This window comes from Zeus faber (assembly GCF_960531495.2).
Source record: "Zeus faber genome assembly, chromosome: 2".
NCBI lineage: Eukaryota > Metazoa > Chordata > Actinopteri > Zeiformes > Zeidae > Zeus > Zeus faber.
Genome location: NC_137189.1, coordinates 52,349,445 through 52,416,944, shown reverse-complemented (window position 1 = coordinate 52,416,944; position 67,500 = coordinate 52,349,445). Strand labels below are relative to the sequence as shown.

The 67,500-nt window shown below is 46.4% G+C and overlaps 2 protein-coding genes across 2 annotated transcripts in view; both read left to right on the top strand.

The window, feature by feature from the left end:
* Positions 1 to 18,478, top strand: part of LOC307244613 (EMILIN-1-A-like) — a 22,899-nt gene extending 4,421 nt beyond the window's left edge. Inside the window, exons 2-12 of the mRNA XM_080019862.1 lie at positions 719 to 835; positions 1,786 to 1,991; positions 2,079 to 2,178; positions 2,657 to 2,756; positions 8,230 to 8,415; positions 9,775 to 11,019; positions 11,277 to 11,691; positions 13,266 to 13,391; positions 13,520 to 13,537; positions 13,635 to 13,769; positions 17,350 to 18,478. Of these exons, the coding sequence (XP_079875988.1) occupies positions 719 to 835; positions 1,786 to 1,991; positions 2,079 to 2,178; positions 2,657 to 2,756; positions 8,230 to 8,415; positions 9,775 to 11,019; positions 11,277 to 11,691; positions 13,266 to 13,391; positions 13,520 to 13,537; positions 13,635 to 13,769; positions 17,350 to 17,669 (2,968 nt within the window). The 3' untranslated portion in view covers positions 17,670 to 18,478. The remainder of the gene's footprint in view (positions 1 to 718; positions 836 to 1,785; positions 1,992 to 2,078; positions 2,179 to 2,656; positions 2,757 to 8,229; positions 8,416 to 9,774; positions 11,020 to 11,276; positions 11,692 to 13,265; positions 13,392 to 13,519; positions 13,538 to 13,634; positions 13,770 to 17,349) is intronic.
* Positions 18,479 to 24,442: 5,964 nt separating this feature from the next.
* Positions 24,443 to 51,575, top strand: ankef1a (ankyrin repeat and EF-hand domain containing 1a; the record flags this gene model as incomplete). Its single annotated transcript, XM_080023982.1, has 12 exons — positions 24,443 to 24,551; positions 28,186 to 28,340; positions 31,779 to 31,953; positions 32,427 to 32,588; positions 33,140 to 33,333; positions 35,319 to 35,468; positions 35,698 to 35,821; positions 35,931 to 36,738; positions 46,336 to 46,562; positions 46,655 to 46,803; positions 48,378 to 48,524; positions 51,447 to 51,575. The coding sequence occupies 12 exons, from the start codon at positions 24,443 to 24,445 to the stop codon at positions 51,573 to 51,575; spliced, it is 2,529 nt and encodes an 842-aa protein (XP_079880108.1).
* Between the last annotated feature and the right edge of the window lie 15,925 nt (positions 51,576 to 67,500).

Below are 67,500 nucleotides of genomic sequence, written 5' to 3'. Positions count from 1 at the left end.
TCTCTCTCCCTCTCCCTGTCTGTCTCTGTCTCTGTCTCTCTCTCTGTCTCTGTCTCTGTCTCTCTCTCTCCCTGACTGATTGTCTTTGGTTTTTTGCTTGTTTTTTTGGTTCGTTCGTGATGAAGTTGCTGCTGCTGTGACGTGACTTACTGCAAATAAAGGAATCTTAAAAGTCAAAGTCCCCCCCCCCTCTCTCATTATGTCTCCCCCTCTCTCCTTCTGACTCTCTCTCTCCCATAGTGTTATAACAGTGTTATCACAGTGTTATTACAGTGTTATTACAGTACATCACAGTGTTATTTCAGTGTTATTACAGTTTATTACAGTGTTATTACACTGTTATTACAGTGTTATTACAGGTTTAGTACAGTTCATCACAGTGTTATTACAGTGTTATTACAGTTATGTAGTTACAGTGTTATGGTGTTATTACGCTGTTATTATCGTGTTGTATCAGTGTTAAAGTGTCATGATGGTGTTGTTATGGTTTAGTTACGTGTTGTTACAGTGTTATAATCGATTTATTACAGTGTTATTACGATGTTATTATGGTGTTTCTGTGTGTGTGTGTGTGTGTGTGTGTGTGTGTGTGCGTGCCACGATAGCATGTAGCATGTAGCCTGAGGTTAGCTTAGCACGGTAGTTCACAGTTGATTTGTGCGGTTTTGAGGACATTTTGGAAGACTCCATCTTGGTTTTGTGTGTTGTGTTGCGACAGGCAGTGGTGTGCGTACGTGGTGACACGCAGCGTCAGCTGTGTGATGGAGGACGGCGTGGAGACCTACGTCAAACCGGACTACCAGCGCTGCACCTGGGGACAGTGCCCCCGAGTGGCGTGAGTGTGCACTGTTGTTTCCTGTCACCATAGCAACATGGCTGCCCCCCCTTTAGCTGAAACAACCACAACATCCAGGCTTCAGACTTGGTCCAGATGTGGATCTATAGGAAATTTGGATCCTGGGGGACACAGGACATAGCGGCTCGTCCAACCGGACCAAACACTCAACGCAGCAGAAAGACATAAAAGGAACGATTGAAACCTTTCTATCTGTAGAAGGAAACGTTTCCATCCCTTCCTTTATGTCTTTCTGCAGCATCAAGTGTTGATCCAGTTTGATCCCAGAGAGAAGCTGAGAGCCAGGAACCCCAGCCTGCCCCCCCTCCCTCCCTCCCCCCCCCCCCCCTCTCCCCCCCCCCCTCTCTCTCTCTCCCTCTCTCCCCCCTCTCTCCCCCCCCCTCTCTCTCTCTCCCTCTCTCCCCCCTCTCTCCCCCCTCCCTCTCTCTCTCTCTCTCTCCTTTTCTCTTGGAACTGTTCTGGGTTTTCCTTTGAGAGGAAGATGGCTGCCTCCTTCTCATGCTCTGCGCTGTTGGCTTTTCTAAGGTGCAGAACAAACATACCGACAGCAGCTCCAGTGTTGAAATGAATGCCTCTGATTGGCTCTAAGGAAGGCCTCTGATTGGCTTTAAAGAAGGCCTCTGATTGGCTTTAAGGAAGGCCTCTGATTGGCTGTAAGGAAGGCCTCTAATTGGTTGTAAGGAAGGCCTCTTATTGGCTTTCAGGAAGGCCTCTGATTGGCTGTCAGGAAGGCCTCTGATTGGCTGAGGGACCAGCAGCCAAAAAACATTTAAATGGAAAAACCGGACCCAGAGTCGATTGAACGCAGTCGCTCCGTGTCTAGTCAACATGAACTGTCTCGCTTCCACTACTCGACCTGTCTACCTACTCGACCCGTCTGACTACCTGACCTGTCTACTGCCCTGCCTGCCGTCCTTTTTGACGTTAAGCTACAGGACGTTCCGACGGCCGCGCTACAAGGTCGCCTACAAGATGGTGACTGAGATGGAGTGGAAGTGTTGCCATGGTTACTCTGGTGACAACTGCAACGACGGGCCCAATGGCGTGACGGGGACACAGATCAACACCGGGCAACCTCCCTTAACCCAGAGCAGACCCCACAGCAATGGCCAGCAGGGAGGGGGCAGGAGAGATGGTACGGTCTAGGAACCTCCCACACAACGTCTGGTTTCCTGCTTGCGTTTAGTTATTGTTCCGAATGATTGTCGGACATGTTCTGCAGGTGACGGTGAGAAGTTCCAAGGCCTGGAGGAGAAGATCCACATTCTGACTAAAGAGCTTCAGACCGTGCACTCCACCGTGCACGGCCTCAGCCGCAGACTGTATGTACACCTCCAGGAATATGTTGATATGTTGATATGTTGTTAAAATCCTGGTCAAAAATCTCCACAGATCCATGGATTTCATTTTGAGAAACATTGGTTTGACAACAAACTGAGGCTGAAGCTTTGTGTCATCTATCTATCTATCTATCTGCTATCTTAGATAGCCTGCTTCAACCTGAGACGCTGAAGGAAGTAGAACATTTACCACTTCCTGTTCTGTCAGGATCTGTAGATAAACTTCAGTGAGGTGTTTGTGGCCATGCAGTTACCATAGTTACCGTCCATCTGTCTTGGAACCATCCCAACATATAAAAGTCAGGTAGAGTCCCCCTCCTGAGCCTCCATCCCACAAAGGCGAAGATTAAATTAACTTTGAGAAAGTGAAGGAAAGAGGGATGAGGAAAGAAAACACCAAAGACGGACACCATGGAACGAGGGATCAGAGGGAAAGTGAAAATTCTTCTCCTCCGTACAGAACAGGACTGAACGGAGTCTCAGCCGACGCCCCGCCCCACGTGAAGGAGACCATCAGCAGCATCCAGAGCAAACTGGACCAGCTCTACAACAGGACCCAGGTCTGTCTGTCTGCCTGTCTGCCTATCTGTCTGTCCATCCGTCTGCCTACCTGTCTGTCTGCCTGTCTGTCTGCCTACCTGTCGGTCTGCCTACTTGTCTGTCTCTACATCTGTTTGCCTACCTGTGTGTCTGCCTACCTGCTGTCTGTCCGGCTGCCTAGCAGCCAGCCTGTCTGTAACGGGTGTGGTTAGGACCCAATTGCAGTACAAAGACAGGCAGGGATATTTGGTAATGTCTTTTATTTGTAGAGCGGACGGAAGACAGGCAGGGGGCAGGCAGGATACGTCGTCGAGGACAGGCAGGTTCGATAACGGGGAGTGCAGACAGAAGACAGGCGGGGGGCAGGCAGGATACGTGGTCGGGGCGAGGCAGAGTCGGTAGCGGGGAATCAATCCGGAGAACGCTGGAGAGTCTGGTGCAAGCATCGAAGACAATCTGGCAATGGGTGACTGGTGAGAGAGGCTTATATAGTGGTTAGATTGCTGATCGGGAACAGCTGTGTGCGCAGCTGAATGGAGTTGAGCTTATGAGACAGGGAGGGGAAGGTAGATGAAGGCGGAGATCATGACAGAACCCCCCCCTCAAGGGACGGCTCCTGACGTCCCAAACACAAAACAGAAAAAAATAAAACCAAAAGTCCATGCAGGGTGGGAGAAGGGGGTCCGGAGGAGGGCTAGTACTAGTCGGAGACCCCGTCCATCTCCTCGTCCTCCGCTAAATGGGCCACGTGATCCTCATCGGAGTACTCGTCGGAGACCCCGTCCATCCCCTCGTCCTCCGCTAAATGGGCCACGTCCTCCTTATCGGAGGAGGGACCCCCAGGGTCGACATCGTCCACCTCTGAACCATCGCTGGAGTGCACAGACAAGAGAGGTGGTGGGATCTGCAGTCGGAAGGGTTGACCCGGTCTGGAGGGCTGGTCAGGATGGCGCTGATGGAACCTCCTGATGAGGGTGTGGTCCAGAATGTGCCTTGCAGGGACCCAGGACCTCTCCTCCGGACCGTAACCCTCCCAATCCACCAGGTACTGCAGGCCTCTCCCACGCCGGCGGGAACGTAGGAGACGGCGGACAGAAAAGGCACGACCCCCGTCAATGAAGCGCGGAGGAGGCGGGGGAGGCGCCAAGGGAACCAGAGCACTCTCTCGGACTGGCTTGACTTTGGACACATGGAAGGTGGGATGGACGGGCATGGACCTGGGGAGCTTGAGCCGCACTGCCACCGGGTTGACGACCTTCTCGATCTTGAACGGGCCGATGAACCAAGGAGCCAGCTTCTTAGATTCCACCTTCAGGAGGAGGTCCCGGGTGAAGAGCCAGACCTTCTGGCCCGGCTGGTACTCCGGGGCCTGGGAGCGGCGACGGTTGGCGGCAGAGGCGTTGCGGCCAGTGGCTCGGAGGAGGGCGACCCCTGGCCTGGCTCCAGGCCCTGCGGCAGCGCCGAATGAAGGCCTGGACGGACGGGCAGGAAGCCTCCCTCTCAAGGGCCGGGAACAGAGGCGGTTGGAAGCCGTAGGCGCACTGGAAGGGGGAGAGGCCTGTGGCCGAACTGGTCAGGGTGTTCTGCACATATTCCACCCACAAAAGCTGCTCAGACCAGGACGACGGGTGTTGTGACGTCATGCAGCGAAGGGCCGTCTCCATCTCCTGGTTCTTCCGCTCCGTTTTTGCCGTTGGACTGGGGGGTGGTACCCTGAGGACAGGCTGATGGTGGCCCCCAGGAGCGAACAGAACTCCCTCCAGAAGACAGAGGCGAACTGGGGACCCCGGTCGGATACAACATCTACCGGGATGCCATGGAGGCGGACGACGTGGTACAACCATAGCTCGGCGGTGCCCTTGGCCGACGGGAGCTTCGGTAGAGGCACGAAGTGAGCCATCTTGCTAAACCGATCCACCACGGTCAGGATGGTAGTGTTGCCACGGTAGAATGGTGTCGGGGTCAGCAGCGTCCTCCTCCTCCTGGAACTGCCGGGACAGGGCGTCGGATTGACATTGCGTGACCTCGGCCGATAGGAGAGGGAGAAATTGACGGGCGGACTGGATACACTTCAGGTTCTTGTGGTCAGTCCACACCAGGAACGGCAGCTGGGTTCCCTCTAGCCAGTGTCGCCACTCCTCCAGGGCCAATTTGACGGCGAGAAGCTCCCTATTCCCGATGTCGTAGTTCCTCTCGGCCGGGGTCAAACGCCTGGAGAAGAAGGCGCAGGGATGAAGTTTCTGGTCGGAGGCGGTTCTTTGGGACAGAACAGCTCCGACTCCCACGTCGGAGGCGTCCACTTCAACCACGAACTGCTGTTCGGGGTCAGGCAATACCAGAATGGGGGCTGAAGTGAACCGTGCCTTCAGGGCCAGGAAAGCGTCGTTGGCGGCGGCGGACCACAGAAACGGCACCTTGGAGGAGGTTAGGGCTGTGAGAGGGGCAGCCACCATGCTGTAGCCTCGGATGAACCTCCGATAGAAGTTGGCAAAACCGAGGAAGCGCTGGAGTTGTTTGCGGGAGTCCGGGCCAAGCCAGGTGGTGATGGCGGAGACCTTGGTGGAGTCCATCCGGGTGGTGCCCCTCCCTACGACGTACCCCAGGAAGGAGACGGACGGGGCGTGAAACTCACACTTCTCCTCCTTCACAAAGAGTGAGTTCTCCAGGAGGTGCTGCAGGACCGTCTGGACATGGTGGAAGAAGAAACAGAAAGAAGAAGAAACAGTCTTTATTTATCACGCAACACACCACACTACAACACATGCTTGCACACACACACAAATGCACATGCTTTGATGGTGGCCGGTGAAATGGATTCTCTGCTTTTGACCCATCCTGGCTTGTCCTTCCTCCGGGGGCACAGCCAGGAGCAGTGGGCAGCATACGTGGACGCGCCCGGGGACCAGGTGACGTGTTCAGCTTGGGATTAGGAGAACATCAGGATGTAGTCGAGGTACACAAAGACAAATTTTTTGAGCATGTCCCTGAGCACGTCATTGACCAGGGCCTGGAAGACGGCGGGGGCATTGGTGAGGCCAAAGGGCATCACAAGATATTCGTAGTGACCGGAGGGAGTGTTGAACGCCGTCTTCCATTCGTCCCCCTCTCGAACCCGGACCAGGTGGTAGGCGTTGCGTAGGTCGAGCTTGGTGAACACCGTGGCCCCCTCCAGGAGTTCGAGGGCTGATGAGATGAGGGGCAGGGGATAGAGGTTCTTGACCGTAATGTCGTTGAGACCACGATAGTCAATACAGGGGCGAATGGACTTGTCCTTCTTCTCCATGAAGAAGAAGCCAGCCCCCGCTGGGGATGACGGATGATGCCCCCAGCCAGAGCGTCATTAATATAGGTGTCCATGGCCTCTCTCTCCGGGGCGGACAGGGAGTACAGGCGGTCTCTGGGGGGGTGGAGCCGGGCTGGAGGTCGATGGCAATATCGTATGGCCTGTGCAGGGGAAGGGATGTTGCCTTGGCCTTGCTGAAGACCACCCTGAAGTCGAGGTTCTCGGCGGGGACCCCCAACAGGTGCGGAGCTGGAGCCGGTGGTAGCTGAGGTGCGGCGGCTTGCTTCAGGGAGACCTGATGGCACGCAGGACTCCATCCCAGAATAGCCCCTGTGGTCCAGTCAAGGTGTGGGTTGTGACGCCGGAGCCAGGGGAACCCCAGGAGGAGAGGGTGATGAGGTGAGTGCAGGATGCAGAACTGTATCGTCTCGTGGTGGTTGCCGGACAGGAGCATGCGGATGGGCACCGTCTGATTGGTGACTGTCCCCAGGAGGCGGCCATCCAGGGCAGTGGCAGGAACCGGAGAAGGCTGGAGAACTCAACCAACACCTAGCTGCCGTGCTAGGTTATCGTCGATGATGTTAACATCGAAACCAGAGTATGGCGAGGGAATGTGAGCATTGGGGCAGCAGCAGCCGAGCCTGGCACAGGGGGCGTAGGTTGGAGGAGGGTTTGGAGGTGTGGCTCACCAGGACCTCCTCCCTCACTGGCGAGCCCGGCCCTTTTCCCGGACACCCGGAGATGTAGTGCCCAGCTAGACCGCAGTAGAGGCAAAGGTTCCCCACCCGGCGTCTCTCCTTCTCCTCCGGGGTGAGGCTGGCCCGGCCAACCTGCATGGGAGGGGCCTCACTCGTGGGTTGACGGCCTGGAAGAGCTGGCGGCCCGGAGGAACCTGGAAGACGGGATGCTGGGCGGCGCTCCACTTGCCCTTGACGCCTCTCTCACTGCCGGGCCTGGATGCGTCGGTCGATACGGGAAGCAAGCTCAACGATGCCATCGAGAGAGGTGGGCAGGTCATGGGAAACTAGCTCATCCTTCACGTACTCTGCTAATCCCATCAGGTACGCGCCAATCTGGGTTCCACTCGCTCAGTCGAGCCTGGGTGCGGAAGTCGATCGCAGAATCAACCATGGAGCGGGACCCTTGACTGAGACCCAGGAGACCACCAGCAGCATTGGGACCTCGTGATGTCACCCCGAACACCTTGCGGAGCTCGGCGGCGAAGGCGTGGAAGGAGGAGCATGCTAGTGTGCGTCGTTCCCACTCGGCCGTTCCCCACGGCCGAGCATGGCCCGTCAGGTGATTTACGGCGAACTGCACCCTGGCATCCTCGGAGGTGAAGGTGTGGGGCTGCAGAGCGAAGATGATGGAACAGTTCGTGATGAACGGACTACAGCCGTCTGCTTCTCCGGCGTAGCATTCTGGAACCCCCACCCAGGGGTCCAGGGAGTACCCAGGCTGGGCCGGTGCTGGTGGAGGTGGGTCCGGGGAAGCAGGCGGCGGGATGAATTGACCGAGAGCGATTGCGAGCTGCTGGACCTTGGCGGCTAGAGTAGCGAGCCCTTGCTCCTGGCTAGCCGCTGCTAGCCAAGCGTCCGCTGAGGTGGAGGCTAGGACAGCCTCCTGGTGTTGGAGCTGTGACTCCACCCTTCCCAGGCGTGCCAGCGACTCGGGTTGTGTGCTATGTCCATTGTTGGCCAGATTGTACTGTAACGGGTGTGGTTAGGACCCAATTGCAGCACAAAGACAGGCAGGGATATTTGGTAATGTCTTTTATTTGTAGAGCGGACGGAAGACTGGCAGGGGGCAAGCAGGATACGTCGTCGAGGACAGGCAGGTTCGATAACGGGGAGTGCAGACAGAAGACAGGCGGGGGGCAGGCAGGATACACGGTCGGGGCGAGGCAGAGTCGGTAGCGGGGAATCAATCCGGAGAACGCTGGAGAGTCTGGTGCACCCATCGAAGACAATCTGGCAATGGGTGACTGGTGAGAGAGGCTTATATAGTGGTTAGATTGCTGATCGGGAACAGCTGTGTGCGCAGGTGAATGGAGTTGGGCTAATGAGACAGGTTAGGAGAGGGAGGGGAAGGTAGATGAAGGCGGAGATCATGACACTGTCTGTCCGCCGGCCTACCAGTCTGTCTGTCTTTCCGTCTGCCTACATGTCTGTCTGTCTTTAATTATTTTATTCATCCCTGTCCCCGTTCAGATCCATGACCAGACACTGCTCAGCATCAACAACCACCTGGTGAATGGCAATGGGGTTGCTAACGAGCTGGATGGAGGAGCAACGGGAGGAGGTGGGGGTGACAGGGGGACTCGTGTGGACTCCCTGAAACAGGAGATCCTGACAGAGCTGGAGAGACGAGTGTCCCTGTCCTGCTCGTCCTGCCAGGTCAGATCCAGTGTTCTTTAGCCTATTCAGGTCCACCGAGCATCTCCAGACCTTCAAGAGAAGAGTAACCTCTTATTCTTCAAACAATGTCATCATCCATCCATCCTTCCATTTTTGTGCCGCTGATCCGGGTCCAGGCCTTGTGGAGGCAGCAGCTTAACATAGCGGTTCAGACCTCCTTTTCACAAGCAGCTTCCTCCCCCCATGCAGCTGGGAGATACAGTATAATCCTCCTAGCAGCCTGTGCCTGGTATACCTCCAAAAGGAGGTGAACCTCATGAAACTCCTCATGTCAGCCATCTGTATCTGGGACTTCATTCTTGCGGTCCTGACCCAAAGCTTATGATCAGGTGATGGTACAGTGCTGCTTTACTGCAGCCTCTACACCCATCTCACTCTCCCTCTGACCCTCACTCGTAAGACCCCAAGATACCTAAACTCCTCCACTTGGGTCAGCTGCCCTCTCCACACCCAGAGGGGACAAACCATCTTTTTCCGGGAGAGGACCATGGCCTTGGATTTAGAGATGCTGACTCTCATCCCCACCGCGTCACAGTTGGCCGCAAACCATTCTAGTGAATGCTGGAGATCACAGTCTGAAACTTGGAGTGCAGCAGCACCCCCTGTAGGCCATTCCCCTGCGGTGCCTCCCAGAGAACCCCTTGGGGCACATGCTCAGGCTTTAGTCTACAAAACACATGGACTGGTCTGGGGAATACCCATAACCCCTTAAGGGTCCCTGAGAGGGTAACCCTTTGTTCCGTTGTTCTTCCTGTATCCGAGGTTCATCAGTGTCACCATATTCAGCAGAAATAACAAATAACTTGCAGTGAATTTTTCTTGACTCTGATGTTAGCTACGCCCCATCTGAAATCTGAAATTCATAAATCAGAGCGTTGTTCCAGAAATCTGTCATAGGATTATTGTTGGATACTTCGATATTCTGACTGTTTCTGCTTGTGTTCTCCATAACCTTCTTTACGTCACCTTTCACAATCCTAGTTCTGCTCCAAACTGAAGTTCACGTAAAGCCAGGTACTCTTAAAATACCAGGATAACTTTTCATCCTGGATTGATTGCTGACTAAAAGCTGCAACAGTCAAGTGTGATTCCAGTGACTTGACGAGTCTATCTGCAGCCTGGTGATTCCCAGGGTTAAATTACCGCAATTCAACCAGAATTAGTCAAAGCTACAGTATCTGTTCAACAATCAGGCTCAACAGAGAGAAACCAAACCAGTTTGTTCTTCCTGAGAATGAACTGAAAGGAAAAACTCTCCCACATCAGTTTGTTCTTCCACTTCTTGGTTTTGATAACTGATTTTGCTCTTATTTGACCTCTAACATCTGTCTCCCTCAGGCTGGGGTGGAGGACTTGCAGCGCCAGCAGCAGCAGGACAGGGAGAGGATCCAAACCCTGGAGAAGCTTCTCAGCTCCATGGACCATCACCTCAAACAGAGCCTGGAGATCAACCGCAGGGAGACAGAGCGTTCCCAGAGCTGCTGCAGCTCCGTCACTGAGTTGGAGAAGCAGCTCGCTGTCATGGACCTCCGAGTCAGCGCCACCGCTAACAGCTACGACGTCATCAAAGGACGTCTGGATGAGGAACGCTCCAGGCAGGGGAGTGCAATGGAAGACAGGATGAACAGCAAGCTGAGGGAGGTGGAGAAAAGGCTGAACAACACAGTGAGGAAGGCGGAGCAGAGGTGCACCAACACCGGAAACAACATGAAGGACAACGTCCAGAGAGAAGTCATCCACATACGGAACACGGTCCTCAGTCGCCTGGACGACAACAGCTTCAAGATCGGGAAATTAGAGCTGGACGCTTCTGTCCTTGGGGACACGGTGACGGACCACAGCAGGCAGTTGGGCCAGCTGGAGAACATCACGTCCTTCATGGACAAAAGGCTGAAGTCCACCATCGGCATGTGTTCTGAGGCCTGCAGAGCCACGGGGAAAGGCCGCAAGACCGAAGAAACTGTCAAGACCTTGGAATGGAGAGTGGTGTCCAACCAAGAGGAGATCCAGAAGTTCAACACCAGGTTGAAGGACCTGTCGGTGTCCGGAGACTCGCTAATGGACCGAGTGGTCATCTTGGCAGATGACGTCAAGAGGATCAAGGCTGCGACAGGCGAGGATGGTGAGCGCTTCAACCGGATCGTCTTGGAGGTGGAAACGCTCGGCCTTGACGCCGACCGCTGCTCCGTCTGCAGCACCGTGGAAGAAGACCTGCGCTCGTTCTCCAACTCCACCCGCAGCGCTCTCAGCAGGAACCAGGCGGACCTAACCGACCTGCGGAGAAGGATGGACACCGACGAGTCTACATGCGCTCAGGTCTGCTTGGACGTCCAGGATGAAGTGGGACAACTCAGGGACGAAGTGGAACAATGTTCCAAGAAGTGCGACAACAATCTAGATGATCTGAATAAGAAGTTGGAGGGCCCCAACGTCCACAGCACGAGGCTGGGAGGAGACCTGAAGTCCCTCGTAGGAGATCTAGCAGGGGTCAGGACCATGTTAGGCTCCTTGAACAACACACTGCACAGGCATGGAGCCGTGCTGACTGATTTGAGCAGCTCCAGGGATGACATCTTCTCTGATGTAAGATCTGGACTGTTTCAGCTTCACGTACTGAGGCTGTGATACTGTTCCATGAAAACTGTTCCTACATTTAAAATCCAGAAACAAACATATGAATATCCTGCCTTATTTATATTCCTACATAAATAATAATATTATATTTCAGACAAATAATGTTTTTGGGGAGTATAATAACATGCATGCATGCATTGAACAACACATTGAAAGTGTTTTTGTCAAGGTTTCACCCAAACAAACTGTTTCAACTCCCCTGGCAGGTGGACAAGCTGCAGAAGAAGCTGACGGACCATGTGGAGGACTCCAAGGTCCACCTCAGCTCTCTGAGAAAGGAGATCCAGGTCATCAGCAGCAAGCACGGGACAGAGATCGGCGAGTGCCAGAGGTCCAGTGATGGCCTGGAGCGGAGACTCTCCAAGATGGAAGGGGTGTGTGGACGCCTGGACTCCGTCTCAGATGTCCTGAGGGCCATAAGGGAGGGTCTGAACCACCACGTCTCCGGTCTCTGGAGCCAGGTCCACAGCCTCAATGCCACGGTGATGACCCAGGGGGACACCATCCGGGACGTCAGGGATGTCCAGCTGGAGAAGGTCCAATCCAGGATCCACAGGCTGAACTCCTCGGTCCTGGAGCTCATCAAGGAGTTCAACAGCTTCACGGAGCAGGACTTCATAGGCGAGTCAGGGATCAGGGGGGTGGTGGGACGGGAGGTCCATGACATTGCTGTGCAGAGGAGAAGGGAGGTCGGGTCAGGTCGGGAGTTTCAGTTTCAGGCTGAATCCTTCATGTGGTTTTAGGGGACGTTCGAGAAGGCTTAGTGTAGCTTGGCCTTCAACATTTGAGCAGCAGCGGGAGGCAGCGGGAACTAGAGGGAGGTAGTGGGAAGCAGCTACAAGCAGTGGGAGGCAGCAGGAAGCAGAGGGAGGCAGTGAGAAGCAGCGGGAATCAGTGGGAGGTAGTGGGAAGCAGCGGGAAGCAGAGGGAGGTAGTGGGAAGCAGAGGGAGGCAGCGGGAAGCAGAGGGACGCAGCAGGAGGCAGCGGGAAGCAGAAGGAGGTAGTGGGAAGCAGTGGAAAGCAGAGGGAGGTAGTAGGAAGTAGAGGGAGGCAGTGGGAAGCAGAGGGAAGAAGCGGGAAGCAGAGGGAGATAGTGGGAAGCAGGGGGAACCAGAGGGAGGTAGTGAGAAGCCGAGGGAGGTAGTGGGAAGCAGGGGGAACCAGAGGGAGGTAGTGGGAAGCCGAGGGAGGTAGTGGGAAGCAGGGGGAACCAGAGGGAGGTAGTGGGAAGCAGGGGGAACCAGAGGGAGGTAGTGGGAAGCCGAGGGAGGTAGTGGGAAGCAGAGGGAAGAAGCGGGAGGCAGGGGGTAGCAGAGGGAAGAAACGGGAAGCAGTGGGAGGCAGCGGGAAGTAGAGGGAGGCAGCGGGAAGCCGTGTTCAGGTTGCACGGCACTTTTTGTTTTGTTCAATTAGCAAATGGAGGAAAACAAATCCCTCTGAAATAAAAACACTGCTTGTGTTTGTTTTGTTTGGAGAGCGGAGGTCGCGATCCAACACGGATCCAATACAGTCCCCGAGCTCTCCAAACAAGCAGGGAAAATAAACAAACTAAATGTATTCATCTGATTATCAGATTATATTCCATATTAAATTATAATACTAATATTTATTATATAAAAATATAATATTTATAATATAATATAATACACTATAAAAACTGACCATTACCGCAGAGGGAGGAACGGTAGACACCCCTTGCTGGGTGTCACCCCTCCCAATACGTATTGCATCGTGGCTTTAGCTGTTTCCACTGGTGATTTCTGCGTCAAAACACAAGTAAATATAAAGTATCTTGATTTCCAAGTGAATTTTAAAAATACTAACAACGCAGGCATTTGCAGGAAGCATATTTAGGAAAAGTCACAGCGGGATTAGAATGGGGAGGGGCTCACATGCTCCTGAAAATATTTCCACTTCAAATTCTAAACGCATGCGTGCGTGTCCATAGCTGGTAATGTTGATCAAAATCCCGAAAATGAACAAATATGAATATAACTCATACAATTAATTAATTTAGGCTGGAAATCAGGTAATGTGGTTTAACGAGCCAATATTTCCCCAAAAATCATTTCAAACTTCTTCCAGAAAATGGAGGTCATGTGACTTGGATATGAACCAATTCTAGGTCATAATAATTGGGATTTGGAAATATGTTTTATTGATGATGTTTATTGACGTCCTGTTTTATGTTCAGGTCCAGCAGGTCTTCCAGGCCTGCAGGGGGAGCGAGGACACACGGGTCCCCAGGGGCCGCGGGGACCCCAAGGAGAGGAAGGCCCGCCAGGAGTAGAGGGCAGCCACGGTCCGGTGGGACCTCCAGGTACACGGAGGACAATCTATATGTATATGCCTGTATATTGTTAAAAAGGCTGAAACAGGAAGTGGTGAAGGTTTTGAAACGAGTTGTGCGAAGAAGCAGCAACTCACTGGGTTCTTCTGTCCCTCCAGGTCTCCGAGGAGAGGAGGGTACGTCTGACACCACGTCCTGACACCATCACAACGTTGTCCCCAAACAGCCTCCTTTTCCGCCCTCATCCCTCCGTCCTTCTCCCCCTCCACCCAGGTCCGGCCGGCTCCGACGCCCTGGTGCCCAGACTGTCCTTCTCGGCGGCGCTGACCCGGCCCATGGGACGTTCCGGAACCATCGTGTTCAACAAAGTGTTTGATAACGAGGAGGGGGTGTACAACCCTCAGACCGGTGAGAGTCGCTCTTATGGAGTTATGGCTTCATAGCTCTGTCACTTTATCTTTCATTCCTTTTAATGCACTAATACTTCTGCAAAGGGTCCTTTGGGTCACTTTGGGTCAGTTTTGGTCAGTTTGGTTCAGTTTGGTTCAGTTTGGTTTAGTTTGGGTCAGTTGGGTCAGTTTTGGTCAGTTTGGTTCGGTTTGGGTCAGCTTTGGTAGGTTTGGTTCAGTTTGGCTCAATTTGGTTCGGTTTGGTTTAGTTTGGGTCAGTTTGGCTCAGTTTGGTTTAGTTTGGTTTGGTTTGGGTCAGTTTTTGTCAGTTTGGTTCAGTTTGGGTCAGTTTTGGTCAGTTTTGGTCAGTTTGGTTAAGTTTGGGTCGACTACTACATATACACTATACAGTATATACCATTTACGCCCCCTTAACAACCTGGTTGTAGGATGGAACTCATCGTTCATTGAGGAGTACCTGTATATATATATATTTATATATAAAGTACATATATGTGTATATATATATTAGAACTGTGTTATGATCAATATCATCTACATTTGAAACAGAAATGAGTGAAAAACTGTTGCAAAATGACAGGAAGTAGAAAAACGTTGACGCGATTTGATTGGTTTGAAGAGCGGGCGCTTTGTGACATCATCATCTGAAATTCTTTAATCCAAGCGTCGTCTCAGAACTCATTCCCATCCAGTGACCGCGCCCAGCGTTTACTGCGTTCAAAGGAAACTCGGAAAACTGTAACACCTACGCCACCAAACTGGACCGGTGCCGCCGGAGGCTTGTTTATTTTTACCACAACTCCTCCCACAGTTTTGGAGACACACCCACAAACCGACGTAGAAGCGAGCGGTCCGATCCCGGAAGGTGGGCTGTCAACTGGACTCCACTCTACACACTTTTCTTTGGTTTTCCATCGGGCGAAAGTTGTAGTTTGTACCTTGTAGCCGGTACTTTTTTTGGTATCACCTCCATCAAGGTCCCATGCCAGCTGAGTGGGTGGTGGTAATGTGCAGACGCTGTAGGCGGCTGATTGGTCCATTTGTTAAAAAACCAAGCTACGACCGTGGACGCCGTTCTCCTTCTCCTTCTTCTCCTTCTCCTTCTCCTTCTCCTTCTTCTCATTCTTCTTCTCCTTCTTCTCCTTCTCCTTCTTCTTCTTCTTCTTCTTCTTCTTCTTCTTCTCCATCTCCTTCTTCTCCTCAAGATTCAAGATTCAAGATTCAAAAGGTTTATTCGTCACATACATATACATACTTTCATACATATATGCAGTGAAATGTAATGCAACGCACCCGGTGATAACACACAATATGTCCCAGGAACAGCATCTCACATAGGCCCCCTTCTGGCCATCCAGGTGCATGAGCGTGGTGTGCAGTACCTTCTTCTCCTTCTCCTTCTTCTTCTTCTGCTTCTCCTTCTCCTTCTCCTTCTTCTTCTCCTTCTCCTTCTCCTTCTTCTTCTCCTTCTCCTTCTCCTTCTCCTTCTCCTTCTTCTCCTTCTCCTTCTCCTTCTCCTTCTCCTTCTCCTTCTTCTTCTCCTTCTCCTTCTCCTTCTCCTTCTCCTTCTTCTCCTTCTCCTTCTCCTTCTCCTTCTCCTTCTCCTTCTTCTTCTTCTTCTTCTTCTTCTTCTTCTTCTTCTTCTCCGTCTCCTTCTTCTTCAATATGTCCTAGGAAAAATTTCTTTCTAATAGACCAACTAACTGACTCCTAAAACGTAATACAGTAAGTCAAATACTTATAAAATAAAATAAAATGAAAGTAAATACAATTAAAATAAAATACAATAAAATAAAATGAGATAAAATGGAATAGATAGAAGGAATATGCTTATGTATATGGAATAGGCAATTATGTATATCCAGATATGTGCTTTAAAGTGGCATGTGAATAAAGTGAGGTAGTGTTAGGGATAATACAGCACAGTATACAACAGTACGGCGCAGCAATACGGCATCACGAACAACCCTGAACAGTGATACAGTATGTGGTACAGTATGCTACATACAGTACAGTAGGTAGTGGAGCCTAGTGCATGGCTCAGTGAGGACCCCTGGAAAGGTCATCAATGACAGTTCTAATGGCTTGAGGGAAGAAACTCCGTCTCAGTCTCTCTGTTCTCGCTGTGTGACTGCGGAGGCGCTTGCCTGACGCAGCAGCTGAAACAGTCCGTTGTTGGGGTGATGAGGATCCTTCATGATCCTACGGGCTCTGCTACTACACCTCCTGGTGTATAACTCCTGCAAGGGGGGGAGGGTAGTTCCAGTGGTACAATCAGCTGAACGCACCACCCTCTGCAGGGCCCGCCTGTCCTGAGCAGTACAGTTCCCAAACCAGACGGTGATCTTGCCTGTCAGGATGCGCTCCACTGCTCCAGAGTAGAAGGACCTGAGGATTCTCACCCTGACCCGGAATTTCCTCAGCTGCCTGAGGTGGTAAAGACGCTGCCTCGCCTTCCTCACCAGAGTGTCTGTTTGTAAAGTCCATGTTAAGTCCTCTGTGATGTGGACTCGCGTGTATTTGAAGCTGCTCACCCTGTCGACAGAAATCCTGTTAATCACCAAGGGCACGTGCGTCTTCGATTGTGATCCTCGCCTAAAGTCCACAACTAGTTCCTTAGTTTTGCTGACGTTCAGGTGGAGTGGATTGACAGGTCAGCCACCTCCTCGCGGTAGGCCTTCTCGTCGCAGTCGGTGATCAGGCCCACGACAACGGTGTCGTCAGCAAACTTGATGATGGTGTTGGAGCTGGACCTGGCCACACAGTCATGTGTGTACAGGGAGTACAGTAGGGGGCTGAGGACGCAGCCCTGGGGGGATCCTGTATTCAGGGTGAGGATGCTTGACATGTGCTTCCCCACCCTGACCACCTGGGGGCGGGCTGTGAGGAAGTCCAGGATCCAGGCACACAGCGGAGCATTCAGTCCGAGCTCCTTCAGCTTGACAGCCAGTCTGGTGAGGACTATGGTGTTGAAGGCTGAACTGTAATCGATGAACAGCATTCTCACATAGGCCCCCTTCTGGCCATCCAGGTGCGTGAGCGTGGTGTGCAGTACCTTCTTCTTCTTCTTCTTCTTCTCCTTCTTCTTTTTCTTCTTTTTCTTCTTCTCCTTCTCCTTCTCCTTCTCCTCCTCCTCCTCCTTCTCCTGCTCCTTCTTCTCCTTCTTCTTCTTCTTCTTCTTCTTCTTCTTCTTCTTCTTCTTCTTCTTCTTCTTCTTCTTTTCTGGGATAAACAGTAAGCATGAAGACCACGTCCCTTCCCTATCCTCCGTTAATCCGGTGTGTCCCGTTGAAGACAAGGTCATGGCTGTTCCGTGCGCCGTCGCTATGACGACCAGCAACTTTGAGGTAGTGTCTGCAGTGAAAACCAAGCAACTGGTGGAGTGGAGTTGGGCCGTACCAAGTGACGGGGTATCATCCAGCGCCTTATCAAACATCCACATTTTTAAATAGAAGGCAACAAAGAAATGCAGTCATCATGGAAACACATGTAAACACATGAGTCAGTCGTGGAATCAGACTTTTACTATTTTACAGGAAGTGTCTGGTTGTCATGGTAATAACCCTCCTCCCCCCAAGGGTACTTCACCGCGCCCGTCAGAGGGAAGTACTACTTCAGCGCCACGCTGACGGGCCACAAGAACGTGAAGATGGAGGCGGTGCTGTCCAAGTCCAACCGCAGCGTGGCGCGTGGCGACTCGGCCGGCTACCAGCCCGAGGGCCTGGAGAGGCCCCCGGCTGAGGCCCCCCACACACCCGGGGCCCTGGCCGTCTTCAGCCTGGTGCTGCCCCTTGAGCCCGGCGACACCGTCTGCATTGACCTGGTCAGCGGGAAGCTGGCTCACTCCTCTGAACCCCTCACCATGTTCAGCGGGATGCTGCTCTACCACACCCTCTGACCTCTGACCCCTGGGTGCTCCCATGGACACTAGAGGAGACATGGACTGGACTTGTCAAGAAACATGGACTGGACTTATTAAGAAACATGGACTGGACTTATCAAAAAACATGGACTGTATTTATCAAAAAACATGGACTGGACTTATCAAAAAACATGGACTTGACATATTGTGAACCACGGACTGGACTTATTAAGAAACATGGACTGGACTTATCAGGAAACATGGACTGGACCTATTAAAACATGGATGGGGTTTATCAAGAAACTTGGACTGGGCTTATTAAGAAACATGGACTGGACTTCTTAAAACATGGACTGGACTTCTTAAAAAAAAAGAACTGGCCTTTTTAAGGAACATGGACTGGACACACTAAGTGCAAACATGGGTCTGAATACGGTGTGTCTGGTACGGTTCAGTGCTTTGTTTCTGCAGAAGGACCTTGAATGTTTGACACTTCAGGTCTTCAGACTCAGTGATTGCAGGGTTTGATGAGAAGCAGCTTCTTCTGGAACATTCCTGCAGCGACGGGAGGAGGAGGAGGAAGAGGATGAAGATAAGGAGAGAGAGGAGTGTAAACACACACTCATTAAAATGCATCTAATCCAAAGTATTTTTCTTAGGTATGTTTTTTATTATTGTACTTGTACAACGATCAACCTGTAGAGTGATGTACAAGTATGTGTAGTACTATGATACCAGGTTGAAATACATGTTTAACAAGTATAAACACAAGTATTAATAATCATATTCATATTAATAATAATGATAATATCTGACACCAAGTAAATAAACGTGTTTTTCTGCGATTTGAGTCTGATATGGAGAAAAATATGGATAAAAGATCAAAGAATCTTAAGATCCAAACTGACCGTACTGGTACTGTAGAATAAAGGTACTGATCTGTTAAGTTAATAAGTACATAATAAATACATAATAAGTACATTATAAGTACATAAGAAGTCCATAATACATACATACAAAGTACATAAGAAATACACAATACGTATATAATACCTACATAAAAAGTACATAATACGTATATAATAAGTACATAATAAGTACATAATAAGTGCTGGATCTGCTCAGGATTTCAGTAGCAGACAGACAGCGTTTGTTCATATTTTTCTCAGTATTTTTCAAGCATTGTGCAACATGAGGAATGTAAATACAGTTTTCTAAGGTTTGCTGCCAAATTCAAAATGTTTTTTATGTTTTCTCACGTGTTCCAGAAAAATACACTTTCCCACAGTTCAGCAAGTTGAGCCTCAGTCTTTATCCTGTTTTTCACCACAACTATGACAGTTATGCCCATTAATGCAACCAGAGGTATTTAAAACACACACGCACAAATACACACAGACACGCACGCACAAAACGCACGCGAAACACACGCGCGCACTCAACACATGCACACGCACAAATACACGAACACCCAAACACGCACACACAGACACGCGCGCGTGCATACACAAACACTCACGTACATACGTGAACACGCAAACAAACAAACAAAATAAAATTCAACTTATTTTTATCAGTTCAATATCCAAAATAAAAAAACAAGACTTGAAAGAACATTATTTCATGTATTGGCAAGAAATAAAGTGTAACAATACACTGTTTTATTGACCTAAAATGATAACGTTTAAACAAATGACGAAGCTGTTGAAGTTCTGTAAGAAGTTGTGAATCTGATCAGATGTTTTGTTCTGCAGTGACATCCAGCGGCCACAGCGCGGAAGTGCATCGTTACATCGTCACATCGTTACATTGTCACATCGTTACACTGTCACATCGTTACATCGTCACATTGTTACATCGTCATATCGTCACATCGTCACATCGTCACATTGTGACATCGTTACACTGTCACATCGTTACATCGTCACATCGTCACATTGTGACATCGTTACACTGTCACATCGTTACATCGTCACATCGTCACATCGTCACATCGTTACATAGTCACATCGTTACATCGTCACATCGTCACATCGTCACATTGTGACATCGTTACACTGTCACATTGTTACATCGTCACATCGTTACATCGTCACATCGTCACATCGTCACATTGTTACATAGTCACATCGTTACATCGTCACATCGTTATATCGTCACATCGTCATATCGTCACATCGTCACATCGTTACTTCGTTACATCGTCACATTGTCACATCGTTACTTTGTTACATCGTCACATCGTCACATCGTTACATCGCCACATTGTTACATCGTCACATCGTTACATCGTCACATCACCACACGCCACCAAGTGAGGTTTTCAGGGCACAGACAATGGGGGGTTGTTAACACCAGTTTGTTGTAGACAGAAGGCTTGGTGGAGTAAGCCAGGAACAGATGGAACATGTCATGACAGGGCTCCCATCCTGACTGAGTGTGAGGATGGGGTTTAACCTGCTGCTCATTGAACCAACCAATGAGCTTCAGGTGTGGCTGCTCAAGCCATCCCATCTACCACAGTCACATGGTCACATCATCACATGGCTACATCACACCATGGCATCATGGAATCATGACGCCGTGACGCCATGACACCACCAGGGCACCATGGATTATTTTTTTTGAGTATTGCAACCCTTGTGAAATGACTCGTTCCACAATCACATTTTGATTCATCCGGTCTAATAACATTTAGAAAGTCTAGAAGAGCGGCACCATTCCATTTTTTGATCCTGTTTAAGTTCACGGAGGGCTAAATCGGAAGTTAGCCGGCCCGGCCGGTGGAAGTCTCTGGTGCTGGTTTGGGATTGATTCACTGACTCAAAAACCCAACTCTCTTTAGTGAGTGACTCATAGAAACTCGAGTCAGTGAAAAGAGTGGAACCTTCCATCTCTACCAGCCCCCATGCTGAGTGCTGGACCCCGCTGGGATCATGGAGGTTCTGCTGAATTGGGGGAGCAGATCGGAAGTTGTCATCTGTCCTTTGCCTCCAGGCTGAACAAAGCCGTGGTGGTGTTTGTAAAGGAGGGGCGCTTGGTCTCCAAGTTACAGAACGTTGTCTCTCCAAGTGTCCCCCCCTGGCCGGGCCCTCCATCACGATGTCGGGAGTCCCCCCGTTTGTCCCGTGAGCCTGGGATGTAAGAAGGACAAACGGATGCACATCCAGTCCCTGAGGAGGGAGACGTTCATCTGTCCCTGGAGGTGTTCTTTAAAATACGTGCCTGCAGGCACATGATCTGGCCATGGGGGAAGGCACGAGTGGACAGACTGCCCCTACGCCGCCCGCACCACCCGATCACCCGATCACCCGGTAAGGAGGGGGTTCTTGTTGGTCTGTTTGTGGTCATGTGCAGAATAACAGTAATGATTCAGTGGAATCTGACTCTCAGCCCCAAATGAAGACTCAAAATCACAGATTTCTCTCAGCCATGGAACCAAATTCAGTGCAGGGACAACGCTCCTGTTCTCACCGGGGTCAGGCATCAGGAGTCAGGTGGGCAGGGCTGAGGCAGGAGGTTCTACCTTCTGTTTTATTAATGTATATGCTCCCAATCTAGGCTCACAGAAGGTGGAGGTTTTTAAAAAACTAAAGGAAACGTTGCAGCGGTTCACATGGGTGGGGACTGGAACTGTACATTGAACTTTAGTCTGGATAGGACCAGTGAGGAACCACGCAGAGTTTCTTCCACCTGTCTGTCTGAACCTACCGCTCAGCTTGACCTCATGGACACAAACAAAACATGCTACAGACAGATGGTACACATGGGGGGAGGTTTCAGATGGTGGGGTCGGTGCAGCTTCGCTGGACAGACTTTACATATCACACACACTCTGTTCCAGTTACTGAAAGGTTCCATTCACCCTGTAGGTTTCACAGATCATCCCCTCATCTCTCTGGAGCTATGCTCTGCACCCAGCACCACCCACCCCTATTGGCCTTTTAAGAGTTTTTCCACGAATCTGGCGTCTTTTCCTCTTAAACTGCACCAGATTGATGCATATAAATGTTAAATGTGGCCTCAGACCACCTTAGATGGTTTGGAATCCCCCCCACCAGTTCGACAAAATAGGGGCCCGCAAACAACATTTTGCACAGGACCCCCAAAAAGCGAGAAGCCACCCTGATTTCTAACATAGGTTTTGAAAAGCCGTATCATGATGCATGTAACAGTAGATGGAGATGAACCCGGTGGTTGTGGCGCTGGAAAGGTTGTGGAGTGAACATCAGTTTGGGAAAAGGAGCAAACCACGATGAAACCGTTCCTTGAGGCTCCGTGTTTGTGTTGCCAGGAGATGGTTGACCAGCATCATACCAGTGCTCTGATGCTGTGTGACAGATCACTTACATGGAAAGATCAGATTCAATCCAGTCCAGTCCAGATTTTAGTAACGCTATAGAAGTATTAGTGTATAAACTGTGTGTCACTGGTGGAAAGCAACTTTACACTGTAATACATTTTCCAAGTCTCTCTTCTTCATTATATTCTGTTTCTGAGACTTGGAGAAAGCACGTTTTGCCCCATGTGATAAACTGTATCACAGTGCGGTCATTCATTTTCTGGATATGTAAAGAGAAGAAAAAAACACAAAAATAATACAACAGTTATAACAAGTGAGTGGGTCAAAGAAGGCCTTGTGTACTTTAATGTTGAGATGAATTATTTCACATTTTCTGTGAATATCTGTATTAATTCATGAGTAAGACCCAATTTCAGCAGAATTAATGAAACCAGTGTAACCTCCTCATGACCAGTGGAACCTCCTCATCACCAGTGGAACCTCCTTATCACCAGTGGAACCTCCTCACACCAGTGGAACCTCGTCACACCAGTGGAACCTCCTTATCACCAGTGGAACCTCCTCATCATCAGTGGAACCTCCTTATCACCAATGGAACCTCCTCATCACCAGTGGAACCTCCTCACACCAGTGGAACCTTGTCATCACCGGTGGAACCTCCTCATCACCAGTGGAACCTCCTCATACCAGTGGAACCTCCTCATCACCAGTGGAACCTTCTCACACCAGTGGAACCTCCTCATCACCAGTGGAACCTCCTCACACCAGCAGAACCTCCTCATCACCAGTGGAACCTCCTCCTCACCAGTGGAACCTCCACATCATCAGTGGAACCTCCTCACACCAGTTGAACCTCCTCACACCAGTGTAACCTCCTCGTCACCAGTGGAACCTCCTTATCACCAGTGGAACCTCCTCATCACAAAAGGAACCTCCTTATCACCAGTGGAACCTCCTCGTCACAAAAGGAACCTCCTTATCACCAGTGGAACCTCCTCACACCAGTGGAACCTCCTCACCACCAGTGGAACCTCCTCATCACCAGTGGAACCTCCTCCTCACCAGTAGAACCTCCTCATCATCAGTCGAACCTCCTCAGTTTCCAGTTCTGTCTTCTCTCTAAAAGAGGAATGTCCGTCTTTCCCTAGTGCGGTTCAGCCCAATAGAGGAACCGTACACGTGATCCTTCAGACCTTGCGGTGCTTCCTGTTCTTGAACAGGGATTAGGGCCCGGAACTGTTCAGCACAGTACACCCATTATTTGCAAATGTTCAGAGAAATGGAGTCCCAGGGAGCATTCGTCATTGTGGTTTTGGATTTTAAAATGAGAGTCGTGGATCTCGTTCAAACGGGGATAAAGATTAATTTCAGCAGACACCTGGGCCTTGGACAAGCATCCCCCCAAAAAGAAAGGAGATGGAAACATTGGAACGCTATGGTGCCCATACCAGGGTGTCTTAAGGCCAGAGCAACGGTGCCAGAGCAGCGGTGCCAGAGCAGCGGTGCCAGAGCAGCAGTGATCATTTAAATGTTTATTCCAGTTCTCTAGTAGACAAACAGCATGTTGAACTAGGCTATCACCAAGGGAGGGTGGAGCCCTGATGCATTCTGGCTGTGGCTATGTGTTGTATGCGCTACCATGATAATGGAGCCTATTGAGACAAAAACGAAAACGACCACCAATACAAATAGAAATAGAGAGTGTGTTCTGAATGAATGCAGCACTTTGCACTTTGGCCACGAGGGGGAGCCAAAGCTGTTTATCGGTGGTTGAGTTGAATTGATTGGTTTTAATAAGGCTCATGGCAGCCACAGAGCTCTCCAAAATCCTTAAATTAACAAAGAAACATTATTCTATTGCTCTGGGCAAGGGAATGTGAATTCCCTTTTGAAACATAACGCTACATGTTTTGTTGAATGAACATTTCACCCTGAAGATAATTTGCCAGGTCCATCTAGTGGCTGGCACGTCAGGTCCAACACTATGGACACATCATGGCTGCTTCTATAAGTTGGAATACATGTAAGTTGGAAAAAACTCCTGGTAGCATGTTTTCCACGTACTCAGAGGGTCTACACAAGCAGCACTGCAGGGCCTGGTCTTTAACCGTGCCCTCTTGGATTATGCCCTTGGCATTCTGCAATTATGGGACATGGTGATTCCACATTTGAGTGGCATAGACTTAATTCCTGAGTGATGTCATGTTTCCATTGCAACTGCCATGACACTGCTCCTCTTTGGTGAGGTGCTGGTGCCTGTACGTGTGTCCCCAGCCCGGCCTGTTGACCCGCTGCCAGACTTTGTGGTTGTGGCAGACTTTGGGGGTAAATGTCTGTTTGTCTTCCAGTAAGGGGAGCCACGGCAGGGAAAATGCGGGAGCGCTTAGGTAGCGAACCCGCTACAGCGGCGTAGTCAGCAAGGACGACAAGGACAAAGTCGCAATATGGAGCGGTACCTGTTGTGAAGCTGGTCGACCACCTGGCCCCGATACAGAAGGTGCAGTCGATGCCCCTGCAACAGCAGACTCAGATGCTCCAGGCAATAGTGTGGACGCAGGAGGTGGACCACAAGTGCTGCAAGAGGACTCTTTGTGGTCACATGGCGGGTTGGGGAGGTGGGTTATGAGGTCGAACGGACTGGCGAGGGGCGACTTAGGTGTATCATCTCAACCTCTTAAAGGCCTGGAGGGAGGGGGCGTCCGTCTCTCTGGCCACCTCCGTGATTGGGAGAGACAAGTTGGGCCCAGAGGTTCCAAAAGCTACCAATGAGACTCTGGCCCTTTCACGTGACCTTCTCTTGTCAGGCCAGGCGGCGGACTTACAGGAACAGTTTGCTTATGTATTCTCTTCCCTGCCAGGCCGCACGTCTTTCATACACCACCACGTAAAGACAACCCCGGAGGTGAAAATACGCACCCGGCAGTACCGACTGCCCGAGCACAAACGCAAAATTGTGCAGGCAGAATTAAAGGCCATGCTTGAAATGGGGATATAGAGGAGTCTACTAGTGACTGGTGTAGCCCCATCGTGCTAGTTAACAAGCCTGATGGGACAGTCCGGTTTTGTGTAAACTACAGGAAGGTGAACGAGGTGTCAAAATTTGACACATACCCAATTCCCTGGGTCGATGAAATACTTGACTGGTTAGGCACAGCAAATTTTTTTACGACGCTGGATCTAACCAAGAGCTACTGGTAGATTCCCTTGTCTCCAGAGTCCAGGGAAAAATAATCTTTCTCCTCTCTGCAGGGGTTGTACCAATTCGTTATGCTTCTGTTTGGGTTGTTTGGGGCCCCAGCCACCTTTCAGAGACTTATTGCTGGGGTTCTGCGCCCGGACGAGGCATAAGCCGCCGCCTACTTAGATGATGTAATCATTCATAGCGACAGCTGGGGGTGGAACATTCAAGATTCAAGATTCAAGAGGTTTATTCGTCACATAGATATACATACTTTCATATATGCAGTGAAATGTAATGCAACACACCCGGTGATAACACACAATATGTCCTAGGAAAAATTTCTTTCTAATAGACCAACTAACTAACTCCTAAAACGTAATACAGTAAGTCGAATACTTATAGAATAAAGTAAAAATATATAGAATAATATAAAATAAAATGAAATAAAATACAATAAAAATAAAATACAATAAAATAAAATGAGATAAAATGGAATAGAGAGAAGGAATATGCTTATGTATATGGAATAGGCAATTATGTATATACAGATATGTACTTTAAAGTGGCATGTGAAAAAAATGAGGTAGTGTTAGGGATAATACAGCACAGTATACAACAGTACGGCGCAGCAATACGGCATCACGAACAACCCTGAACAGTGACACAGTACAGTATGCTACATATAGTACAGTAGGTAGTGGAGCCTATGTGTATGGCCCAGTGAGGACACCTGGAGAGGTCAGCATTGACAGTTCTAATGGCTTGCGGGAAAAAACTCTGTCTCAGTCTCTCTGTTCTCGCTGTGTGACTGCGGAGGCGCTATCCTGACCGTGGCAGATGGAACAGTCTGTTGTTGGGGTGACGAGGATCCTTCATGATCCTGCGGGTTCTGCTACTACACCTCCTGGTGTATAACTCCTGCAAGGGGGGGAGGGTAGTTCCAGTGGCAGGGCCCGCCTGTCCTGAGCACTACAGTTCCCAAACCAGGCAGTGATGTTGCCTGTCAGGATGCGCTCCACTGCTCCAGAGTAGGACTTGAGGATCCTCACCGAGACCCGGAATTTCCTCAGCTGCCTGAGGTGGTAAAGACGCTGCCTCGCCTTCCTCACCAGAGTGTCTGTTTGTAAAGTCCATGTTAAGTCCTCTGTGATGTGGACTCCCGGGTACTTGAAGCTGCTCACCCTGTCAACAGAAATCCTGTTAATCACCAAGGGCACGTGCGTCCTCGATTGTGATCCTCGCCTTAAGTCCACAATCAGCTCCTTTGTCTTGCTGACGTTCAGGTGGAGGCTGTTGTTCTGGCACCAGAGTGACAGGTCAGCCACCTCCTCACGGTAGGCCTTCTCGTCGCAGTCGGTGATCAGGCCCACGACAACGGTGTCGTCAGCAAACTTGATGATGGTGTTGGAGCTGGACCTGGCCACACAGTCATGTGTGTACAGGGAGTACAGTAGGGGGCTGAGGACGCAACCCTGGGGGGATCCTGTATTCAGGGTGAGGGAGCTTGACATGTACTTCCCCACCCTGACCACCTGGGGGCGGGCTGTGAGGAAGTCCAGGATCCAGGCACACAGCGGAGCATTCAGTCCGAGCTCCTTCAGCTTGACAGCCAGTCTGGTGGGGACTATGGTGTTGAAGGCTGAACTGTAATCGATGAACAGCATTCTCACATAGGCCCCCTTCTGGCCATCCAGGTGCGTGAGCGTGGTGTGCTGAACCTGGGAAACCGCGTCATCCGTGGATCTGTTCTGCCGGTACGCGAACTGCAACGGGTCCAGGGTGCGGGGGAGGGAGGCGCAGATGTAATCCTTAATCAACCTCTCGAAACACTTCATGACCACCGAGGTGAGGGCCACCGGACGGTAGTCATTCAGGCAGGCAGGAGAGGCGATCTTCGGGACAGGGATCACGGTGGACCTCTTGAAGTAGGACGGGACCACTGATTCAGCCAGGGAGATGTTGAATATTGTGGTGAACACCGTGGCTAGCTGGTTAGCACAGGCCTTCAGTACTCGCCCAGATATGCCATCTGGGCCCGCAGTGTTCCTGGTGTTAACCTGCATCAGAGCCCTCCTGACATCATGCACAGACACTGAGAGTGCGCGCTCATCCCCAGCGGTGTAACTCAAATTAGCCGGCGTGCTGGCGGTGCTGTTGCCTAACTCGAACTGCGCATAAAAGGAGTTCAGTTCGTTGGCTAAGGAGGCGTCCACACTCGTGGCTGGGGAGGGGCTGTTCTTGTAGTTCGTGAACGTCCGCAGCCCCTCCCACAAGCGTCTTGTGTCCCCCCGCTCCATCTGTAGCTCCACAGTCTCTCTGTACGCCCGTTAAGCGTCCCTCACCGCCCTCCGCAGATTGTACGATGTCCATATTTCCGGATACAAGACCGTCGTTGTAAGCGGTCGTGCGAATATTCAGAATGCAGTGGATGGATTTATCAACCCACGTTTCTGGTTTGGAAATATTTACATTTAGTCATTTAGCAGACGCTTTTATCCAAAGCGACTTACAATTGATCAAAGACCGACGGACGCAGCCATCAGGAGCAATTAGGGGTTAAGTGTCTTGCTCAAGGACACTACAGCATGCTAGCAGGAGGAGCCTGGGATCCAACCAGCAACCTTTGGATCACTAGACCACCAGCTCTACCTCCTGAGCTACCATCCCCATATCCTAACTTTCACCGTGGGAATGATATTATCTGTTAGCGTAGCTACGAAACCCGAAAAACCCTAAGAAGTGTGCACGGTGGCGCAGTGCACTGCACTGCTGCCTCACAGCAAGAAGGTCCTGGGTTCGATTCTCGCCTGGGGCGCTCTTGGCACTGTGTTCCCGCGGGTTATCTCTCAAATCGGAGCCCTTCTGTGTGGAGTTTGCATGTTCTCCCTGTGCTCATATGGGGTTTCCTCCACCTACCATCAGTAAGGACCCCCACCAAAAACATGCACACATCCCCATGTGTGCATGTTTTTGGTGCGGGTCCTTACGCATCGACAAATGCTGCCCACTGCTCCTGACAAATAAAGATCCTTAATTCTTAATTCTTAAAGTGTGCGGTTGGGCGGAAGGAGGTACAGGGGACAGATGGCTGGAGGCAGCGTTGGCCCAGCAGGTGGAGGGGGTCGACCGCTCGGTCCTCTATGTAAGCAGGATACTTGCGGATCGGGAGACCAAATACAGCACAGTGGAGAAGGAGTGTGGTGGTGGTGTGTGGAAGAATCGAGTGTGGTCGAGTGGGATTCGGGAGGCGAGGGGAAGTCAGCGTGGTAGACTGACGCTCCCCGCCTTGGTGCCAGCTGTGGCAAATTGTACTGACTGGCCAAAAGATCTTGCCTAAATCCCAGTCGGAGCCCATCTTTAAAGCTCTCTGTTTTGTTGAATGTTCTGCACTTGAGCGTTTTGACTGTAACTGATATCAATAAAAACTACCTATTGGCACTTCTTCACCGCTACCTCTGTGTCACGTGTCCTTTAAGAACATGGGTAGCAAACCCACTACAGTGGGTTACTTAGCACCCAACATCCAGGGCAAAAGTGAATGTGTCATGGCTCAAAGAGTGAGGTCGGAGAAGGATGGGATTACTACAGCCCGTTTTTAATATCCTACAAATCAGGACATAATATTAAGTGCGGGCATGCACTTGGGGGAGTTTCATTCCATGGATGAGTCCGAGCTTGTGTCACTCCCACAGGTCCAGTGGAGACAGTCTCTACCATATGATACTCTGAAGTGCCTTTAGTGTCGCTGGAGGAGACTCTGGCTAGTCAGAGAAAAGAAGGCGCAATTGGCTGCACTACTGACAGACACAAGGAGCAAACGTCTGATAAGTGTGGGCAAATTCAAACTTATCAGACATTACATCAATTCAATGCTGACGCTCTCTCACGGAGACGTCAGCATCTTGAGCCCTGGTATGGCTAATGGTACCTCACGGGTAGCAGCCACCCAGGAGAATGGCATCAGCTCATCCAGGGAGTCAAGTGTTCCCCAGACAGACGTGCTGATGTCTCAGCCACCTACAGTGAACCCCCAGACCTTTGATCTCACCACAGAAAATTGTGGACTGATTATCCTTGTCTTTCTGTGGTATATGGACTGCTCTGCCGGACGGTAAAATCCTCCCTCACAGGGGATGCTCAGTGTCAAGTGGTCGTGCCCTCCTTACTTATCCCTGATGTGCTGCATAGAGGCCCTGCATCGCTGAATTTCATGGGGAACGAGTATGGAAACCACCAAGTCAAACTGGTTACTGGCGCTCCATGTTCAAAGATATTCGATAGTGGTGTGAGCAGTGCATCCCATGTCAAACCCGCATGGCCCCGTAGCATAAGCATCGAGCACCGGTGGGGCGCACCCAGGTGATGAGGCCATTCCAAAGAGTGGCAACTGACATTCTCGAATTACTAATGACTTCTAATGGAAAAATATATTTGTTAGTAGTAGAAGACCACTTTAGCAAGTTTGCAAATCTGTATGCTCTTCCTAACCAAATGGCCCAGTCAGTAGCATAGTGTTTGTTTGAGTACTCTGTGCTCGTACATGGCATTCCAGAGATGGTTCACAGTGATCAGGGCCAAGAATTTGAAGCTGAGATTGTTCGGAGTCTGTGTCAACTTCTGGGGATTAACAAAACGCCAGCTACACCGTATAATCCCAAATCTGATGGAATGGTTGAGGCTTTAATCTGAATCTCATTGACCAGCTGGACAAGTTGTTGCTTGCCTCTGGAGGTGAGTCATCTGAACCAGGTAAACACACTCCTTTCTACTTAACTCCTGGATGGGAATGGGGCGCTTGGACTTATCTCATTCTCATGCTGACTTTGAATTTGACCTCTCTGGCGGAGAGGCTGTAAACTGCTTATTGTGGTACCATCCAGGGTGGCACCGACGTCCAAGAGAAACAGAAGGTGTACTATGATGGAGCGGTCCATCACCTGCAGAAGGGGATCTTGTATGGCTGTATAATCCTATGGAGGACCGTTTGAAAGTTGCTCCTCACTGGAAGGGACCCTACAGGGTTCTGGCTGTATCGGGCTCTCAGGGAGAACCTGGGCTCACCTGTCAGATTGGCAGCACTTAGAATTCTAATGGACAGGAGCAGGTGGTCCATTACAATAGACCGAAACCCTGCCCACTGCGGATGCCTGCTGGTTCCTCTAGTAGTCTCCCGGCTTCTCCCATTCATGCTCCCTCGTGGCAGGACGAGGGGTTGCCAGATGGGAACTGGGTGGCTGAAGAGCCACTGGTCACGGGTGGAACAGGGACTGTTCATGTTACCGGCACGAGGAGCCGAATCAAACTGTCTCGTTCTGGAAGGACGGTGAGACTGGCTGTGTGGTCACTCAGTGTTAGCTGATTTGTTCAAGGTTGTATGGTTGCATGTTGGTTAAGTGGGATAAGGAGAATATGTGTCGATGCTGAGTTACATGTTTATTTTCACTGTAATTGCACATTGCTTCAATCTATGAATGGGGTGTCTAGACACTATGGTGTATCAGCTCTATCTGGTGTACAGGATTAGTGTGGCATACTTTGTTAAGACGTGTAGTTATGTGCTGGGGACACACACATAAATAATTTATTAGTGTAATAATTATTGTATTATATTTTACTGCTGCTGGGGACGTTTCTTGTTTGGAGGAGGGGAGATATGTAACCTATTTCTATGGCTGATCGGACTTAGGACTTAGAACCCACTTCCTGTCTAATCGCAAGCAGTTGTTAGGACACGCCTCCCCAGTTCCGGTAGAGCCTGGTGTCTCACAGGTGTTTTCCTCTCATGTGGAAGCAATAAAGATGGATGTCCTGTTGAGATGACGGTGCCTCCCTGTCTTTTATTTCATAATGGACAGAAGTATAGACGCACAGCGAACCCTCGGATACACAACAATACGTTAAAATAGTTGTAATTCTTCTTCCAACCACTAGCTGCAGCGATAGATATATTGCAACAATTTTAAATGAAAACTTTTTTAAAGTTCAATTGATGACATCAAGCTTCTTCTTATGGTTCACACTGGAAACAATGGAGTCATTCATGGAATCAATGTTCAATTTAATCTATAGCTCTGAGGTGTTCTCAACTTGAAATTTAGAAATGAAGATGCACATTTTTAATTGAGAAAACGTAAAAAATATAGACAGGTTGAACAGGTGTAATGATTTAATTCTTAAACTGATCCAGTGACTGGTGTCACTATTCATCAAGGGTGAACTGACTTGAACCTTTTCATGGGCTCAGTCACATTCACCCCCACGAGGTTTCCTCTCATTTCATCCATATTCAACCTCTTTCAACAGAGTGGAGGCCTGTTTTTCATACATACACGTTGTTTTATTTATGGTGGCACCAGCCACTCAGTGTGGATGAACATGTGGAAATCACAACAGAAAAAAATTATGTCGGCTAAAACGTATGAAGTAAAAAAAGATTTAAAAAAAACGTAACGGGGAAAGTAATTTCATGTGAAGTGCAGCTGAATGTTTGGCCACTACCGGAACAGAAATCTTTCCCTCAGTGCGTCGCGTTGTCATGGAGACGCGTCTATGACGGCCAGACGAGCCTCGCAGCGTGTACCCGCAGCGTGTACCCGCAGTGTGAAGCAGTACTCAGAGCGTGTAGTACTACTCCGTGTGTTGTGTACTGTGTATGCCGCAGAAAATGCGGCGGCTGGAGGTGCTGCAGGTCTGCCGCCTGCTGCAGCTGGTCCGGCAGGGCCGCCAGGACCCGGTGCTCAAGCTGCTACAGCTCGGGGTGCACGGCCTGGTCAACCTCACCGAGCCCCGGGACGGGACCGCCGCCCTGCACGTGGCCGCCGGGGGCAACCACCTGGGTAGGATAATAATAATAATAATAATAATAATAATAATAATAATAATAATAATAATAATAATAATAATAATAATAATAATAATAATGATAATAATAATAATAATAATAATAATAATAATAATAACAATAATAACAATAATAATAATAATAATAATAATAATGATAATAATAATAGTAAGGGATATAAATAACACCGGATCAAACATAAGTGTTTATTAATGATGAAATATAAGTTTTTATTAATGATGAAACAGGGGTTTAAGTAGTAAATTGTCCATTAAAGAAAGAGAAACATGTTTCTTTATTAATCTGTCAGCCATCAGGAGCAAATAGGGGTTAAGTGTCTTGCTCAAGGACACTACAGCATGCTAGCAGGAGGAGCCTGGGATCCAACCAGCAACCTTTAGATCACTAGACCACCAGCTCTACCGCCTGAGCCACCATCCCCATATTAATAGTACTATCACTCTCCAGCGCTGCTGAGCTTCTTGCTCGCCCAGGGAGCGAGCCCCAACGTGCAGGACGGGGAAGGTTGCACGCCCGCCATGCTGGCAGCTCGGCTAGGCCACCACGCCGCGCTGAGCCTGCTGGTCAACCAGGGGGCAGACCTGGAGCTGCGGGACGTCCAGGGCCGAGGTCAGAGGTCACTATACACTGCAGCCCGGTCAGGTTACCCATGATGCACTGCAGCCGAAGAGTCACAGGTTCAAATGAGCTTATCTTATTGTCCTCAGCGTGCACGTTGAGGAGCGTGCACGTTGGGGAAAGTGCATGTTGAGGTGCGTGCACGTTAAGGAGCGTAGATGCTGGGGAGCGTGCACATTCGGGAAAGTGCCTGTTGAGGAGTGTGCACCATAAGGAATGTGCACGTTGAGGAGCGATTACATATTGATGAGTGGAAACTGATCATCTGAAGACTTTCATAAATGATCAGAGAACGTGTGTGTGTGTGTCTGCACCTCTAATTACAGTTCAACCTGTTGACATTGATCCTCTGCTGTGAAGCATTCTGGGAAACCTGACACCACCCAACATGCAATACTCACCTTTCTGTCTGTCTGTCTGTCTGTCTGTCTGTCTGTCTGTCTGTCTGTCTGTCTGTCTGTCTGTCTGATGAGGGACCAAACATCTCACTCCCTCTCTCTCTCTCTCTCCTCCTCACTCTCCCTTCTCCCCTCCCTCTCTAGGCATCCTGTTCTACTGCCTGCAGCCCACGCAGCACCACGCCCGCTGCCTGCAGGTGGCGCTGCAGAACCATGCGGATGTGAACAATGTGTCGGTGGAGGGGAAGCCGGTGCTGCTGCTGAGCTGCCAGCAGGGGGAGGAGAGCAGCTCCCTCAGCCTGCTGGAGTGGGGGGCGGACCCTAACGCCACTGACCAGGTAGGGGGCGGGGGCTATCGCCACCTGCCAGCTAAAGGCTGATGGAGGGGGTGGAGCCCCACACCACCTCCTAGGTTGAGGCTGGTGGAGGGGGTGGAGCCTAACGCCACCTGCTAGGTTCAGGCTGTGGAGGGGGTGGAGCCTAATGCTACCTGCTAGGTAGAGGCTGGTGGAAGGGGCTGTGCCTAACGCCAATTGCCAGGGAGAGGCTGTTGGAGGGGGAGGAGCCGAACACCACCTGCTAGGTAGAGGCTGATGAAGGGGGAGGAGCCTAACACCACCTGCTAGGAAGAGGCTGGTCGAGGGGGAGGAGCCTAACGCCACCTGCTTGGTAGAGGCTGGTGGAGGGGGAGGAGCCTAACACCATCTGCTGGGTAGAGGCTGGTGGAGGGGAGGAGCCTGATGCCACCTGCTAGGTAGAGGCTGGTGGAGGGGGAGGAGCCTAATGCAACCTGCTAGGTAGAGGCTGGTGGAGGGGAGGAGCCTAATGCAACCTGCTAGGTAGAGGCTGGTGGAGGAGGAGGAGCCTAACGGACCAGTTGACATCTTGTCCGGGTGGGAAACTGGTTTGTCTGGTTGACGTTGGTTCGTGATCAGTTGGTTTCCAGCTTCTTCTGAATACTAGGAGGAGCTAATCTCCACTTTCTCTAACATCCTGTTACCCTCCTACTCACTTCCTGTCTCCTTCATTCTGTGTCTCACCTCCATCCCTGTCTCACCCCCAGCTCACAGAGCTGCAGACGTGGTAGAACATTCAGGTGCAGAAATCTTCTAACCTGCTCAGCCCAACCCGGCTCCAGAAGCCCCATCCATCCTGCTGCAGGACCCAGTAGAACCCCTCCCCCCACACCTCCAACTCCTGGTCACGATGGAGGTACTCCTTGTTGTGATGGAGGTTCTCCTTGTTTGACAGAGTTTCTCCTCCCCTCCCCTCCTCCTCTTCCTCCCCTCCTCCTCCCCTCCTCTTTCTCCTCCTCCCATCCTCCCCTCCTCCCCTCCTCTCCTCCTCCTCCTCCTCCTCTCATCCTCTCCTCCCCTCCTCTTTCTCCTCCTCCCCTCCTCCCCTCCTCCCCTCCTCTCCTCCTCCTCCTCCTCCTCCTCTCCTCCTCCTCCTCTCCTCCTCTCCCTCTCTCCTCCTCTCCCTCCCTCCTCCCCTCCTCTCCTCCTCCCCTCCTCATCTCCTCCCCTCCTCTCCTTCACCTCCCCTCCTCTCCCCCCCCCTCCTCCTCCTCTCCTCCTCTCCCTCTCTCCTCCTCTCCCTCCCTCCTCCCCTCCTCTCCTCCTCCTCCTCCTCTCCTCCTCTCCTCCCCTCCTCTTTCTCCTCCTCCCCTCCTCTCCCCCTCCTCCTCCTCCTCTCCTCCTCTTTCTCCTCCTCCCCTCTCCCCTCCTCCTCCTCCTCTCCTTCTCTCCTCCCCTCCTCCCTCCTCCCCTCCTCCACCTTCTCCTTCTCTTCTCCTCATCCTCTCCTCCCCATCTCCCCCTCCTCCTCCTCCTCTCCTCTCCTCTTTCTCCTCCTCCCCTCTTCCCCTCCTCCTCCTCCTCTCCTTCTCTCCTCCCCTCCTCCCCTCCTCCTCCTCCTTCTCCTTCTCTTCTCCTCATCCTCTCCTCCCATCTCCTCCTCCCCTCCTCCCGTCCTCCTCCCCTCCTCCTCCTCCTTCTCCTTCTCTTCTCCTCCTCCCCTCCTCCTCATTCTCTCCTCCTCCTCCTCCTCCTCTCCTCTCCTCCTCTCCTCCCCTCCTCTTTCTTCTCCTCCCCTCCTCCCCCCCTCCTCCCCTCCTCCCCTCCTCTTTCTTCTCCTCCCCTCCTCCCCCCCCTCCTCCCCTCCTCCCCTCCTCTCCTCCTCCTCCCCTCCCCTCCTCTTTCTCCTCCTCCCTCCTCATCTCCTCCCCTCCTCTCACTCCTCCTCCTCGCCTCCTCTCCTCCTCCTCTCCTCGCCCTCCTCTTTCTCCTCCTCTCCTCCTCCCCCTCCTCCCTCCTCCTCTCAGACTACAGGAGTCACAGCTCTGATGCTAGCAGCTCAGTCTGCTTCCCTACAGCTCCTCAGGTCGGTTCTCCAGAGAGGAGGAGACCCCAACCGCCTGGACGCCCAGAGGTTGACTGCAGCGCACTACGCCGCCATGAGGGGGCACTTTGAGGTCAGCGCACACACCCTGGTCCTCCCTCGCTGAAGGACCTGCAGGAAACTGTTCTAATCCCAGTTCTGAGGGAACTTCCACAGAACTTACCTGCAGGACGTTATAAGAGAGAAAAAACATTTGTTCAAAATAAAATTAGTCTTAAAAACCTCTGAAAAAGTATTACCTTCAACTGTACTATCCAGTGTGCTGATACCTGATCATATCTGTTGATCTGCTTGGAGCTCAGGTGGTCCGGGTGCTGTCGGCATACTCTGCGGACCTGGAGGTGATAAGCTTGGAGGGCGACACGCCGCTGCACTACGCCGCCGCTGCAGGAGACGCAAACTGCTGCAAGTTCCTGGCGCAGAGAGGTGATGTAGCAGGGTAGCAGGGTGCAGCCACTGATTCACTGCAGTTTGTAAACAACACAAATATCTATTCCATGTTTGAAATGAAACGGAAACATTGGCTACTTTTCAGGCTGTAATCCCAAACTGAGGAACTGCAACAACTTGCTGCCACGTGTGATCGCCAAAGCCTCCGGCCACAAGGTGGCGGTCAAGGAGCTGAAGAAGGTGGAGAAGCTGATGGGCAAGGCGGGCGGTCCAGGCGTTGCACCCTGGGCTGTTACGCTGTATGACTGGACACAGGAGCACCAGGCAGCCCTGCTGGACGCTCTGGCAGAAGAAACGGGATCAGTCTCTGTGAAGACCCTCACAGAGGTGCTGAACAACCTGGGAGCACCGCTGGACCAGGACCAGCTCCGCACTCTGATGAAGGCCCACGACCGGCGCAGGGAGGGGGTCGTGAACCTCACTGACTTCCTGTCAGGCACATCCTATGTCCCCAAGGCCTTCAGCATGTCTGCTTATACAGCGAAGTTCAAGAAGGGAAAGAAAGGAGGGAGAAAAGGAAAGAAGAAGGGTAAACTGCTCATCCCCATGCCGATCTGCACTGCCCCACCCCACCTCCACCCCCGCAGGGAGGACGGCGGCCCCCCCCACTACATGATAGAGACATTCCAGCACTGCACCGACATCCGGCGTTTCGACCGCGATCACCCGCCGCGCCACCCCATCCAGGACGACTCGGCCTGGTACCTGAACCGGCCTGACAAGGTCTATAGCAACATCAACTATTGCGTGAGGTCTGGGGACCTGGAGTCCCTGGAGCAGGCCTGGAGACAGGGCGTGTCCCTGGATGTCAAGGATCGGTTCTACAAGACCCCGCTGATGGCGGCTTGCATCAGTGGGAACTACCACATGGCCCAGTACCTGGTGGAGCTCGGGTGAGAGGACCACTGGTTGTTATGCGGCTAAAGAGTGTGTTTCTTCTCTATAAGAGTGGTGTGTATCTATAGAAGGAGTATGTATCTACTCGAAAAGAGAAGTATGGATCTATAGAAGGAGGGTGTATCTATAGAAGGAGTATGTATCTACTCTATAAGATAAGTATGTATCTATAGGAGTGTGTATCTATAGAAGGAGTATGTATCTACTCTACAAGAGAAGTATGTATCTATAGAAGGAGTGTGTATCTACAGAAGGAGTATGTATCTACTCTATAAGAGAAGTATGTATCTATAGAAGGAGTGTGAATCTATAGAAGCTGTCTATCTATAGAAGGAGTGTGTATCTATAGAAGGAGTATGTATCTACTCGAAAAGAGAAGTATGGATCTATAGAAGGAGGGTGTATCTATAGAAGGAGTATGTATCTACTCTATAAGATAAGTATGTATCTATAGAAGGAGTGGGTATCTATAGAAGGAGTATGTATCTACTCTACAAGAGAAGTATGTATCTATAGAAGGAGTGTGTATCTACAGAAGGAGTATGTATCTACTCTATAAGAGAAGTATGTATCTATAGAAGGAGTGTGAATCTATAGAAGCTGTCTATCTATAGAAGGAGTGTGTATCTATAGAAGGAGTATGTATCTACTCTATAAGAGAAGTATGTATCTATAGAAGGAGTCTGTATCTATAGAAGGAGTATGTATCTACTCTACAAGAGAAGTATGTATCTCTAGAAGGAGTGTGTATGGATAGAAGCAGTGTGTATCTATAGAAACAGTGTATTTATAGAAGGAGTGTGTATCTAAATAAGGAGTGTATCTATAGAAGCAGTGTATCTATAGAAGGAGTGTGTATCTAAAGAAGTAGTGGATCTATAGATGCAGTGTGTATCTAAAGAAAGAGGGTATCTACAGAAGCAGTGTGTATCTATAGAAGCAGTGTATCTATAGAAGGAGTGTGTATCTATAGAAGGAGTATGTATCTACTCTATAAGATAAGTATGTATCTATAGAAGGAGTGTGTATCTATAGAAGGACTATGTATCTACTCTACAAGAGAAGTATGTATCTATAGAAGGAGTGTGTATCTACAGAAGGAGTATGTATCTACTCTATAAGAGAAGTATGTATCTATAGAAGGAGTGTGAATCTATAGAAGCTGTGTATCTATAGAAGGAGTGTGTATCTATAGAAGGAGTATGTATCTACTCTATAAGAGAAGTATGTATCTATAGAAGGAGTCTGTATCTATAGAAGGAGTGTGTATCTAAGTAAGGAGTGTATCTATAGAAGCAGTGTGTATCTAAATAAGGAGTGTATCTATAGAAGCAGTGTGTATCTACAGAAGCAGTGTGAAGTGAAGTATGTATCTATAGAAGGAGTGTGTATCTATAGAAGCAGTGTATCTATAGAAGGAGTGTGTATCTATAGAAGGAGTATGTATCTACTCTATAAGAGAAGTATGTATCTATAGAAGGAGTGTGTATCTATAGAAGCAGTGTGTAGCTATAGAAGCAGTGTATCTATAGAAGGAGTGTGTATTTAAATAAGGGGTGTATCTATAGAAGCAGTGTATCTATAGAAGGAGTGTGTATCTAAAGAAGTAGTGTGTATCTATAGAAGCAGTGTATCTATAGATGCAGTGTGTTTCTAAAGTAGTAGTGTATCTATAGAAGCAGTGTGTATCTATAGAAGCAGTGTGTCTATAGAAGGAGTGTGTATCTAAAGGAGGAGTGTATCTATAGAAGGAGTGTGTATCTATAGAAGCACTGTATCTATAGAAGCAGTGTATCTATAGAAGGAGTGTATCTATAGGAGTGTGTATCTATAGAAGCAGTGTATCTATAGAAGCAGTGTATCTATAAAAGCAGTGTATCTATAGAAGGAGTTTGTATCTCAAGAAGGAGTGTATCTATAGAAGCAGTGTGTATCTATAGAAGCAGTGTATCTATAGAAGGAGTGTATCTATAGGAGTGTGTATCTATAGAAGCACTGTATCTATAGAAGCAGTGTATCTATAAAAGCAGTGTATCTATAGAAGGAGTTTGTATCTCAAGAAGGAGTGTATCTATAGAAGCAGTGTGTATCTATAGAAGCAGTGAATCTATAGAAGCAGTGTATCTATAGAAGAAGTGTAAATCTATAGAAGCAGTGTATCTATAGAAGCAGTGTATCTATAGAAATAGTGTATCTAAAGAAGGAGTGTATCTATAGAAGCAGTGTGTATCTATAGAAGCAGTGTATCTATAGGAGTGTGTATCTAAAGGAGGAGTGTATCTATAGAAGCAGTGTATCGATAGAAGCAGTGTGTATCTATAGAAGCAGTGTATCTATAGAAGCAGTGTATCTATAGAAGCAGTGTGTATCTATAGAAGGAGTGTGTATCTATAGAAGCATTGTGTAGCTATAGAAGCAGTGTATCTATAGAAGGAGTGTGTATATAAATAAGGGGTGTATCTATAGAAGCAGTGTATCTATAGAAGGAGTGTGTATCTAAAGAAGTAGTGTATCTATAGAAGCAGTGTGTATCTAAAGAAGGAGTGTATCTATAGAAGCAGTTTGTATCTAAAGGAGCAGTGTATCTATAGAAGCAGTGTGTATCTATAGAAGCATTGTATCTATAGAAGCAGTGTGTATCTATAGAAGCAGTGTATCTATAGATGCAGTGTGTTTCTAAAGTAGTAGTGTATCTATAGAAGCAATGTGTATCTATAGAAGCAGTGTGTCTATAGAAGGAGTGTGTATCTAAAGGAGGAGTGTATCTATAGAAGGAGTGTGTATCTATAGAAGCACTGTATCTATAGAAGCAGCGTATCTATAGAAGGAGTGCATCTATAGAAGGAGTGTATATCTATAGAAGCACTGTATCTATAGAAGCAGTGTATCTATAGAGGGAGTGTATCTATAGGAGTGTGTATCTATAGAAGCACTGTATCTAATGAAGCAGTATATCTATAAAAGCAGTGTATCTATAGAAGGAGTGTGTATCTAAAGGAGGAGTGTATCTATAGAAGGAGTGTATCTATAGAAGCACTGTATCTATAGAAGCAGTGTATCTATAGAAGGAGTGTATCTATAGGAGTGTGTATCTATAGAAGCACTGTATTTATAGAAGCAGTGTGTATCTATAGAAGCAGTGAATCTATAGAAGCAGTGTATCTATAGAAGAAGTGTATATCTATAGAAGCAGTGTATCTATAGAAGCAGTGTGTATCTATAGAAGCAGTGTATCTATAGGAGTGTGTATCTAAAGGAGGAGTGTATCTATAGAAGCAGTGCATCGATAGAAGCAGTGTGTATCTATAGAAGCAGTGTATCTATAGAAGCAGTGTGTATCTATAGAAGGAGTGTGTATCTATAGAAGCATTGTGTAGCTATAGAAGCAGTGTATCTATAGAAGGAGTGTGTATATAAATAAGGGGTGTATCTATAGAAGCAGTGTATCTATAGAAGGAGTGTGTATATAAAGAAGTAGTGTATCTATAGAAGCAGTGTGTATCTAAAGAAGGAGTGTATCTATAGAAGAAGTTTGTATCTAAAGGAGCAGTGTATCTATAGAAGCAGTGTGTATCTATAGAAGCATTGTATCTATAGAAGCAGTGTGTATCTATAGAAGCAGTGTATCTATAGATGCAGTGTGTTTCTAAAGTAGTAGTGTATCTATAGAAGCAATGTGTATCTATAGAAGCAGTGTGTCTATAGAAGGAGTGTGTATCTATAGAAGCACTGTATCTATAGAAGCAGCGTATCTATAGAAGGAGTGCATCTATAGAAGGAGTGTGTATCTATAGAAGCACTGTATCTATAGAAGCAGTGTATCTATAGAGGGAGTGTATCTATAGGAGTGTGTATCTATAGAAGCACTGTATCTATTGAAGCAGTATATCTATAAAAGCAGTGTTTCTATAGAAGGAGTGTGTATCTAAAGGAGGAGTGTATCTATAGAAGGAGTGTATCTATAGAAGCACTGTATCTATAGAAGCAGTGTATCTATAGAAGGAGTGTATCTATAGGAGTGTGTATCTATAGAAGCACTGTATCTATAGAAGCAGTGTATCTATAAAAGCAGTGTATCTATAGAAGGAGTTTGTATCTCAAGAAGGAGTGTATTTATAGAAGCAGTGTGTATCTATAGAAGCAGTGAATCTATAGGAGTGTGTATTAAAAGGAGGAGTGTATCTATAGAAGCAGTGTGTATCTATAGAAGCAGTGTATCTATAGAAGGAGTGTATCTATAGGAGTGTGTATCTATAGAAGCAGTGTATCGATAGAAGCAGTGTATCTATAGGAGTGTGTATCTAAAGGAGGAGTGTATCTATAGAAGCAGTGTATCGATAGAAGCAGTGTGTATCTATAGAAGCAGTGTATCTATAGAAGCAGTGTGTATCTATAGAAGCAGTGTATCTATAGAAGCAGTGTATCTATAGAAGCAGTGTGTATCTATAGAAGCAGTGTATCTATAGAAGCAGTGTATCTATAGAAGCAGTGTGTATCTATAGGAGTGTGTATCTATAGAAGCATTGTGTAGCTATAGAAGCAGTGTATCTATAGAAGGAGTGTGTATTTAAATAAGGGGTGTATCTATAGAAGCAGTGTATCTATAGAAGGAGTGTGTATCTAAAGAAGTAGTGTATCTATAGAAGCAGTGTGTATCTATAGAAGCATTGTATCTATAGAAGCAGTGTGTATCTATAGAAGCAGTGTATCTATAGATGCAGTGTGTTTCTAAAGTAGTAGTGTATCTATAGAAGCAATGTGTATCTATAGAAGCAGTGTGTCTATAGAAGGAGTGTGTATCTATAGAAGCACTGTATCTATAGAAGCAGTGTATCTATAGAAGGAGTGTATCTATAGAAGGAGTGTGTATCTATAGAAGCACTGTATCTATAGAAGCAGTGTATCTATAGAGGGAGTGTATCTATAGGAGTGTGTATCTATAGAAGCACTGTATCTATTGAAGCAGTATATCTATAAAAGCAGTGTATCTGTAGAAGGAGTGTGTATCTAAAGAAGGAGTGTATCTATAGAAAGAGTGTGTATCTATAGAAGCAGTTAATCTATAGAAGCAGTGTATCTATAGAAGGAGTGTGTATCTAAAGAAGGAGTGTATCTATAGAAAGAGTGTGTATCTATAGAAGCAGTGAATCTATAGAAGCAGTGTATCTATAGAAGCAGTGTATCTATAGAAGCAGTGTATATCTATAGAAGCAGTGTATCTATAGAAGCAGTGTATCTATAGAAGCAGTGTGTATCAAAAGGAGTGTATCTATAGAAGGAGTGTGTATCTATAGAAGCAGTGTATCTATAGAAGGAGTGTGTATCTAAAGGAGGAGTGTATCTATAGAAGCAGTGTATCTATAGAACCAGTGTATCTATAGAGACAGTGTGTATCTATAGAAGCTGTGTATCGATAGAAATAGTGTATCTATAGAGGCAGTATATCTATAGAAGGAGTGTATCTATAAAAGCAGTGTATCTATAGAAGGAGTTTATCTATAGAAGGAGTGTATATATAGAAGGAGTGTATATCTATAGAAGCAGTGCATCTATAGAAGCAGTGTATCTATAGAAGCAGTGTGTATCTATAGAAGCAGTGTATATCTATAGAAGCAGTGTATCTATAGAAGCAGTGAATCTATAGAAGCAGTGTGTATCAAAAGGAGTGTATCTATAGAAGGAGTGTGTATCTATAGAAGCAGTGTATCTATAGAAGGAGTGTGTATCTAAAGGAGGAGTGTATCTATAGAAGCAGTGTATCTATAGAACCAGTGTATCGATAGAAGCAGTGTGTGTCTATAGAAGCAGTGTATCTATTGAAGCAGTCTGTATCTATAGAAGCAGTGTATCTATAGAAGCAGTCTGTATCTATAGAAGCAGTGTATCTATTGAAGCAGTCTGTATCTATAGAAGCAGTGTATCTATTGAAGCAGTCTGTATCTATAGAAGCAGTGTATCTATAGAAGCAGTGTGTATCTATAGAAGCAGTGTATCTATAGAGACAGTGTGTATCTATAGAAGCTGTGTATCGATAGAAATAGTGTATCTATAGAGGCAGTATATCTATAGAAGGAGTGTATCTATAAAAGCAGTGTATCTATAGAAGGAGTGTGTATCTATCGAAGGAGTTTATCTATAGAAGGAGTGTATATATAGAAGGAGTGTGTATCTATAGAAGCAGTGTATCTATAGAAGGAGTGTATCTATAGAAGGAGTGTGTATCTATAGAAGCAGTGTATCTATAGAAGGAGTGTATCTATAGAAGCAGTGTGTATCTATAGAAGCAGTGTATCTATAGAAGCAGTGTGTATCTATAGAAGCAGTGTGTATCAAAAGGAGTGTATCTATAGAAGGAGTGTGTATGTATAGAAGCAGTGTATCTATAGAAGCAGTGTATCTATAGAAGCAGTTTATCTATAGAAGGAGTGTATCTATAGGAGTGTGTATCTATAAAAGCAGTGTATCTATAGGAGTGCGTATCTATAAAAGCAGTGTATCTATAGGAGTGCGTATCTAAAGAAGGAGTCTATGTATAGATGGAGTGTGTATCTATAGAAGCAGTGTATCTATAGAAGCAGTTTATCTATAGAATGAGTGTGTATCTATAGACGCAGTGTATCTATAGAAGGAGTGTGTATCTATAGAAGCAGTGTATCTATAGAAGCAGTTTATCTATAGAAGCAGTGTGTATCTATAGAGGCAGTGTATCTATAGAAGCAGTGTATCTATAGAAGCAGTGTGTCTATATAAGCATAGTGTATCTATAGAAGCAGTGTATCTATAGAAGCAGTGTGTATCTATAGAAGCAGTGTGTATCAAAATGAGTGTATCTATAGAAGGAGTGTGTATGTATAGAAGCAGTGTATCTATTGAAGCAGTGTATCTGTAGAAGGAGTGTATCTATAGAAGCACTGTATCTATAGAAGCAGTTCATCTATAGAAGGAGTGTATCTATAGGAGTGTGTATCTTTAAAAGCAGTGTATCTATAGGAGTGCATATCTATAGAAGGAGTCTATCTATAGAAGCAGTTTATCTATAGAAGGAGTGTGTATCTATAGAAGCAGAGTATCTATAGAAGGAGTGCATCTATAGAAGGAGTGTGTATCTATAGAAGCAGTGTGTCTATAGAAGCATAGTGTATCTATAGAAGCAGTGTGTATCAAAAGGAGTGTATCTATAGGAGTGTGTATCTAAAGAAGGAGTCTATCTATAGAAGGAGTGTGTATGTATAGAAGCAGTGTATCTAAAGATGCAGTGTATCTGTAGGAGTATGTATTTACACTATAAGATAAGTATGTATCTATAGAAGGAGTGTGTATTTATAGAAGGAGTATGTATCTACTCTATAAGATAAGTATGTATCTATAGAAGGAGTGTGTATCTATAGAAGCAGTTTATCAGTTTATCTGTGGCGATAGTGGCGCCGCCCCTAGCGGTCGCCTGCGCCGGCGCTCCGGCATTACATTTCACTGCATATACGTATGGAAGTATGTATATGTATGTGACAAATAAAAATCTTGAATCTTGAATCTTGAATCTATAGAAGGAGTGTATCTATAAAAGCAGTGTATCTATAGGAGTGTGTATCTAAAGAAGGAGTCTATCTATAGAAGGAGTGTGTATCTATAGAAGCATTTTATCTATAGAATGAGTGTGTATCTATAGAAGCAGTATATCTATAGAAGGAGTGTGTATCTATAGAAGCAGAGTATCTATAGAAGGAGTGCATCTATAGAAGGAGTGTGTAGGTATCGAATGAGTGTGTATCTATAGAAGCAGTATATCTATAGAAGGAATGTGTATCTATAGAAGCAGAGTATCTATAGAAGGAGTGCATCTATAGAAGGAGTGTGTAGGTATCGAATGAGTATGTATCTATAGAAGCAGTGTATCTATCGAAGCAGTGTATCTATAGAAGGAGTGTATCTATAGAAGGAGTGTATCTATAGAAGCAGTGTATCTATAGAAGCAGTGTGTCTATAGAAGCGAAGTGTATCTATAGAAGCAGTGTATCTATAGAAGCAGTGTGTATCAAAAGGAGTGTATCTATAGAAGGAGTGTGTATGTATAGAAGCAGTGTATCTATAGATGCAGTGTATCTGTAGGAGTATGTATCTACTCTATAAGATAAGTATGTATCTATAGAAGGAGGGTGTATCTATAGAAGGAGTATGTATCTACTCTATAAGATAAGTATGTATCTATAGAAGGAGTGTGTATTTATAGAAGGAGTATGTATCTACTCTATAAGATAAGTGTGTATCTATAGAAGCACTGTATCTATAGAAGCAGTTTATCTATAGAAGGAGTGTATCTATAGGAGTGTGTATCTATAAAAGCAGTGTATCTATAGGAGTGCGTTTCTAAAGAACGAGTCTATCTATAGAAGGAGTGTGTATCTATAGAAGCATTTTATCTATAGAATGAGTGTGTATCTATAGAACCAGTATATCTATAGAAGGAGTGTGTATCTAATGAAGCAGAGTATCTATAGAAGGAGTGCATCTATAGAAGGAGTGTGTAGGTATCGAATGAGTGTGTATCTATAGAAGCAGTATATCTATAGAAGAAGTGTGTATCTATAGAAGCAGTGTATCTATAGAAGGAGTGTATCTATAGAAGGAGTGTATCTATAGAAGCAGTGTATCTATAGAAGGAGTGTATCTATAGAAGCAGTGTATCTATAGAAGCAGTGTATCTATAGAAGCAGTGTATCTATAGAAGGAGTGTATCTATAGAAGGAGTGTATCTATAGAAGGAGTGTATCTATAGAAGGTGTGTGTATCTTTCGAAGGAGTGTATCTATAGAAGCAGTGTATCTATAGAAGGAGTGTGTATCTATAGAAGCAGTGTGTATCTATAGAAGCAGTGTGTATCTATAGAAGGAGTGTGTATCTATAGAAGCAGTGTGTATCTATAGAAGCAGTGTATCTATAGAAGGAGTGTATCTATAGAAGCAGTGTGTATCTATAGAAGCAGTGTATCTATAGAAGCAGTGTATCTATAGAAGGAGTGTATCTATAGAAGCAGTGTATCTATAGAAGGAGTGTGTATCTATAGAAGGAGTGTATCTATAGAAGGAGTGTGTATCTATAGAAGGAGTGTATCTATAGAAGCAGTGTGTATCTATAGAAGCAGTGTATCTATAGAAGCAGTGTATCTATAGAAGGAGTGTATCTATAGAAGCAGTGTATCTATAGAAGCAGTGTATCTATAGAAGGAGTGTATCTATAGAAGCAGTGTATCTATAGAAGGAGTGTGTATCTATAGAAGGAGTGTATCTATAGAAGGAGTGTGTATCTATAGAAGGAGTGTATCTATAGAAGCAGTGTGTATCTATAGAAGCAGTGTATCTATAGAAGGAGTGTATCTATAGAAGCAGTGTATCTATAGAAGGTGTGTATCTATAGAAGCAGTGTATCTATAGAAGGAGTGTGTATCTATAGAAGCAGTGTATCTATAGAAGCAGTGTATCTATAGAAGGAGTGTATCTATAGAAGCAGTGTATCTATAGAAGGAGTGTATCTATAGAAGCAGTGTATCTATAGAAGGTGTGTGTATCTATAGAAGGTCCCTCCTGCACCCCACCCAGGGCGGATGTGGCGGCCTGTGACCAGTTCAGCTGGACCGCCCTGCACCACGCTGCCCACGCTGGGCGGGTGGAGCTGCTACAGCTGCTGGTGGAGTCCGGTGCCGACCTGGAGGCTGCCACGCTGAACGGAGCCACGCCCCTGATGACGGCCATCGTGGGCTCGCAGCCCGGCTGCGTGGACTTCCTGCTGAAGGCCGGGGCTGACGTCACGGCGCAGAACCGCAAAGGTTTGAATCCCGGCCGGTGTGACGGTGTCGGTTGAGGTGGTGGGTCTGCAGTGCCATTTGATGACCTCTGGCCTCCTCATGTTGCTCCTCAGAACAAACCTGCCTGGGCGTGGCCAAGGCGTTTGGAGATGGGACCATCATCGATTTGGTGAAAGAAAAGATGGCTTCCCTTCCTGAACCCCTGGAGGTGAAGAAGGGGAGAGAACCGGCCAAAACCAGCACCACCACCTCCAAAGAGAAGGTCCAGAACCGGCCGCTCTCTCTGGTTCTGTTGGGGTTCTTATGATGTGTGATAACGTGCAGCAGGTGCTTCCTGTCCCAGCAGGTTCTAGTTCTGCTTCTGTTATTTCGCTCACACATCAAACTATTTTTACTTCGGTTTCTTATTTCGCTTAAAATAATTATCCAGCGTCAGAACCATCACAGCTGGAACCTGGTTCCTCAGTCCCAACGCTCAGCACATGAACCTTCCTGTTCCGTTCTGTTCCAAGCCGTGACATTGCATTCCGTCCCGTTGCGTTCCTTCCTGTTCTGTTCCATCTCATGATGTTCCGTTTCTTCCTGTTCTGTTCCGTTCCGTTACATTCCATCCCGTGATGTTCCTTTCCCTTCTGTAACATTCAGTTCCTTGACATTCTGTTCTGTTCCATTCCCTTCCATGACGTTCCATTCTGCCCTTTGACATTCCTTCCTGTTCCCTTCCGTCCCGTGACATTCCGTTCCATTCCTTGACGTTCCGTTCCATGATGTTCCATTCCTTGACGTTCTGTTCCGTCCTGTTCTGTTCCAATTTATGACATTCCATTCTGTACCGTGACATTCTGTTCCCTTCTTTACCGTGAGGTTCCATCCTGTGACATTTTGTTCCATTCCGTTCTGTTACGTTCTGTTCCGTGCTGTCCTGTGACGTTCCTTCCTCTTCCATTCCGTGATGTTACGTTCCGTTCCGTGACATTTCATCCCGTGACTTTCAATTCTGTTTTGTCACGTTCCTTCTGTTCTGTTCAGTCCCTTAACGTTCCATTCCCTCCTGTGACGTTCCTTCCTGTTCTGTTCTGTGACGTTTTGTTCCGTCCTGTTCTGTTCCATTCCTTTCTGTTATGCTCCATGACGTTCCTTTCCTTCCTGTTTCTTCCCGTTCCGTTCCATGCCGTTCTGTGACATTGCTTTCCATGACGTTCTGTTCCTTCCTGGGACATTCTGTTCTGTGAAGTTCCGTTTCGTCCTGTGATGTTCCATTCCATTCTGTGACGTTCCATTCTGTGTCATTCCGTTCCGTTCTGTGACCTTGCGTTCCGTTCTGTGACGTCCCTTCCTGTTCCGTTCTGTCCTGTGACGTTCCGTTCTGTCCTGTGATGTTCCGTTTCGTCCTGTGATGTTCCGTTCTGTCACGTTCCGTTTCGTCCTGTGACGTTCTGTTTCGTCCTGTTATGTTCCGTTCCGTTCTGTGACGTTCTGTTCCGTCCTGTGACGTTCCGTTCTGTCCTGTGACGTTCCGTTTCGTCCTGTGATGTTCAGTTTCGTCCTGTGACGTTCCGTTCCGTCCTGTGACGTTCCGTTTCGTCCTGTGACGTTCCGTTCCGTCCTGTGACGTTCCGTTCCGTCCTGTGACGTTCCGTTCCATCATGTGACGTTCCGTTCCGTCCTGTGACGTTCCGTTTCGTCCTGTGACGTTCCGTTCCGTCCTGTGACGATCCGTTCCGTCCTGTGACGTTCCGTTCCGTCCTGTGACGTTCTTTCCCGTCCTGTTCCGTTCCATTCCGTCCCTTTCCATCCCGTGAGGTTCCGTGACGTTCTGTTCCGTCCCATGCCCAGATCCACGCCCTGCCCCCCGCCTTGCTCCCGGTGGTGGAGTCCCCGGAGCGGACGCCGGGGAACGTCTCAGAACACACCGTCCTCTACAACACCCGCATCAGCAGCGGGAAAAGCAACAAGGTGGACATCAGCTTCATCCCCACCACAGTAAGACAGGACCGTTTGTCTGTCTGCCTGCCTATCTGTCTGTCTCTCATTCTATCTATCTGTCTCTCCTTCCGTCTGCCTGTCTTTCTGTCACTCATTCTATCTATCTGTTTGTCTGTCTATCTCTAATACTGTTTGTCTGCCTGTCTGTCTCTCCTAGGTCTGGCCCCCCTGCAGTCAGCTGATCTCCTGAACACTCGTCTCACTGAGCTAGCGAGCGTTAGCATCACATCACAACATCGAAACACAAAGTCAATAAAGTTTGTTTTCCTTTCCTGTGTTTGGATGTGTTTACACACCATTAACATACAGTATATACAGTCAATTATCTTTGTATGAGTGATTAAAATGATATCCCATTTCTATGCGTGCATCAGGTCTAATTTATTAAAATATAATACAATATAACAGAATAAAATATAATAGAACATATTAAAAGACGATGTTATAGTATAATATAATATGAAACTGGAGCGGGGCTGAGAAGGGGAGATGGGAGGAGCCTATTTCATGGGGGCGGGGCAGAAACGGGAAAACGGGGGGCGGGGGGGCGGGGGGGGGTGGCGGCCACAGGTTTTGGCGTGATGGGAGATAAAAGAAATCAAAAGAACATTTAATAAAACACAAAATAAGTTTCAGCTACCATCCCCCAAATTCATAAAGATGCGTGTCATTCAAATATGACTTTTTAAAATTAGTGTAAAGGGAAACGACAGGATTTATATATATATATATATATAACGATTTATATATATATATACTGTATATATATACTGTATATACACATATCGTATACAGTATACTTAGCCCTAACCCATATAGTGTATACTGTATATATGTATATATGCATACTATATGTATGTATATATACACAGTATTATATATATATATATATATATATATATATATATATATATATATATATATATATATATATATATATATATATAATTTTATTTTATTTTATTTATTATAGTACACACAACATGAAAACCAGTGACAGCTGAAGGGAATAACATTGATCATCTGTTTCCAATGTCACCTGTCAAGGGGTGGGATATAATATTATTACATATATATACTGTACTTCTTATATATTATTATATATGTATAAACACTGTTATATGTTATATATACAGGTATATATATAACTAAATATTTTATAGTAATTTATAACACTATATATATATATTTAACAGTATATTTATATATACAGTATAGAATATATATATATATAACAGTATATGTATAATAATATATAATAATATATAAGAGTATATATATACTGTTATATATTATTATATATGTATAATGTATATATATATAATATAATTTATATGTTATATATATGTGTGTGTGTGTGTGTGTGTGTGTGTGTGGGGGGGTGTGGGTGTGTGTGTGTGTGGGTGTGTGTGTGTGGGGGGGGGGGGTGTGTGTGTATATTGCTCTGGTATTGATCGATCAGAGCTGCAGCAGCTTCAGATTTCCAAATGCTGCTAAACCTCAAATAAAGTTAAATCCTGAAGTGATATTAATCGCTCCATTATCTACAGGGAGGAGGGTGGAGGAGATCAGGAGGGTGGGGGGTGGGGGTTGAGAGAAGGAGGTGAAGAGCTGCATGGGGTCAGAAGGTCAGAACAGAGAAGCAGTTTGTCAAATCAGATGGAGGGAGTAATGGAGGGATGGATGGAGGGAGGGATGGAGAGATGGAGGGAGGGATGGAGAGATGGCTGGATGGATGGACCTAGGGATGGAGGGATGGAGAGATGGATGGAGGGATGGATGGACCTAGGGATGGAGAGATGGATGGATAGAGGGATGATGGATGGACGGAGGGATGGATGGAGGGATGAATGGAGGAAGAGGAGGAAAGAATGTGATCAGACTGAAGAGGAGCAAAGGGTGTTTCCCAAAAGTCTGATAAACACTGCAGAGTGAAACTGCAGGAGAGAGCGAGAGAGAGAGGGAGAGAGAGAGAGGGGCTGACCATATATGGTCGCAGGTGACGCGTAGAGGAAACCCAGTTTCCATAGCAACAGGCAGGTGGAAGGAGCTGATGATGACACACGGGGGAGGAGTCCTCCCCCACCACACGTGCCACCAACTGAAGATCCGCATCATGATTACCCACAATTCCCCTCTGTCTGTCTGTCTGGCTGTCTGGCTGTCTGTCTGTCTATCTGTCTGTCTGTCTGTCTATCTATCTATCTGTCTGTCGCTCTGTCTGTTGCTCTCTGGCTGTTTGTCTGTCTGTCTGTCTGTCTATCTATCTATCTGTCTCTCTGCAGCGGTGGTGAATATTCTTTTCATCTCAGTTGAAAACTGTGTTTTATCTACTCAGTGAGAGCAGATAAAACATTGTGTTTCTATGGGAGGCACTTGGGCCCAGGTGCGTTGTGGGACATTGGACAGGTTCATTGTGGGACAATACACAGGTGCATTGTGGGACATTGCTCCATCTCCTGTTCTACTCTGATGACTTTGTTTCACTGCACTCCCAGGATGAGAAGAGGAGGGGAGGAAGAGTAGAGGGGGAGAGAAAGAGGGCAGGAGAGGAGGAGCAGAAGAGAGGAAGAGGAGGAGGAGGAGAGGAGAGGAAGTGGAGAGGAGGAAGAGGAGGAGGAAGAGGAGGAGGAGGAGAGGAGAGGAAGAGGAGAGGAGAGAAAGCAGAGGAGAAGGAGAGGAAGAGAGGAGGAGAGAAAGGAGAGGAGGAGGAGATGGAGAGGAGAGGAGGAAGAGGAGGAGGATGAGGAGGAGGAAGAGGAGGAGGAGGAGAGGAGAGGAGAGAAAGGAGAGGAGAAGGAGAGGAAGAGGGGAGGAGAGAAAGGAGAGGAGGAGGAGAGGAAGAGGGGAGTAGAGGAGGAGAGGAGGAGGAGAAGTACTGTTGGAGTGTTTGACAGTGCTGGGCGTGGCCTCCATGAGGCCTCTTGGTTCCTGCTCAGGACCCTGTTCAGTCAGATGTTGGACCGGGGGAGCGAGGAGCTTCAGGTGCTGAAAGGGGTGGAGCCTCTCAGCTGCAGTGGAGCTGAAGGTCTGAGGAGCTTCTACTGAACCGTCACAACATCCTGGTTCCGGCTCGTCTCAGGAAGTAGAATAAACCTCTTGAAGAATGACGTCCAGACGGGCGTGGCCCCAGATGCTGCACGATGATCCGCTGGAGTGGTCCTTGGTCCCTCGCGTGTGGCGTCATGTAGCACATGTTGTTATTACCTCACCGCTGTTCAAAACGTTGTGTTGAACCACAGATTTCCCCAAATAACACATCCTGTTATTTGGGGAAACACTCTCACGCTGACAGGAGTGTTTCATAACCAACCGTTCCCATGGCAACCACTGACTCATCAGGGAAACTGTCTTATGAGGGGAGGGACGGGGGAGGGACGGGTTTGTGCTGAGTCACTGGAGGGAAACAACAAACGTCCCTCACTGTCTGTCTGTCTGTCTGTCTGTCTGTCTGTCTGTCCGTCTGTGTTTCATTTGCATCAGACAGAACCCCCCCACCCCCACTGTCTCTCTCCCACACCCACTGTCTCTCTCTCTCTCTGGCAATCTCTCTCTTCCTCTTCCTGACCAGTAGACCTACTGACCTACAGCCCAGTAGACCTACAGACCAGTAGACCTATAGACCTACAGACCAGTAGACCAGTAGACCTATAGACCTACTGACCTGTGGACTGACTGACCTGTACACCTACACACCTGGAGACCAACAGACCAGTAGACCTGTAGACCTACAGACCTGAAGACTGTCTAACCTGTAGACCTACAGACCTATAGACCAACTGACATGTACACCAGCAGACCTACAGACCTTTCAACCTACAGGCCTGTCAACTTGTAGACCAACAGACCTGAAGACTGTCTGACCTGTAGACCTACAGACCTATAAACCTTCTGACATGTAGACCAGCAGACCTACAGACCTGTAGATAGACCATCTAATCTGTAGACCTACAGATGAGTAGAGCTACTGACCTACAGGCCAGTAGACCTGTAGACCTACTGACCTGTAGACTGACAGACCTGTAGACCTAAAGACTTATAGACCTACTGACTTAAAGCCCACAAGACCTGCAGACCAGTAGACCTACTGATCTACAGACCATTAGACCAGGAGACCTGTAGACCTACTGACCTGTTGACCTTCAGATCTGTAGACCTACTGACCTACACACTTGTAAATCTACTGACCTAAAGACCTGTAGATCTACTGACATACAGACCTGTAGACCTACAGACCTGTAGACCTAGTGACCTAAAGACCTGTAGATCTACTGACCTACTGACCTGAAGACCCAAAGACCAGTAGCCCATCTGACCTACAGACTTGTAGACCTACAGACCTGATGACCTACTGACCTAAAGACCATTACATCTGCAGACCAGTAGAACTGTAGACCTACTGACCTACAAACCTGTAGACATAGGACCTGTAGACCTACAGACCAGTAGACCTACTGACCTGTCGACCAACAGACCTGTAGACCTACTGACCTGTAGACCTATAGACCTACAGAACAGTAGACCTGTAAACCTACTGATCTACGGACCAGCAGACCTGTAGACCTACAGACCTGTAGACCTGCAGATCAGTAGACCTACTGACCTGTAGAGCCACAGACCAGAAGACCTACTGACCTGTAGACCAATAGACCTACAGAACAGTAGACCTGTAGACCTGCTGACCTACGGACCAGTAGACCTGTAGACCTACAGACCTGTAGGCCATCTGACCTGTAGACCTACAGGCCTACAGACCTGCAGATCAGTAGACCTGTCGACCGACCTACACACCTGTAAACCTACAGACCGATAGACCTACTGACCTACAGATCTGTAGGCCTGATGACCCACTGGTCTACAAACCTGTAGACTTACAGACCCTGATACTTAAATAGGTTAAATAAGGATATATACTATACTTTAAAGTCAGATACAATAAGGTTATATACAATACTTTAAGGTTGGATAAGATAAGGTTATGTACAATACTATAAGGTTATATACTGTACTTTTGGTCAGATAAGATAAGGTTGTATAGTATACTTTAAGCTCAGATAAGATTATATACTATACTTAAAGGTTAGATTAGATAAGGTTATATAATAGACTTAAAGGTCAGATAAGGTTATATAATATACTTGAAGGTCAGATAAGGTTATATAATATACTTTAAGGTTAGATAACTTTATGTACTATAATTTAAGATCAGATAAAATTAGGTTACATACGGTTATATACAATTCTTTAAGGTTATATAAGGTTATATACTATACTTTAATGTTATATAAGGTTAGATACTATACTTTATTTATATTGTAGGTTATATACGATTTATTTAAGGTTATATAAGGTTATATACTATACTTTAAGGTTATATAAGGTTCAATTCAATTATATATTTTAAAGGTTATAAGGTTATATACTATTCTTTAATGTAATATAAGGTTTACAGTGGTATGGTATGTTCTAACATGTTGGTATGTTAGAACATTCATATGTTAAAACAGTGGTATGTTAAAACAGTGGTACGTTAAAACAGTGGTATGTTAAAACGGTGGTATGTTAAAACAGTGGTACGTTAAAACAGTGGTAAATTAAAACAGTGGTATGTTAAAACAGTGGTACGTTAAAACAGTGGTAAATTAAAACAGTGGTATGTTAGAACATTCATATGTTAAAACATTGGTATGTTTAAACAGTGGTACGTTAAAACAGTGGTATGTTAAAACAGTGGTATGTTAAAACAGTGGTATGTTAAAACAGTGGTACGTTAAAACAGTGGTATGTTAGAACATTCATATGTTAAAACATTGGTATGTTTAAACAGTGGTACGTTAAAACAGTGGTATGTTAAAACAGTGGTATGTTAAAACAGTGGTATGTTAAAACAGTGGTATGTTAAAACAGTGGTACGTTAAAACAGTGGTAAATTAAAACAGTGGTATGTTAAAACAGTGGTAAATTAAAACAGTGGTATGTTAAAACAGTGGTACGTTAAAACAGTGGTAAATTAAAACAGTGGTATGTTAGAACATTCATATGTTAAAACAGTGGTATGTTAAAACAGTGGTACGTTAAAACAGTGGTATGTTAAAACGGTGGTATGTTAAAACAGTGGTACGTTAAAACAGAGGTACGTTAAAACAGTGGTAAATTAAAACAGTGGTATGTTAGAACATTCATATGTTAAAACATTGGTATGTTTAAACAGTGGTACGTTAAAACAGTGGTATGTTAAAACAGTGGTACGTTAAAACAGTGGTAAATTAAAACAGTGGTATGTTAAAACATTCATATGTTAAAACATTGGTATGTTTAAACAGTGGTACGTTAAAACAGTGGTATGTTAAAACAGTGGTATGTTAGAACATTCATATGTTAAAACAGTGGTATGTTAAAACAGTGGTAAATTAAAACAGTGGTATGTTAAAACAGTGGTACGTTAAAACAGTGGTAAATTAAAACAGTGGTATGTTAGAACATTCATATGTTAAAACATTGGTATGTTTAAACAGTGGTACGTTAAAACAGTGGTATGTTAAAACAGTGGTACGTTAAAACAGTGGTAAATTAAAACAGTGGTATGTTAGAACATTCATATGTTAAAACATTGGTATGTTTAAACAGTGGTACGTTAAAACAGTGGTATATTAAAACAGTGGTACGTTAAAACAGTGGTATGTTAAAACAGTGATACGTTAAAACAGTCGTATGTTTAAACAGTGGTACGTTAAAACAGTGGTATGTTAGAACATTCATATGTTAAAACATTGGTATGTTTAAACAGTGGTACGTTAAAACAGTGGTATGTTAAAACAGTGGTATGTTAGAACATTCATATGTTAAAACAGTGGTATGTTAAAACAGTGGTAAATTAAAACAGTGGTATGTTAAAACAGTGGTACGTTAAAACAGTGGTAAATTAAAACAGTGGTATGTTAGAACATTCATATGTTAAAACATTGGTATGTTTAAACAGTGGTACGTTAAAACAGTGGTATGTTAAAACAGTGGTACGTTAAAACAGTGGTAAATTAAAACAGTGGTATGTTAGAACATTCATATGTTAAAACATTGGTATGTTTAAACAGTGGTACGTTAAAACAGTGGTATATTAAAACAGTGGTACGTTAAAACAGTGGTATGGTAAAACAGTGGTACGTTAAAACAGTCGTATGTTTAAACAGTGGTACGTTAAAACAGTGGTATGTTAAAACAGTGGTATGTTAGAACATTCATATGTTAAAACATTGGTATGTTAAAACAGTGGTATGTTAAAACAGTGGTACGTTAAAACAGTGGTATGTTAAAACAGTGGTATGTTAAAACAGTGGTACGTTAAAACAGTGGTAAATTAAAACAGTGGTATGTTAAAACAGTGGTACGTTAAAACAGTGGTAAATTAAAACAGTGGTATGTTAGAACATTCATATGTTAAAACATTGGTATGTTTAAACAGTGGTACGTTAAAACAGTGGTATGTTAAAACAGTGGTATGTTAGAACATTCATATGTTAAAACATTGGTATGTTAAAACAGTGGTACGTTCAAACAGTGGTAAATTAAAACAGTGGTATGTTAAAACAGTGGTACGTTAAAACAGTTGCATGTTAAAACAGTGGTATGTTAAAACAGTGGTATGTTAGAACATTCATATGTTAAAACAGTGGTACGTTAAAACAGTGGTATGTTTAAACAGTGGTACGTTAAAACAGTCGTACGTTAAAACAGTGGTACGTTAAAACAGTGGTACGTTAAAACAGTGGTATGTTAAAACAGTGGTACGTTAAAACAGTGGTAAATTAAAACAGTGGTATGTTAGAACATTCATATGTTAAAACATTGGTATGTTAAAACAGTGGTATGTTTAAACAGTGGTACGTTAAAACAGTGGTACGTTAAAACAGTGGTACGTTAAAACAGTGGTACGTTAAAACAGTGGTATGTTAAAACAGTGGTATGTTAAAACAGTGGTATGTTAAAACAGTCGTATGTTAAAACAGTGGTATGTTAAAACAGTGGTACGTTAAAACAGTGGTACGTTAAAACAGTGGTACGTTAAAACAGTGGTACGTTAAAACAGTGGTACGTTAAAACAGTCGTATGTTAAAACAGTGGTACGTTAAAACAGTCGTATGTTAAAACAGTGGTATGTTAAAACAGTGGTACGTTAAAACAGTGGTACGTTAAAACAGTCGTATGTTAAAACAGTGGTACGTTAAAACAGTGGTACGTTAAAACAGTCGTATGTTAAAACAGTGGTACGTTAAAACAGTCGTATGTTAAAACAGTGGTATGTTAAAACAGTGGTATGTTAAAACAGTGGTACGTTAAAACAGTGGTACGTTAAAACAGTGGTACGTTAAAACAGTGGTACGTTAAAACAGTCGTATGTTAAAACAGTGGTACGTTAAAACAGTCGTATGTTAAAACAGTTGTATGTTAAAACAGTGGTACGTTAAAACAGTGGTAAATTAAAACAGTCGTATGTCCAAGCAATTTTTCCATATAAATGATGACATCATGAAGGGTGAAAATAAACAAAATACACAGAACAAACACAGTAAATATGAAAGAAATATGGATAAGCCACGAACTACCTGCACACACCATGTAGGTCACCCGCTGACTGACTGCTGACTGACCGCTGACTGACTGACTGCTGACTGACTGACTGCTGACTGACCGCTGACTGACTGACTGCTGACTGACTGACTGCTGACTGCTGACTGTCTGTTGACTGGCTGCTGAATGACTGACTGCTGACTGACCGCTGACTGACTGACTGCTGCCTGACCACTGACTGACTGACTGCTGACTGACTGCTGACTGGCCTCTGACGTGCCAACTGCAAATTTCCACAGTCGTATCTTGGAGCAGTTGGTCACAAATTTTCGCGACTATCGCTACTCGTATCTTGGATTTGTCGTAAGTAGATGCAGTTGTAAGTCGAGGTACCACTGTATTATGTTATAAAATATATATAATATATTATATAAGGTTATATACTCTGCTTTAAGGTCATATGAGGTTATACACAATACTTTAAGGTGATTTGAGGTTATATACTATACGTTAAGGCTATATATGGTTATATTCTATACTTTAAGGTTATGTAAGGTTATATTCTATACTTTAAGCTTAAACATGGTTATATACTATACTTGAACGTTATTATACGTTATTATAACGTTATTATAGGTTACATACTATACTTTAAGGTTTAATGTTACATAAGGTTAGATTAAATTCTCTTAGGTCATATGAGGTTATATACTTTACTTTAATGTTATATAAGGTTAGATTCTATTCATTAAGGTTATTTAATGTTATATACTTTACTTGAATGTTATAGAAGGTTATATTCTATTATTTAAGGTTATATAAGGTGATATACTTTACTTTAAGGTTATATAAGGTTATATACTTTCCTTGAATGTTATAGAAGGTTATAATCTATTATTTAAGGTTATATAAGGTGATATACTTTACTTTAAGGTTATATAAGGTTATATTAGTAGTACTGCGTATTTACTGAAGGGTTAGCTCTCCGACTGCGCAGCGCCACCCCCCCCCCCCACCCCCCCCCCCCCCCCCCCCCCCACAACCAGATTTCTATTTAAAGCCGTGACGTCACGAGGCTCCGCCATCTTGGAGCAGAGCTGCGCTGTTTGCAGAGCAGAGAGCAGAGAGCAGAGAGCCGCAGGAGAGAGAGCAGCACATCCACCACAGGTAGGAGACTGAGGGATGGAGGGATGGAGGGATGGAGGGATGGAGGGATGAAGTGATGGAGGGATGGAGGGATGGAGGGATTGAAGGATGGAGGGATGGAGGGATGCAGTGATGGAGGGATGGAGGGATGGAGGGATTGAACGATGAAGGGATTGAGGGATGGAGGGGTGGAGGGATGGAGCAGCACTATCCTCGTTATTCACTCATTCATCACACTGAGCTTCTTGGATTCTGCTCCTCTATTTCTAGCGGTGCGGAGGGATGGAGGGGAATAGAAAGGAGAGGAGGGGGATATGTAAAGCTGCAGTTTGGACGGATGGATAGATGGATGGATAGATGGATGGAGGGATGGATGGAGGGATGGATGGAGGGATGAACGGTGCGGACCTGAAGGAGCTCAGCGCGCTGCGTGTTTGGTGTTTCAGCACCAAGGACAGAGACACCGGGTTTACGCCAAACTGCGTCAACTGCCCTGACTTACTGTGTGTGTGTGTGTGGGGGGGGGGGGGGGGGTGTCGCAGTGAGATGGTGTTGGGTGGAGGTGGTGGAGCTGATGGATCATTAATAGTGACTGCGTCAGAGTGAATGGGGAGGGGGGGGGGGGGGGTAAACAGGGAGGGGGGGGGTTGGACAATGCGTCGCTGCTGCTTCACGTAATGAACCTTTATCTGCAACACGCTGGGGTGGGGGGGCGTGAAACCCGCATTAAGACACCCCCACCTCCTCACCCACCCCCTCACCCACCCCCCTTACCCGACTCCCCCCGCACCCCACCCCTTAGACCCCCCCCCCCCCCCCCCCCCCCCGCTCCGTGTCAGCGCCGGCGGAACAAAGCGTCGCGATGCGGCAGAGCACAGCGCTGGTCACACCTGGAAATACTGGAAGTACTTCCTGTGCTTCCAGGAAGTACAGGAAGCACAGGAAGTAATGAGTCAAGTCACATTCTGCGTCATGGCGGATGAAAGAGAAAGAGAAATGAACCTGATCACGGGAGGATGTGTGGGAGTATGATGACATCACAAGGAGGAGAAGAAACTGAAGGATTTACTGCACAGAGAGAGAGGCTTTTTTTTTACTTTTAAGGTTCCTTTATTCTCAGTATGACATGTCACAGCAGCAGAAACTTGATTAGAAAAGAACCAAAAAACAACAGAAATAGAGACAAAGCACAGGAAACACAGCTCAGTGCAAGTACAGACGTCTGTGCTCAGAGGTAACGTGGTTCTCAGGGATCTGTTGATGCTTTCACCAGGTTTGAGGCCGCTGTTCACTATAAGGACTGCTCCCTTTGTAGCCCAGACAGAGAGAGCGAGGGAGGGGGATGGAAAAGGACAGAAGGTGTGAAAGGATTGTTCTTGGACTAAATGACTCAGTGTGTGTGTGTCAAGTCCAGTCTCTATGCAAGGATTCAGCCATTTTCTACACTGAAATGTACCCACAATGCATTGCTGCATCTAGTGATGGAGCCAAACATCCAAGTGATCAGTTTGATTAGAACCAAGTGATCACTGATCACACTGATGACACCAACTCACAAACCCCCATGTAGTACATTGTAGTACACTGTAGTACAATGTAGTACACTGTAGTACACTTTTGTACACTGTAGTACACTGTAGTACACTGTTGTACAATGTAGTACACTGTAGTACACTGTAGTACATTGTTGTACACTGTAGTACACTGTAGCACAATGTAGTGCACTGTACTACAATGAGGTAAACTGTAATACACAGTAGTACACTGTAGTTCACAGTAGTATATTACTTGTTACACTACATTTTTATACTACTAATATTTAGACTGTACTGGTCGTGCACTAGGCTTGGAGGGACAGGGAATCGAACCTGAGTAAGAGGAGGATTCTGCTTTTCATCTCTCTCTGTTGAACCTTTATTTTGAAGGAGCCAATGTGATGCCTGGCTCAGAGGCAGGGCAGTAAAACATCCTGTTTGTAGATTATAAGCCAATCAGAGCGCAGGCTGAGCTGGCGACGCCCAGCAGCCATTTAGCAGTTGGGGTTGGGGTTCCCTTGAGCAAGGCAGCACACTTTACAGTACCTCTATGTCTGTCTCTCTGCCTGTCCGTCTGTCTCTCTGCCTGTCTGTCTGCAGTGGTGGTAAATATTCTTTTCATCTCAGTTGAAAACACAAACACAACGTCTCTCTTTCATGGTCAGTGTGTGTTCCTGTGGGTCACTCTCTCTCTCCATTTCCTTCTCTCCATTGTCGTGTTATATTTTGCAGAATCGCTGCATCATCGTGGGTCAGATTTTTTGCTACGAGCAGAAAATGTTCTGTTCCTGTCTGTGTGTCTGTCTCTCTCTCTCTCTGTCTCTCCCTCTCTCTGTCTCTCCCTCTCTCTGTCTCCCTCTCCTTATCTCTCCCTCTCTCTGTCTCTCACTCTCTCTGTCTTCCTCTCTCTGTCTCTCACTCTCTCTGTCTTCCTCTCTCTGTCTCTCCCTCTCTCTGTCTCTCTCTCTGTCTCTCCCTCTCTCGCTCTCTGTCTCCCCCTCTCTCTGTCTCCTTCTCTCTGTCTCTCCCTCTCTCTGTCTCACTCTCTCTCTTAGTGTGTTTATGGATTAATCTCCATGTGGTTATGAGCAGATGTCAGTGTCACACCTCTGATTTAATTTGAAAAACCCAATTTTCTCATCATGTTAAGTAGTGGTATAAAACACAGTGACATAGCATTACAGTAACAGTGACGTAGCATCACAGTAACAGTGACGTAGCATCACAGTAACAGTGACGCAGTATCACAGTGACGTAATATCACAGTAACAGTGACTTAGTATCACAGTAACAGTGACGCAGTATCACAGTAACAGTGGCGCAGTATCACAGTGACGTAGTATCACAGTAACAGCGCTATAGTATCACAGTAACATTGACATAGTATCATAGTAACAGTGATATAGTATCACAGAAACAGTGATGTAATATCACAGTAACAGTCACATAGTATCATAGTAACAGTGATATAGCATCACAGTAACATAGTATCACAGAAACAGTGATGTAGTATCACAGTAACAGTCACATAATATCACAGTAACAGTGATGTAGTATCAAACTAACAGTAATGCAATATCACAGTAACGGTGATGTAATTTCACCGTAGCAGTAACATAGTATCACAGAAACAGTGACGTTGTATCACAGTAACAGTGACATAGTATCATTGTAACAGTGATATAGTATCTCAGAAACAGTGATGTAATATCACAGTAACAGTGACATAGTATCATAGTAACAGTGACATAGCATCACAGAAACAGTGACGTGGTATCACAGTAACAGTCACATAATATCACAGAAACAGTGATGTAGTATCAAAGTGATGGTGATGTAATATCACAGTAACAGTGACTTAATATCACAGCAATAGCGATATAGTATCTATTGGAACACTGATGTAGTATCACAGTAACGCTGAAGTAGTATCCCAGTAACAGGGATGTAATATCGCAGTAAACGTGATATAGTATCACAGTAACAGTTATATAGCAAATATAGTAACAGTGATGTTGTATCACAGTAACAGAGATGTAATATCGCAGCAACAGTGATATAGTCTCTATAGTAACAGTGATATAGTATCACAGTAACAGTGATATAGCCTCTATAGTAACAGTGATGCAGTATCACAGTAACAGTGATATAGTATCACAGTAACATCGATGTGATATCACAGTAACAGTGCTATAGCATCACAGTAATGTGATATCACAGTAACAGTGATATTGTATCTATAGAAACAGTGATTTTGTATCACAGTAACAGTGATGTAATATCATATATATATATATACGTCTTAGAGGTGAATAGATATAGATTAAGGGTAATTATATACAATATACAATATATGATACATGATTAGGATTATTATTACTCGTACAAATATACAAGTAGAAGAGTACTTCAATTCAAATAGTGTTTAAAGTAAATATACATGGGGTCACAGGGTATTTGGGATCTTTCTCGCCCAGGCGACTCGACCAGGGTTGATCAGACCTCGGCCTGTGTCCCAGCAGCGTTTGCCCAAGGTTCTGCCTTCTTGATCCAAAGCCACTTGGTGGCTTTCTCCGCAGCTTGAGTTACAGATGTGATGGCTTTCCTCTTTGCCTTCCCGGTGATGCCCAGCAGCGTGAACACTTCGCAGAGTGAGCGCCCTGTGAATCCTCTGCAGCCCACCTCCACAGGCTTGTAGCCAGTTCGCCAGCCTTGCCTTCTGCATTCTTCCACAAGCTCCTGGTGCTTGACCCGCTTGCTTTCATTGGCCTCTTCCATGCGTTCTTCCCAGGGCACTGAGAGCTCCAGCATGATCGATTGCTTGGTGGAATCAGAAACATTGTTCATGTCTCGGCCAAGCCGTGTAGATGTTATCCTGGCTGGGAACTTAAGTTGTTTTCCGAGGTCCACTTCCAGGTGCCAGTCAGTAGCAGTGGTGAGGAGACCAGACTTTGCCCTCGGCCTTAACAGTTAGTTCCATAACAGACATATTGTTATTATCACCGTTCTACGATTAGAACCACACTTGCATGGAGCCTGCACGCTCTCCGGATCGACCCATTCGGTTCACTTTGTCGCACGACAAAAACGAAATCAGTCAAACAAAATGGCCGCTCTGCTGCAGCAGAACTTTGGAGCAGTGAATAGACTCTTAATGTGACGGGACTAAGGGTCTGATTATCATGGAGGATGGAGAGCACATCTACTGTTTGAATATCTATGTCTGTCCCTCTGATTCAAAACAAGAATGAAGAGAAAGTGAAAATAACAATATTATAAATAGTAGTTCTATGAGTTATGTAAGATAATAAGTGCATAATTCATAACAGTTAGAAGTGAACTCCTCCAACACTGAACTGTCCATGAGGCGTCAAACTCCTCTGTATAATCAGGGTTAGAGTTAGGACAGCATATTGTGATGTGGGCTTAGAGTTAGGACAGCATCGCTTAGAATAAGGACAACGTGTTGTAATGTAGTGTTAGAGTTAGGACAGTGTGTTGTGATGTAGGGTTAGGGTTAGGACAGTGTGCTGTGATGTAGGGTTAGGGTTCGGACAGTGTTGTGATGTAGGGTTAGGGTTCAGACAGTGTTGTGATGTAAGGTGAGGGTTCGGACAGTGTTGTGATGTAGGGTTAGGGTTAGAACAGTGTTGTGATGTTGTGTTAGGGTTCGGACAGTGTTGTGATGTAGGGTTAGGGTTCAGACAGTGTTGTGATGTAGGGTTAGGGTTAGAACAGTGTTGTGATGTAGGGTTAGGGTTAGGACAGTGCGTTGTGATGTAGGGTTAGGGTTAGGACAGTGTGTTGTGATGTAGGGTTAGGGTTAGGACAGTGTTGTGATGTAGGGTTAGGGTTAGAACAGTGTTGTGATGTAGGGTTCGGGTTAGGACAGTGTTGTGATGTAGGGTTAGAGCTAGGACAACGTGTTGTGATGTAGCGTTAGAGTAGGACAGCATGTTGTGATGTAGGGTTAGAGTTTGAACAACGTGTTGTGATGTAGGGTTAGAGTTTGGACAGTGTTGTGATATAGGGTTCAGGCTTCACCTACTTTCTCCTGAATCTGAATAGTCCATGGAATGAAACTCATTCATTCATACATCAAGTTTCATGTGTTCATCATACTTCTATGTGCAGATTACAACACGTTCATTGGAATGTGTGCCTCCCTGTTCCACTGGGCGGCCCCAGGACCGCAGGTTGAGAACCTGGGGTTCCTGCACATAGTGCAGACATCATCAATAAGGATGAAGATGAAAAATAAAGATGGAGGATCAGACTTGCTAAGATGAAGCTACAAGGGACACAGACGGAATCAATCAACTCCACTAACATTTCAAATTAAAAGTCTTATATTCGAGATGGAAGAACTGATTTTTCAGTGAATGATTACCAGCTGTCTGTAAGGAGCCAATCAGCTTCCACCTTGTGTTTAGTGACATCACATGAACCTTGATGTGAACACCAATTGGTGTAATGTGTTCAATGGCGGACGGAGACGCGTGGGGCTCAGTCAGCAGGATGGATTAATGTTACCATGGCAACCAGAGAGATGCTTGAGCACATGATGCTGCCTCCTCTGGATGAGGCAGGAAGCAGGAAGTAAGGTTTCAAACCCAGAGCGGGACAGGAAGTAGCACATGGTGATCTTTGCAGGTTTGGCAGGAAAGAATTAGGGTTAGGGTTAGGGTTAGGGTGAGGGTATGAAATGAGCATCAATGAGCATCAAATGTGGGATTTTTTAACAAAACTATCGGGCGGATTTCCACTTTAATCTATGGGGACTGGAACCTGTGATGGCAGAGCGCTGCTTCAGAGCACGATGGAATTCTTCTCCTCTGCTCCTCTGATGGAGAACTTCCTTGTCTGCGCCGACCTGGAAACAAACACCACCCCCCTCTCTCTCTCTCTCTCTCTATCTCCCTATCACTCTCTCTCTCCATCTGTTCTCTCTCTCTCTCTTCTCGTCATCCCTTGTTTCTCTCCCTCTGGTAAACCATGTGTCTTGTCTTAATTAATGTGTCCTGGACGGGGGGTGGAACAGGACCAGGCAGGGCCCTGGGTCCTGTGAGGACCTGGAAAACTTGAAGGGATCCTGGAGGACCCTGGAAGACATGGGACAACCCTGAGGACCTGGGGGATCCGGGACCCGAGGGGTCGAGGGCCTGGGGGATCCAGGACCTGTGGGGTCCAGGACCTGGGGTGTCCAGGACCTGTAGGGTCCAGGACCTAGGGAGTCCAGGACCTGGGGGATCCAGAGTTAGGGTTGTTTATCATTGTTATTGTTAGGATTTTTAATATTTTCCTCTGAATTTTTAGGCACAAAGTGTCCGGAACAGAACAACTACTACAGCCACCAACACGGTTGAGGTGTCCTTAGAACCGGGATGTCTCAGACATGTCATGGTTCAACTTTCATCCAAGTCCATCCACATATGGAGCAGGAATTAGGGAAAAACCGACAAAATCTGGCCGGAAGTAGCATAAAGTTGGTGCTTCACCAACACGGTGGGTTGTAAAAGTTGCAGTCGGGTGGTGCTGCGAAATGAGTTGATGGAGTAAGACGCTTTGTGACATCATCACCCAATTAATTAAAAATGTGCAGGTTGTGTCTGCAGTCTGCAGTTATGTCGCTGAACTTACGATAGAAGTCCACTGGATGCGTTGGTGCGGCATACAGGTGTGGTGCGGCATACAGGTGTGGTGCGGTGTACGGGTGTGGTGCGGCGTACAGGTGTGTGTGTGTGTGTATGTGTGTGTGTGGGGGGGGCAGAGGAACTTATGCATAATGTGCATAAGTTCCTCTGATTGGAGGGGAGGTTTCCAGGATTGTGTTTAAGGAGAGAGTGTCTGAAGAGAAGTCTGTAATGGGAGGGACACGGCCGTCCCAGGTTGTTATTTTGCGATGGACACCTCAACTCTGGGTCGTTGGAAGGAACAGACGGCTCCGCGGAGGTTCTGCATCTCCTTCTTCACAAAATTTGTATAGTGTTGATTCCAATACTCCTCCTCCCTCTGCCACAACAGCGACTTTCTTTTTTTGAATTCATCTCCTTGGAGTTTTTCGGGCTAAAAGTATCGAACACGACAATCAGAGCTGACGGACGTGGTCGAGGTCTCCTTGCAACGGAAATGTTTCATATGTGTTTCATCCAAAGTCACCCAAAATTGAAGAACTTTGGCGTTACATTGAGAACAGTGACTTTGTGATGTCATCAACCAACGCTTTATAAATCCACAGTTCGTCTCTGAGTCGTTGTAAAAATCCAAAAATTTTAACTCGTGCTACATTGCACAGAATCAGGAAATATGTAATACATATCTAACACCACTGAACTGGATCCCTAAACAAAGCAGGACGGCAGCACGGAAATGGGTCTCGTTGGAACCGGGATGTTCCAGACGTCTGTTTGTTTGTGTTTGATCGATATCGATCTACATTTGAAGCAGAAATTAGTGAAAAACTGTCGTCATTTCATTAGTTTCAGTAGCGGGCCGCTTTGTGACGTCATCATCCAAAGTTATTTAATTCCGAGCTTTGTCTCTTGGGACTTATTCGCCTCCAGCCACTTGCAAGTACAACACCGAGGGTGAGGAAGGGTCATTTACCTTTGTGTGGATCTTGGTGCATGGAGCTTAACTGCTGCGTACTCCTTTCTATTCCTTTCCACTCATTTATTTATATAACATCCAAGAAGGAGAATGGAGAATCAACGCCAAAAAAAGATACGTCGGTAGCCTCGTTCGCCATCTCAGGTGTGGCTAAAACTCTGCAGCGTCAATGTGTCAGGTCCCGCCTCCTGCATGCTCTACACGGGCTCCGCCCCTCGTCTAAACCAAACGGGGTATTTCCAGGTGGTGTAAACGCATCTGACACAGACTATCTCAGGTGATGAGCTACATGAATGAATGGGAGACTCCGGACAATCTCCAGACCTGATTATCTGGACATTGTTCAGAGTTTATGTGTGAAAGCAGCTCTCGACAGACAGCTCGAGCCGATTCTGTGTTTTAAGGAAACTCTGAAAACTGTAAGTCGTGTTGCATTTTACAAAACTAAACAACAAAAGAACAACATGCAGTGATGTCAATGCACGTTGATTGGTCCAGACCTTAGTCCAAGGTGTTTGGAAGCGTCTACTTGAATTGCATTTTGACAGGGTGACATCATCATCAAATTTGTTATATATATGCAGGGTGTGGCTCCTGGGGGGGCTTTGGCATGGGGCGAGGTGCACGCCGTGCTGAGGTCTACACTCCATTGGCGTGTATTGGTTGCTTCGCCAGGATCTGGGCTGGGTTGAGACGAGAGGGAGCCGATGCTGCGTTCCATGGGAGCTCAGAAAATTGTAACTCGCTCTCCTCCCCCCTGCTTTACATTACAGGGACTGGAACCTGTGTTTTTAAGTGACAAAGTGAAAACTGGAGCTTTATTAATGATTATTAACATTTATTAAGGATTAAAACATTTATTAATGATTATTAACATTTATTAAGGATTAAAACAGTTGTTAATGAATATTAACATTTATCAATGAATATTAACATTTATTAATGAGTAAAACATTTATAAATGATTATTAACATGTATTAATGATTAAAACATTTTTTAATGATTAAAACATGTATTAATTAATATTAACATTCATTGATGAATATTAACATTTATTAATGATTATTAACATTTATTAAGGATTAAAACATTTATAAATGATTATTAACATGTATTA